The sequence below is a fragment of the Doryrhamphus excisus genome, chromosome 6 (genome assembly GCF_030265055.1).
Source record: "Doryrhamphus excisus isolate RoL2022-K1 chromosome 6, RoL_Dexc_1.0, whole genome shotgun sequence".
Lineage (NCBI taxonomy): Eukaryota > Metazoa > Chordata > Actinopteri > Syngnathiformes > Syngnathidae > Doryrhamphus > Doryrhamphus excisus.
In genome coordinates this window covers 22,133,502-22,194,449 of record NC_080471.1, presented here as the reverse complement: position 1 = coordinate 22,194,449, position 60,948 = coordinate 22,133,502, and the positions used below count along the sequence as shown (strand labels likewise).

The window sequence follows — 60,948 nt, the reverse complement described above, 5'->3', positions numbered from 1 at the left end:
CCTGCGAAAGGTGAACCGTGATGGAATGAAGGAACACTGTAATAGAAATGCAGTATTTGCATAATTCTCCAGGCCAGTCAGTTTTCCCTTCTGGTATTTTCCAGGATGTCGGCATTTTATAAGCAGTCTCCTGCCTGATTATGTCAAGATGGAAACTGAAGTCTCTGAGGCACTGAGGAAAATCAGGCAGCCAGCCTACATGAAGAATCAAACTATGGTGCTGGATGAGCGAGCTGTTGCTCTGCAGGGATTTGTGCTCGGCATGCAGCCATCAAGCCACTTTTTTTTGTCACTATTCACTGCAATTTTAATGCTTTGTCATTGCCAATTTTCCCATATTCAATGACCAATCAATTAATGGTTGCTAATGAAAACAGAGAATGCCGCCTTTACTCATCCAGCCATGGAGGAAACACAGAAGGCCTGGCCATCGATCTACTGTACTCATTCCATTTGGTGTTCTTGCGGTGGCAGTAAAAAGGGCTGGCGGGTTAACCAGTTGAAGAGTGGTCCATTGACATTCTAATGCACGGTGGGGGGGGGGGGGGGGGTCCTGTTATGCACGACACGTCAGGAGCGGAACAAGGGGATGTAGTCCAGCCACTTGATTAAAGCATCAAGTGTCCGAGCTTGTGGATTTCACCTCCCGACCTGCATGCTAAAGCCTCTGTTAAATAAATCAGTGAATTGTTTTACTTTTTCCTTTGCGGTAACTGACTTATTGACTCAAGTGTGCTTCGTGTGTAATGACAATGTTTTCCTTTAAATCGCCACAGGGAGAGTTCAAGGACATTCAATTGTACTTGTATTTATCGAACATATTTTACACTATGTACTTCACATGTCATACTTATTTGTACGGTATCTAACAGCTCCCCAAGGGTCAGCCGGTCAGTAAGGATTAGAGATGGTAGTTTCATGTCCCGCTAACATTTCAGTAATAATTTTGCAGCTTGAAGCCTAATGGGCGAAAAGCGTGAAGGATTTTCTCTCATCATATCACACTGGAATGAATCTTTGGTATGTGTCAGTGTGGTGCTGTGCTTGTTCTTTTATTAGTACAGCTGCATAATTGAAAACAAGCAGCCACATAGATTAAGTTAAGTAGGTTTATGTGGAATAGAATTAAAGAATTATTGCATTAAAAACACTTTTTTTTAAATTCTGACGTACACCCGCAGTGGGAAAACAAGATGATATGTTCGCTAAACCTGCAGAGGTCGTGATAAGGATCTTCTATTATGGATATTATAGATTATATTATAGATTATAGATATTTTGACATTGTTTGTCGTAGATGGAATGAAAATTCCATGGTTGTAATTTTGACGATGATGACAAAATGAATCGTGGTTAATGTAAATCCTGGATATTAGAGGGGAAAAGGACAAAAAAACGTGGTTTTATTGAGTGGCTCTTGTATTAACTGTAATTGCATCCTGTAGAATGATTAGCAGTGGAAGTCATTATTGATGTGCTCTTTGCAAAATATGCACACAATTTCTCCTGCACAGATAATATTGGCAAAGTATAGGAACTTTGGAAAGTGGATAAAATTACCGTATTTTTCGGACGAAAAGTCGCACTTTTTTTCATAGGTTGGCTGTTCCTGTGACTTATACTCCAGAGCAACTTATAAATGAAAAAACTGTTTATGTTACATAAACACTGGACACCTTTATGTTTATTTTTTGTGTAGCATATCTTACACCTATTCAGCCTGTTCTCTATTCTTTTAATGTTAGAACTTTCCTTCCAAGAGGACGTAATGTCTGTTTTGGTCAAGTAGTAAAATAAATTACCGGCAAAAAATGCAACTTATACTCCAGCGCGACTTATGTAAGTTTTTTTTTCTACCTAATTATGCATTTTTGGCATTATGCGACTTATACTCCGGAGTGACTTATAGTCCAGAAAATACGGAAATTACTGTATCTGTCTTGTCCGGCACGTCATCAGTGTTCCCTCTAATTTTGTGTTTGAGCATTCATTCATTGGACCTCGTGACCTTGTGACCTCGTATTGAACCCATTCAAAACCTCATATTTTGCATATGTGTGGGTTCAAACAGACAGCAAAGCATATTTTACTTTACTCGCAACGTCAAACCAAATGAGCCATGGTCTCAAACTATGAACCATCTGAATCTCATAGAAAACCCCAACTGTATTGTTTTCTTGTATTCTATTATTTTGTTAATTACTTGGGGCGGCACGGTGGTCGAGTGGTTAGCCATCTGCCATCTCTGTGTGGAGTTTGCATGTTCTCCCTGTGCATGCGTGGGTTTTCTCCGGGTACTCCGGTTTCCTCCCACATTCCAAAAACATGCTAGGTTAATTAGCGACTCCAAATTGTCCATAGGTATGAATGTGAGTGTGAATGGTTGTTTGTCTATATGTGCCCTGTGATTGGCTGGCGACCAGTCCATGGTGTACCCTGCCTCTTGCCCCAAGACAGCTGGGATAGGCTCCAGCACCCCCTGCAACCCTTGTGAGGAAAAAGCGGTAGAAAATTAATGAATGAATGAATGTTAATTACTGTATTTTCCTTATTGGACTTATATGTTTCTGTCTGAAAACTCGTCTTATATGTGAAAACTCAGTGTATTGCATGTTGTTACAAGCTGATAAATGATAATGGAACAACATTTGTGTTTGTGTACATGTTTTATTGGGAAATTATCTGTTAACTTTCATGAATGTTTGCATTCCGCTTCAGTATAATGGCAAGGGGCAAGTTGTTCCCCCCAATATTCAGAACCAGTACTGCCTGAGAAAGTTGAAATAGCAGGATGCCAGCACAGGCAAGTTTCACCCTCACCAGTCCCTTCTGCCACCCTGCTGTGTTAAAAGCAATCTCACCGTGCCACAACTATTTCATATATTGCAGCACACTCTGGCGCTGATGTCATCACCATTGTAGTTATCCATGCGGCTCTGAACTTTGACTTATGAACATCAATAAGAGGCAGTGGAAATATACATATATTTCGCAACAATCTGTTTAAAAACTCAGCTCAGTCATTTTTTGGACAGAAACATTATGAACGTCTGATGCTGATGTATTGATTCAACACTGTGAGAGATAGCGATGCAATTTTAACGAGGTTCGATTACCCGCTCGGGCATCTCTGTGTAGAGTTCGCATGTTCTCCCCATGCGTTTTCTCCGGGTACTCCCCCCGCAACCGTTGTGAGGATAAGCAGTAGAAAATGAATGAATGAATGAGTTCTCCTCCTATTTTGTGTGGAAGTGGTAACTTTTTGGCTTCTTATTTTGTCTTTCCCCACCCTCGGCCATCTCTGTGTGGAGTTTGCATGTTCTCCCCGTGCATGCGTGGGTTTTCTCCGGGTACTCCGGTTTCTTCCCACATTCCAAAAACATGCTAGGTTAATTAATTTGTGACTCCAACCTGTCCATAGGTATGAATGTGAGTGTGAATGGTTGTTTGTCTATATGTGCCCTGTGATTGGCTGGCCACCAGTCCAGGGTGTAGCCCGCCTCTCGCCCGAAGACAGCTGGGATAGGCTCCAGCACCCCTGCGACCCTTGTGAGGATAAGCTGTAGAAAATGAATGAATGTCTCCAAATGACATTAATACAAAAAGTAATAATAACATTAAAAATAACAACATGGCTGCATGATATTGGAGTGGTTAGTGCACAGGCCACACAGCTCAGAGACTCAGGTTTGATTACCTGCTCGGGCATGTTCTCCCCGTGGGTTTTCTCCGGGTACTCCGGTTTCCTCCCACATTCCAAAAACATGCTAGGTTAATTAACGACTCCAAATTGTCCATAGGTATGAATGTGAGTGTGAATGGTTGTTTGTCTATATGTGCCCTGTGATTGGCTGGCCACCAGTCCAGGGTGTACCCCGCCTCTTGCCCGAAGATAACTGGGATAGGCTCCAACACCCCCTGCGACCCTTGTGAGGATAAGCGGTAGAAAATGAATGAATGAAGAAAATGACCCTGGCAACCCTGCCAGCTGGGATAGGCTCCAGCAACAAGTGGTATCTTCTGTGAGATATTCTAGATGCACTTTTCTTCCCTTTTGTTGCTGTAGTGATGTGTTAAGGAAAGAAAAGTGTGACCACCTTTTGCAGTTTTGACCTTAAAGGTGGTCTTTGTTGACTCGACCCTGGTAGGGTGAGGGGTACATAAACAAACCATATGCAAAAACCCTTTCAGCACCCAAATAAATCTTTTCAGCTTTGTTGAACCTAAAAGCCGTATAACACGATTTAAGCAATTGGATAGTTTAATTAAAAAGAAAAAAAAATCACTCTCTTGCAGAAATCCATATGTTATCTTTTCAGCTTTATTCCTATTTGAACTAAGCTGCATGATTAACGCTCCACTTCCTTTGCTGTATCGGTACATCTGACACACTCTTAACCCGCCGTATTAGACTTATTTTTTAATTATTTCAACACTGCAGTCAATCGGAATCCGCTATATTTTACTCAAGGTTGTCCACGTTGGGGATGGTTTATGGCGTTGGTCTTGTGGAACCCGCCTTTTCCATAGGCGTTGAGTGTATTTTACTTTGCGATGCTTCACCAGAGCCTAGAATCTCTCCTGTGATAGATATGTGTCCCCGGGGATAGGTTTGGTTCACTGTTGGCTGTCAGAACATAGATTATGCTGTTTAAGCAAGAGTGATCACTCCTATTAAGACCAAAGCAGGCCCAATTGAATAATTTAATGTTGTGGGTAGCGGAATTCCACGGCTCGTTGCTGACAAAAGGAAGGAGGAGAGAATTCATCAGTGTGCCTTCGCAGAGATGTGGGAATATCATCGAAATTATGAACTGAAAATGATTAGATATGCTAATACCTTAGTTTCACCCGTTCACATTCTTATTGTTTTAGTCTTGGTGTCGTGGCGTTATTCATGCGGTTTAAATCCTTTTCATTTTGGTCCCTGCAGATTTTCATTTTATGAGTGGGAGGGAAGAAGTCAAGGCATCTGTTCCATATTCTTTACTGTCCAAATCTATTTAGGATTCAGCTCATGCTCCCTCGAAGACAGTTTATGGATTTATATGCTCTGCCTCCCTCTAGAGGGAAAGGGAGAGAAACCGCATCAAAATCCACTTCTCTGCACATACAGTATAAACCAGGGGTGGGCAAACTACGGCCCGGGGGACACATGCGGCCCACCAAGTGTTTGAATCCAGCCCGCCAGTTGCTTTCTAAGTATTTCAACTTTTAACATACAAGCTGGCAACATGACTTGCAAGTCAATTTTTTTTTTTTTAAAGTAAAAAAAAAAGCAAAAAAAAAGTAAAATTCAATTTTGTAATTTGATGTGGTCTGATGTTTAAAGTGCTCCTGAAAAAACGGGATATCCAAACATATAGCTGTTTTTATGACACTTTTACAGATAAAATTAGACAATAATTCAATGCAAGATGTTAGAATTATTATTATTACTTGTAATAATAATAATAATAATTATTATTATTATTGTTATAATAATAATAATAATAATAATAATAATAATAATACTTATTATTATTATTATTATTATTAAAAAAAGTGTGTGTGTTAAACATATTTTCTGGCCCCCCGGACAATTTTGTTAACTCAACGCGGCCCACCAGTCAAAACGTTCGCCCACCCCTGGTATAAACAGTATAAACATAAATCTGCATGATGCTGATTAAATGTGACCTTTCATTAAGAGTAGCTGTGCTTTCTCTACTTTTTTTTTTTTTTTTTAGAATGTATATTCATTTCAAATAATCAATATTTCTAAATGTGTTTAATTATCTGTGAATACCAAGACTTGTTCATTCATGCGTTCTGCTACTTTTTTATAGTTGTGCCTACACAGCATTCGTGACAAATAGACACTTATTTCTTCAGGGATGATGATGGTGATGTGCAGTCTTATACAGTATATTCATTTAAACATCAAAGTTATACAGTATCTCTGTTATATCACTAACAGTGTTTTATACGTATGTAAGCCAAGTATGATGTAACAGTGCAAATTAGAGACAGATATCCACTTCAACAGCATAATTTTCTCGAGAGCGTTATGCTATTTCTGGAAAATATCTTCAGCATCTTGAAATATTCCAGTTTGATCAGCTTGTAGATGTTTTTTTTTTCCAAGAATGTGGTTGTTTTAGTCATGGATTCATTCAAGATGGGTAGCAGGACCTGTCTTTTATTTTCTTTTCATGGCTTTTATTTGAAAAAAAGTGTATGCATTTGTATGAAATAGATCTATACTAGCAGTTTGGATACTCTTCTATAAAAAACTAATTTACATTTATTTTGAAAGGTCAAGTCTTTGTTCCAATTTTCCAAAAAATACATGCATTTCCATGCTTTGCCACAAGAGTCTGCTATGGACATACTTCAAATGGACATATGAGTCTAATAGGAAACATGGATACTTTTGTTTTTGTGTTTACAGTACTGTATGTATACAGTATGATGACCCGGTTTGGTAGGATACAGGAAGCCCAAAATGTGTTTGCAATCAGCTTTATCACAATAACTATCAATAATCAATAATAAACAGGTATTAATTTAACAAAACCTGCACTACTGTTGTTTGTAGTGTAAAACAAGACCGGCTTATACTAGAGTTGTTTTTGTGTTGGTCGCCTTTTTACGCAAGCGAGACGGGATATTAGAAAATGCCTCTCAGTATGATGCCGATCAGTTGACAACAAACTGATACCACGACAATAAAAAATATTGTTGAATAAATAACATTTTCAATACAAACCCACCATTTCCATCCATGTCCATAACACCGTTTCTGGGTTGAATCAAATTACCTCGTTTATTGTCGTTAATTGGTTCCAGACCTGACCGTGATCAGTGAATTTATACAAAGTAGGATTCTTTCTTCATACATTGAATATATTTGTAGTTATGCCATAGAAAAAACAACAGTATATTAACAGTAAAAGGAATACAGTATATTGTACACACTACAATATACTGTATATATTGTATAATTACAGTATATTGTGCAGATGTACTGTGGTGGCCAATTAGTATTAGTATTAGTATTAGTATTAGTATTAGTATTAGTATTAGTATTAGTATTAGTATTAGTATTAGTATTTAATTTTCTACAGCTTATCCTCACAAGGTAGCGGAGGGTGCTGGAGCCTAGCCCAGCTGTCTTCGGGCGAGAGGCGGGACTGGACTGGTCGCCAGCCAATCACAGGGCACATATAGTCAAACAACCATTCACACTCACATTCATACCTATGGAATAGGTAGAAAAGGAATAATAATGAAAGTATATTGTATATACTACAATATACTGTGTATATTGTATAATTACAGTATATTGTGCAGGTGTTCTGTGGTGACCAATTAGTATTAGTATTAGTATTAGTATTAGTATTAGTATTAGTATTAGTGGTAGTAGTAGTAGTAGTAGTAGTAGTATTCTTTAATTTTCTACCGCGTATCCTCACAGGGTAGCGGGGGGTGCTGGAGCCTATCCCAGCTGTCTTCCGGCGAGAGGCGGGACTGGACTGGTGGCCAGCCAATCACAGGGCACATATAGACAAACAACCATTCACACTCACATTCATACCTATGGACAATTTGGAGTCGCCAATTAACCTAGCATGTTTTTGGAATGTGGGAGGAAACCACATTTGAACTGAGGTCTTTTAGCTGTGAGGTGTGCGCGCTAACCACTCAACCACCGTATTATTCTTTAATTTTCTACCGCTTATCCTCACGAGGGTTGTGGGGGGTGATGGAGCCTATCCCAGCTGTCTTCGGGCGAGAGGCGGGACTGGACTGGTCGGCAGCCAATCACAGGGCACATATAGTCAAACAACCATTCACACTCACATTCATACTTAAAGACAATTTGGAGTCGCCAATTAACCTAGCATGTTTTTGGAATTTTGAACTCAGGTCTTTTAGCGCTAACCACTCATCCACCGTGCAGCCAGTATTAGTATTAGTACAGTATATTATTGTTCCCCAGCAGGTCCTGACAGAGTAATAAAACCTTAATCACAGTAATGCTCACAGTGCAAATATGTCACATGGCTCAGATGTAAGTAGTACTGTAAGTCCATATTGATCGACGATGCAAAGTCAATTATGAAGTAGTTTGTCAGATACTAAAAAAAGTTTTTTAACGAGACTCAGCCTGAAGTGTCGTCCATCACAGGCGGAACTTGCATAATGTGAACTTTTACTGCCTGTGTCGGCACACTGGTGCATTTTAATGTCTTATAATCAGATTTTTGATGCATTTTTCTTTGCCGTTTTGTGTTTATTGGTAACAACATAGAGTACTTGTGATGTGATGTGAGTATATTTAGTTCACAGAAGGACACCTCCAGTGTTATTGTGGTGGCTAGGGAACATAAAACAAAAAATGAATGCCATTATAAATACACACAAGAGCTCCGGTGCCACACCCTGCGTACTGACATGCCTTTTATAGAGCACGATCCTTCTCCTGTTTGTTTTCCATGTAAGGCCTCATTAAGTGGCTTGTGTTCAATTTAAGTGGGATTTTTATTTTCCGTCAAGTCTTGCTCACACAACTCTTAAATTACAGAGTGCTTGTTGAGATCCCCGACTCCTGTCTGGACTTATAACCTACCGATGTGGATGACAAAGGGAGCTCTGGGAGAGGAAAATGGCCCCTTTGGTGCCCTCATTGGACAGGAGGAGAATACTGAAACGGGAATGGTTATGTGCTGTAAAATATTGAATTTTGTTAATGGATATTTGGTGGGTGTTTTTTTCAACTTTACAACTGCTTAATGGGTCCACTTCAGGTCCAAAGTGATATCAATTGGCTCATTTCTCTTGTAACAAATTTGTCTTTCACTGTAAGAACACTCTTAGTGACATTTTTCCTACATAATTATGTAGAAATGATGCTTTGCTAGTGGAGGGGAAGAAGACGATAAAAAAAAAAAATCCACATGACAGACTGCTGGTTGTCATGGTTCGCAAACAACACATTGTCAATGTAGGATTGTTGTCGTGTTCCTTATTCTTTGCCCCAAATCGCCCAGCAACAGTCATTCTAAACAGGAACACAGTGACGGAAATGTGTGATAAACAACAGGCGGCGGTGTGGATAGCCCAGTGGTTCATATCTAAGACCTTCTGGCTGTGTCTCAAACCTGTGGGCGGATTTGTTAGACATTTTCCACCCCCTGGTGACATTCACTTCTCCTTCATTCTGAAATATCCATTATAAGAATTACATTTTTTTTAAATTCTTCCAGTGTGCTGACGTCTTTCTTGCAAGGAGCTTAGTCAGCAATTCAAGGATTTGTAGTTGTGCTTATAAAACGCTGATGCACAAAGGGTCAAAAGTCATCGTATAAACATGTCTTATCCGAGATTTACGATCATTAATTTGGTGGAGAGGATGAGGATATGACCTTGATGAAACATTATGTATTTTCTTTTCAAGGGAGGAACCTTACCGCAGGGGATCGGCTCAATTTTGCCAAAAAGATACGCACTTCCTGTGCGGTTAAACAGCTGCTCTGTTCCAAATTTATTAGATTTTTTTCCGCTGAGGTCTTGATTATGTCTGTGAAGGCCGATCATTTCTGAATGACATCATGGAGTAATTTACTGAACCTTCACATACTAAATAGGCGAGGAACACAACCATGTTTTTCTTCTATTTGTAGATTTCCATTGGAATTAAGGCATGGATTTGATGTTGGATTTAAAGTCAGTGGTAGTCATGGCAATTGGACCATATCTTCTTACTGGTGCCAAATGGGTGTCTGTGCTTAGATGGTGCCCAAACTATTCATTCATTTTTACCACTAATCATCACGAGGGGCACGGTGGTGCTGGAGCCTATCCCAGCTATCTTCGGGCAAGAGGCGGTCGCCAGCCAATCACAGGGCACATATAGACAAACAACCATTCACACTCACATTCATACCTATGGACAATTTGGAGTCGCTAATTAACCTAGCATGTTTTTGGAATGTGGGAGGAAACCGGAGTACCCGGAGAAAACCCACGCATGCACGGGGAGAACATGCAAACTCCACACAGAGATGGCCGAGGGTGGGGAAAGACAAAATAAGAAGCCAAAAAGTTACCACTTCCACACAAAATAGGAGGAGAACTCATTTATTCATTCATTTTCTACCGCTTATCCTCACGACGGTTGCGGGGGGTGCTGGAGCTTATTCCAACTGTCTTTGGGCGAGAGGCGGGGTACACCCTGGACTGGTCGCCAGCCAATCACAGGGCACATATAGACAAACAACCATTCACACTCACATTCATACCTATGGACAATTTGGAGTCACAAATTAACCTAGAATGTTTTTGGAATGTGGGAGGACACCATAGTACCCGGAGAACATGCAAACCCCACACAGAGATTGCCGAGGGTGGAATTGAACTCGGGTCTCCAAGCTGTGAGGCCTACGCGGTACCCACTCGTCCACCATGCAGCCTGTGCCCAAACCAGTAAAACGGAAAACAACCCATATCACCGGCCTGGCTAAAAAAAAAACCTGCTGCAGGCTTTTGTCTTTCCTGTCACCTGACCACAGAGTTTCCAACTCTCCATCTGATGGAGACAGCAGGTTGAGCTAAGTGCACACAAGGGAAAAGGTCTTTGTTTGTTCTTTGTTCAAAGTGTATCCATAGAAATGAGAAGGATATGATTCTGTGATCATTTTTCAAGACACCGGTTTGGTCGCATGAACAGTGAGTGAGATGCTAGCCAAGGACCGTAGAGTCAAGAGTCAGGATCTACAGAGAAAAACATGAGCTAAAATGCAAGAGGTAATACGGACATTTGTGTCAAAAAGTGGACATGTCTGAGCGTCTAAGCGTATGTGTTATCTATAATGTTTTTTTGATTGTGTATACAGTAGAACCTTGGTTAGCATCCGTGTTTTTTTGGTTAACATAAAAATGTTTGCTTCGGTTTGCATTCAATTTCAATAAAAGTACAATATGGCACATGTCTTGTTGTGTTATTAATACACTGTGTAAGTTCAGCTGTGTTTTTAATACATTGTTGTGTATTTTTATCATAAATATAAGTAAATGGACGGATGGGTGTTTCTCACCTTTTTATCAAATACACTTTCAACATTCTTTGGATCCATTTTGAATTACATTATTGAGGTGAGAAACACTTAAAACAGGATGGTGGTTGTCTGTGTTTAATATTTATATGCATTTATATGCACATTTATGAATGGGAAACATTTATTTGGTTAGAGTCCGTTTTGGTTAGAGTCAGCCTTTCTGGAACACATTAATGACGCTAACCAAGATTTCACTGTATAGTGCAGGGGTGGGCAAACTATGGCCAGGGGGCCACATGCGGCCCACCAATCGTTTGAATCCGGCCCGCCAGTTGCTTTTTAAGTATTTCAACTTTTAACATACAAACTGGGAACATGACTTGTAAGTCGGATGTCTTATTTAGTAAAAAAAAAACAACTGTAAAATTAAATTACATAGTTTGATGTAGTTGGATGTTTAAAGTGCTCCTGAAAAAAGGGACATTAAAACATACAGCTGATAGTACAACACATTTACAGATAAAATTAGACAAATAATTCAAGGAAAATTATAAGCATAAAAAAGTGTGTGTGTTAAATATATGTTCTGGCCCCCTGGATAATTTTGTTAACTCAATGCAGCCCACATATCAAAATATTTGCCCACCCCTGGTATAGTGGAATCCTTTAAACGTGCTTGCTTGTCGTATAATTTTTTCTTGGATAACTCATTCACTTTTTTAACAAGGTAATGAAATTTTACTGTGTGCCTTGGCCAGACTCCCTATCCTCTTTGACCAGCCGTAGCCACCTCGGTGCCAACTGACATGCTTCAACAAAAGACCTCAACAAGCTCAGTCAAGCTGCTCAGGATGAAACTGATCTGCGGGTCATGGGAAATTGTTTCCCTTCCACGGGTACAGTAACATGATGGATGAATTAGCGGGCGTGTATTTGCCTGGCAAGGTGACCAAACTAACAGTGTGGTCAAGTTGGAACAGCAGGCATCCGTGACACAATCAACGAATGATCTGGAGTACTTTTGGGAGGGACGTCATTTGCCTCCTCGACGTTCTATCCACTGAAAATTTGAAAACAATCAGTTCATATAAATAATCAATTTGCCTGACTTGATGATATTTGTATTTGTTTCAACAAATACTTCACCAAATGATTATATCGAGGTTACAATTACGCAAAGTTATGCTCAATCAAAAATCAATGATGATATACATTTTCTAGGAAAAACATGTACTCTTTTGACAGATTACACAAGCTGCAGCGCTGAAAGATTTGGGTTTTGCATAATAAACTCTTGTGCATCTGGACAAACAGTAGACGGGTGGTGAAAGGTGGATGTCATGGTGAAACTACAATATTTACTTGACCCCCCGCTATACTTTGATTATTTCCATCCTCCTGTTTTACGTTTTACCAACATATGCACACATAACGTACTGTATATGTGCATAGCTGTGATGTACAGTGAGGTTCATGGCTGCTGAGGGATTGAGTACACAAATACCATAAACCTAGCAAGCACTGCACAACACTGATGCTGCATACTGAAAATACATACAGTATTTCTTACAATACTCAGTTACAGTAAAATCAATCCACAATGAAAATCTGAACAAAATTGTATTAATTTTTTTTTTTTTTACATTTGACTCAACATTCAAGAAGCAAAACATCTTTTCCAGAGTTGCGCAACAACAGTATAAACACAGATTCAGCTTTCCACTTTTAGCAAAACATTGCAGTGTAATATCCTTAATATATCCCTAATATCCCTATCCCTAACCCTAACCCTAAACCTAAAACTAACCGTAACCCTAACCCTAACCCAAACCCTAACCCTAAACCTAACCCTAACCCTAACCCCTAACTCTAAACCTAACCGTAACCCTAACCGTAACCCTAAACCTAACCCTAACTCTAACCCTAAACCTAACCGTAACCCTAACCCTAATCGTAACACTAAACCTAACCCTAACCCTAACCCTAACCCTAACTCTAACTCTAACCCTAACTCTAACCCTAACCGTAACCCTAACCCTAAACCTAACCCTAACCCTAACCCTAACCCTAACCCTAAACCTAAACCTAACCCTAAACCTAACCCTAACCCTAACCCCTAACTCTAAACCTAACCGTAACCCTAACCATAAACCTAACCGTAACCCTAACCCTAAACCGTAACCCTAAACCGTAACCCTAAACCTAACCCTAACCCTAATCGTAACTCTAACTCTAACTCTAACTCTAACTCTAACTCTAACTCTAACTCTAACTCTTACTCTAACCCTAACTCTAACCCTAACCCTAATCGTAACTCTAACTCTAACTCTAACTCTAACTCTAACTCTAACTCTAACTCTAACTCTAACTCTAACTCTAACTCTAACTCTTACTCTAACCCTAACTCTAACCCTAACCCTAACCTTAAACCTAAACCTAACCGTAACCGTAACCGTAACCGTAACCCTAACCGTAACCCTAACCCTAACTCCTAACCCTAAACCTAACCCTAAACCTAACCCTAAACCTAACCCTAAACCTAACCCCAACCCTAAACCTAACCCTAACCCTAACCCTAACCCTAACCCTAACCCTAACCCTAACCCTAACCCTAACCCTAACCCTAAACCTAACCCTAAACCTAAACCTAAACCTAAACCTAACCCTAACCCTACACAAATATTCACACCTTAAACCAGTGCTGCTTAAATACTTGGGCGGGACCCCCCTGGGGGTCCTGAGGCTTTCATATGAATGTAGACCTACCAACATGTACAAATTGTTTTTAATATACTTATATACTCGCCATGTCATGATCTGTGTGTTGTTGCTCCGCTGCTGCATCAGCAGCAGGCGGGCCACTCCTGCACACACCTGAGTTCAATTCCCCATCTACTACTTAAGGCCTGCTCACAGCTGCACTAATTGCCAGATTGTCCCTGAAGCTTCCACAGTCTTTGGCTGCTGCTCGTCTCCCGCCACGTGCATGCTGCCATTGTTCCTCTGCTTTCTGGCTTTTAAGCATATGGCCGTGAGTACTTGCTCGTTGGTTTTTGCTTTTACGGTGTTTTCTGTTGTTATTTAGTACTTGTGTTTTTCGTTACTGTACTTGTGTTTTGCAGGTATGCCTTTTGCTGCAGTGTTTTTTGTTACCGTGTTCTGGCTAGTGTTATTTTTGTCTAGCAACCTCTGTTTATTTGTACTTTTACTCTGTGTGGACTTTTTTTGTGAAACATTTTTGTTGTGTTTCCTGTCTCCGCATCTTGGGTTCCAGATCAGTTCGTAGTTCTTGACACTACATTTTGTTGTATTTTCTTGGTTCCAGGTCATACGGGTATGGGCTTCTATGGGAGAGATGCATGCCGAGCTCTTATAAAATGCACCGTTTTTTTTTTCATCTTAAAACTACATTAAACATGATCTCTTCTAATGTGGAGTTGCATCATCACCTCTTTATGCCTCTCGTGCAAAAAAAACAAACCAAAAAACATAAATGACTTGAAGTAAGCATGCATGACCAACCTTGGAGGAGACAAAAAAGTCAAAATGTTTTGATGATTAGATTAGATTCAACTTAATTGTTGTTGCTCATGTCACTTGTACAGGGCAACAAAATGCAGTTAGCATCCAACCAGAAGTGCAAATTTATAAGTACCTTATTAGTAAGTAAATGTAGAAATAGAATAGAGCTGTAAATGGACAGATCTGTGTACAAACTATAATAAATATGTGGATATATACAAGGATATAAATGACTATAGTATGGCTATTGCAGATTATACACATAGATTATAAACAGTATGCACAGTATGAATGTGACAATATATAATAACAGTAATATGTACAGTAGTGTAATGAAGTGACTATGATACAGTGTGAATATATATATATATATATATATATATATATATATATATATATATATAGATATAAGTAACTATAGCTGTGATGTGACACCCGATGGCTGTCTGTGGCTAGAGATAGCACAATAAATAACAAAACACACTCTTTCTTACCATTACTTTGCATTCGGGACTCTCAAACTCCCATCTCAGGTACGCTGAATGATCATTTGATATTCTATAAACTCTTTCATCATTACTTCTGTCGATTTACGAATTGTACAACCTCAGCGACATTAGAGCGCTCACTCGATGTCAGGAGACAACAAAGACACTTTGTTGCACACTGTGCACTCTAACACCTGCTATCAGTATCAGAATACTCTGAACTTGAATTACACTGACTAAGATTTTTTTTTTTTTTTTTTTTTAGAACACTCAAGTAGTCCACCAGACGTGAATTCCATCACATCATTGGGTGCAGAGTGTGCAACTTGCAGTTATTGCATGTGTAAGTGTGTGTGTGAATGACAACCACAATGACTTTAGCACAAAAGGCTGGAGGCTGCATTCATTCAAGAGCAACACTTATGGTACCGGAGCTGGAGTGAGCCGACTTTTTAGGAAGACTGGACTGTAACCTGAACCCAAGATAGTGAGCGAGAGAGAGAGAGACTGAGAGAAGTGAGAAAGAGAGAGAGAAAATTGGAAAGGAAGGGGGCGGGAAGCATTAAAGGAGTTTGAGATGGTGATGTCAGCCGAGTTCAGAAAGTAAACAGAGTTCCAGACTACAGCATGCTGTTTGCCGATACAGGACTACAGCCGGGGCAAACCTATGGGGGCTCCCACGCAATCCCCTGGACCAGCGCAATTATCAGTGGGAGGGAAGGCTGGTTCCTCTTCATTTCCCTTCTCATCTTCATCTTCGTACCTCAAGGGACATCCTGGCCTTACAGTAAGAGAAGTTTAGTTCTCCCATTTCTTTTGGTTGGGGTTCTTTTGTTCTCAAGAGGCCAACATCTTTCACTTTTCTCTTAATCCAATCTTTTAATCCCTTAAGGGTAGAAAAGCAGTCTGGAAGATGACAAAGCACTTTTGTTAACAGAAACTGAGATGTTGTTGTTATTGTGTTTTTCTGAGTTGATATAGAAAGAGAGGTATGATGCTGTATTATTGTCTTTATATAAAATATACATTCATGATGTTGTGAAAATAAAAAACTGAGCTTGTTTATCCACACAAAACGTTGTTACCACACATTCCTTCAGGTAGTGTGAGTCCTAATAGTGTTCAGACTTGGCACTGATCCTCATTTGTTCAGCAATTTCTCTTCGGATGTCAAAAGGTGTTCTTGGAATAGTCTCAGTGTTTACCCTCAACGATCGCTTGTGCTTGTCAACAGGAAGTAGAGAGAGAGACGTTTTGAATCGATTATGCTGACTGCGGTGATGTTTTGCGCCAAAGACTTTTTTTTTGCCCTCTTACTCGTCTTTGCTAAATTCTCAAGCAGCCAATAAACACTGAAGTCATGCTGGCCAGTGAAGGCATCTTAGTTGACTGGCTGTGATTAGTAGAGTTCCCCTTTCAGACATTTCTGTCAGCTGAGTCACTCTGGAGACGGCTTGTTGCATAATCTTGTGTAATTATCTGATGATGGATACTTTCTATGGAGCGGCTGCAAATAGATGTTTTTATTTATTGTATTTTTTATATAAATTTATATATATATATATATATTATATTTAAATACATGTATATATATTATATATGCATGTATTTATATTTTATATATTTTTTATATATAAATTATATATTATTTATATATATATAAATGTATTTATATTTTATATTTTTATATATAAATAAATTTATATATATATTATATAAATGTATTTATATTTTAGATGTATATTTTTATATTAATTTTTATATTGTCCCGTAATGTTTTTGTTCATGTCTTTTGTATCTCTAGTACTGTGTTTTTACAGTTGCAGAATATTAATGCCATACAGAATATTACACACCTCGTTTATTGCATTGGATTGGTCCCAAAATGACACGTAATAAGTGAAATCCATGAGGTAGCCAACTTAATTATTAATAACTTTTTAAAGCTGTAAAGCCCCTCACTATACACTTTTTTCAGACATTAACATTTTATTTTTTTTATTTTTTTTTCTACAAAAAAAAAGACAAAAAGACATTTTTAAATGCTCAAAAAAGTAAAAGTTGAATTTGTTTGATTAATCTACAAGGTTGGATGCAAGAAATTAAGTTACTCACACTTATTACACTCTCTGACTGTTCCGCTGTACTGTAGTGTTTTTATATCCTTCTTAAAACATACTTTTTCCTTCTTCCGTAATGGTGTCCTACACCCCCCAATTCTTCTTCCTATGCCTTTTGGGTCCAAAAACAGGCACTTTTGACAGTGCAGAATGTTTCGTTAACATTGTGGATGTTTTGGGGGATAAAAATTGTAAACTTACGGCACTTCAGAGTCACACTGCTAGCGATCGAACATTTATGTAAACTTGGCAAGCCGAACGCATGCTGCACTGCACAGGAAGGCACAGAGGACATTGATAGTCAATGGTCTAACAGTCCGTTAGCCAATCAGGACGCAGAACACAATGCACGTTCACTGTATAGCTTAGATATTGTACATGTCATTTATCAAAGCGCATAACTGAGTGAGTGATATTCCACTTCATTAGTGGTTTCCTAGCAGGGAGAAGTTTACTGAGGGCAATTTCCAGGATGAGCGGTGGGATAAGCCTCCCCTCTGATGTGCGCTGCCCACAGAGGTTCCCCCGGGAGTTTTGCCTTTTCCATGATGGCTAAATCACACTGACCTCAAAATACCAGGCAGCTGCTCTGGAGACTGTGCAAGGAGAAATGTACACTACACACTCTCAGCTCCTATTTAAATTATTTTTCCACAATCCGTCATGGCTAAAATAAGCACTTTTTTTGTGTCTTGCGGAAATCATTTCATTATGTATATGTACTGTGTAATGTAACTGCGTAATGTCACGTGCTTGGCAAGAAAAAGAGCAGTCTTTTAATTGTGACACAAAAGAGAAATTCCGTGTACTGTACGTATATCCTGTTACAGCAATTATCAATCAGTCGAGAGAGAGGCGGGGTACACCCTGGACTGGTGGCCAGCCAGCCAATCACAGGGCACATATAGACAAACAACCATTCACACTCACATTCATACCTATGGACAATTTGGAGTCGCCAATTAACCTAGCATGTTTTTGGAATGTGGGAGGAAACCGGAGTACCCGGAGAAAAGCCCCGCATGCACGGGGAGAACACGCAAACTCCACACAGAGATGACTGAGTGTGGGATTGAACTCTGGTCTCCTAGCTGTGAGGTCTGCGTGCTAACCACTCGACCGCCGTGCAGCAAAAACAAAAATGTGAGGTAAATTACAGATTGTCCATACAGTAGGTGTTACTGGTTGTCGGCCTATATGTGCCCTACCATGGGCGGATAACCAGTCCTTGGTGTACCCCCTCCCTGGCTCCATCTTATCAATAATAGAGTTACATAGAGTAGCGGCGTGTACCATTGGGAGATGTATGATGCAGTGGCGTGCAGTCAGTGTAAATGTCAATGTCCTACATTTACATACATAAATGTATGCGTGACATCATTATTCTTGCTAATTGGACAATAAAACACATAGGGATGCATTTGGCATGGTGTGCATAAGATGGAAGGTACCTGTCATTTGCACTAAGGAAAAGCCAGCGTTGGTTTTTGTTGTTTATTTTTACTTTTATTGAAATATATATAAAGGCTGCACGGTGGTTGAGTGGTTATCACTCAGGTCTCACAGCTAGGAGACCCGAGTTCAATTCCACCGTCGGCCATATCTGTGTGGAGTTTGCATGTTCTAAACATGCTAGGTTAATTAGCGACTCCAAATTGTCCATAGGTATGAATGTGAGTGTGAATGGTTGTTTGTCTATATCTGCCCTGTGATTGGCTGGCCACTAGTCCAGGTTGTACCCCGCCTCTCGCCCGAAGGATAAGCGTAGAAAATTAATGAATTAAATATTTAAAACAGCATAGTCAAATGCAAGATATTTTTTTTTCTGTTGAATGAATGAAAATTTGCCAAAATGGAAGATTATATTGATCAACAACAAAATATCAGAACTTTTCCTGGAGAAGGAGGCTGATGTAAATTTAACTGTCTATAACCATAACAGCGTTGTAACATTTGAACTTGTAATTAATTTATTAGCTATTACCGGAAACCAATAACATTAGTAACGTCAGTGAATATCAATATGTTGCCCTATTGCTAACATGCTGCTGTCTTTATCCGCCATAAGTGATATAACACAGCCGTGATGCAAAGTAGGACGCGGAATGTTCCGAGCTTTGAGGGGAAAAAATGTCAAATTTGATAACTGCTGCAAATGCCACAGACAGCAGCGAGCACATACTTCACTTATGCAAATGATCTGTAACTCTAGCGATAGCTGTTTTTTTTTTTTTTTATAAATGTCATCTGATGCAAAAGCCAATTTTCTAGCTTAGTAGAGGGAAGCTTGTAAATAGTGACGGATTTAAAGTGGATGCAGGCTTGTGAGGACGCGTGTAAAACCTTTTGGATAAACTATATGTAGATATTTTTTAATATTTCTTACAAAGGAAATATGGACAAAGACACATTTCACTGCAATGCATGAATAATTTGGTCAATAGCTGGACCAGATTTAACGCTTGAAAAAACCCATAATGAAACAACATTTCTGACCACAAAAAGGTTAGGGTTCATCGGTTTTTGACCCCATGTCCACACTTAATGCCTTTTAGGTCAACCTCGATAATGCAGCGAAGCAGGCAATTTCCGTGACCGCTTCCTGGCACGTTTAGCGATGATGTCATCGTCTGTATTTACATCAAAAGTGTTCAGCTGAGCTCAGCTGACTGCTTTTCATTGGACGCACGTGTTGCGTGGCGCATGGATCGATGGAGAGTGTGACAGTGACTGCTATTTCTAGTACTTTTTTTTTTTTACATTCCTGTCAGGAGTTTCCAACATCTGGAAGAGGAAAAGCAAACACCACTTACGAAAACCGCAGCAACACACGCATAATCTGCAGCCAAGCCAAAGTGGAAACAACCATAAGAATTATCTGATTCTAGGGAACACAAAGGTCGGACAAAGTATTATTTATAAGCATTAAAAAATATATGTTAACAGTATACACACAATGTGAGGTTGTCAATGACAAGTGGGTACCCTGAAGTGGGTTTATCTGAGAAGTCAACCAAGTACAATATGTGACATACAAGCTGGAGGCCTCATGTACAGAGGATTGCATGTATCATGTCAATGAACACCCATGAAAACATAGCACATTTAGATATCATAACAGTGTGAATGTGTCCTGACTGGCACTGACTAATTATGAAACATATTTGACGTGAAACAAAACAGAATGGTCTTACATAACCAGTGTTGAGACCAATGATGTTGTTTGGTCTAGAGACAGTGCCGCCGAGGAAAAGACAGGAAGCAGAACTGGAGGTAGCAAATATGAGGATGCTGAGGTTCTCATTGGGAGTGACCAGGATGGATAGGATCAGGAACGAATACATCAGAGGTACATTACATGTTAGAAGCCTTGGAGATAAAGTCAGAGAGGCCAGACTGAGACGGTTCAGACATGTCCAGAAGATAGTGAATATATAAGTAGAAGGATGCTGCCAGGTAAGATGCATAGAGGAAGACCAAAGAGGAAGTTTATGGATGTAGCGAAGGAGGACATGAGGGCAGTTGGTGTGAGAGAGACGGATTGGATGGAGGAGATTGATTTGATTTGATGTCGACCCCTGAAGGGAAAAACCTAAAGAGAAAGAAGAAAACGCAACACAATGGCCTAAATGTCCAAAAATGACCTCACTGCAACATCTGCAACAAGACATTTCGGTGGCGAAAGACCCATCACTGCTCTTTAGCAGTCCACTCTGTGACCACGACTGGCTCCAATAATTACTAACAATAACAGTATGGAATGACACCTTTTAAAGAAATAACGACATCCTATTATATGGACCAAAGGTCACTAGTTAGAATCTGGTTTAAACACAGCAGTCCTGCTGCCTGTTTTCCTTCACCCCAAGGACACTGAGAACAATTAGGTCAACTTCAACCTATTTCTATTATAAGTCCATGTTTATTCATGTCGGCTGAAGTGAGGCTAAATGTTAATTTAGTGTCGTTTTTTTAATTGAGTCAGGTCAGTGTAGCACCCGTAGTTAGTTAATGATAGCTGAATGCGTGTGGCCTTATTTTGTGTTGGGTCAAACCTTGTCAACGTGATTCTGATTGCTTTGAGGAAGTCCAACGTATCTCAACAAAGACAAGGTGTTATTTGTACAGCATGAATGTGTGAACATCATCTCCAGCATCTCCTCCCTTATTAACTAATTAACTGAACTGAACACATTATGCGTCTTCTGGTGTGATGCCACTGAATGCATTTCCAAAGTAAAAACTACAAAATCAGAACACACAATTCCAAGTACTGAAGAAAGACACCATACTCTATTCTTACATAACCAGCATTTTATGGCGTGTTGGACTGTAGTTTTGGTTTTCTTCAGTTTTCACGTCGTTTCCTGTTTTTTGCTTTTGTGTTTCCTGTTTGGCATGATGTGCAACTGCTTTGCAGCTTATTAAATCGTACATTAATACATGCAAAGAGCAAAAAGTAACACAGTAGTAGCAAAATCATTTCAAACCATGGACATACTGAGGTCACACCTGATATTATTATTGACAGAAAACTAATACCAATATGATCTGATATGTCATTTTTGTGTCAAAATATTATAATAATGATATGTCAAAATATAGTGCATCACTAAATTTGACTTTAGAATTAAAAAAAGTACCTTTTGCAATCTGAGTAGTTTTATTTCAACTCAAAGGGCTCCATTTATTTTACAAATTTGCCCTAAAAGGCGATGAGTTCGACAAAGTTTTGCGGGAATTCCTGTAATCCTACGAATAAACAAACCCAAATCTTTTGTATGACAACCAAGTGAAAAAAAAACGTTTATTCCTGGGCATCCGAATGTGGGTTCAGAAAGCAGCCGCGGGTCGTCTCTCTTTAATGACATTACCAGACTAGCTCTTCAAAATCTTCTTTTTCTTTCATGTTTATGTCCCATAATTCAGCTTTTAGACTCTTCTGGAGGAGTGTATTTTCACATAGAGGAGGGAGAAAAAGGGAGGAGGCAAATCTGTCTTCACTTTCACCATCCTAATGATTCCTAATGAGTCAAGGTCATAATCGACATTGAATGGTGACATTGAATCGTATTGTTCACATGGACATATAAAAATCAGATACAGGTGAAATATGAGCTACAAAATTGGAATTGACTGTAATGGTTTTATTTCATTTGAACATGCATCAGATTACAATTGAATGCATCACATAATCAGTTCCCAGTTCCACATGTCCAAAAGGAGTAGGAAGAAGCAAAGCTTATTAAATCCTACCCCTCCATCTGGTACTTTTACAATCAGTAACTGTTACATTTGTTCACTTCCTGCTTTCCTAATATATATTTTAGTTTTTTTTTTTTAGTTTTTTTTTTGTCATGTACCGAAGTACAAGGTGATATGAGCATCCAATGACATAATGGTTCAAGACTCTTCATCCTTGTATTTAGCAAACATCAACTGCTTGTATTGTTTCTTGAATTGGCTCATTGTTTGAGGGTCTTACTCACTCCATTCCATAGTTTGATTCCACTGTACAATATATCACATCGTCTGATTTAAGAACATATTTTTCCTTTCTTCTGAAGAATGGTTTCATTCTAGCATGTGTAAAAATTGTCAACAAGATCTGGTTGTGTTGGACGCTATTATGTAGTTCTGTGATGCCCTGCCCGCCCAGACATGCATGTTTGTGGTTCTCAAATGCAGATCATCCCAAAATGACCATCTGGACAAAAAGCACGAGTTTGCCTTTTTTGGTCAAAGGGACACAGACAACTCTAAATATAATAGAACAACACAAGGACACCAGTGCACAGAAAGAAAAATGAAGCCGTGGTGAGTTTACATTTGTTGCCACAACAAGAAGCTGCAACTACTGGTTAGGGTGACAGCCTGGATAATAAGTACGAAGGGCTTGGCGTGGATGACGGGCGGCATTAATCATATATTCCTGAGACCTCAGACAGATGGTGTCAAAGACTGGTGACGCTTTCAAGGTTGAAGTACGAATTCAACCGTACCCACATTGTAAAACAAATAAATGACTTCACCAGCTGTTGAACAAACATGAACCAGCATAAGGTAACTGTATGAAGCCTATTTTTTTTATTTTATTTGGGCAAATATATGAAACATTACAGTGCATTTCTTACATCAATCAAAGTATAACTTTCCATTATTTACATTTGTATTCAACTATCTGATCACAAGCTCAAAAGGAGTAGGCTGAAGCAACAGCTTATAAATGCCTACCCCTTTTTGCAAGATATAATCATGTTCATGCCATGTCTTGTTTTCCCCTGTTATTATTATTATTGTAATATTATTATTATTGTTATTATCATTATTGTAATCATCTTTATCATTATTGCCATTATTATAATCATTATTAGGGCGGCACGGTGGGCAAGTGGTTAGCGTGCAGACCTCACAGCTAGGAGACCAGGGTTCAATTCCACCCTCTGCCATCTCTGTGTGGAGTTTGCATGTTCTCCCCGTGCATGCGTGGGTTTTCTCCGGGTACTCCGGTTTACTCCCGCATTCCAAAAACGACTACAAATTGTCCATGGGTATGAATGTGAGTGTAAATGGTTGTTTGTCCATATGTGCCCTGTGATTGGCTGGCGATTGGCTGATTACCCCGCCTCTCGCCCGAAGACAGCTGGGATAGGCTCCAGCACCCCCGCGACCCTTGTGAGGAAAAGCGTCAGAAAATGAATGAATGAATGATTGAATAATCATCATTAATATTACCATTTTCATCATTATAATCGTAACAATTTTTTGATTTTTTTTTAATTATTTATTTTTACAGACTTCATTGCTTCTTGTAGAGTGCTGTATCATTCCATCTGTTGTTTTCTGAAATCCGCAGTATTTGTGCTTTTATTGTCAATTTATTAGCCCACTTTTTTACTTTTAAGTGTAAAGTGTATTTGAAAACCTCCATAGAAAATGACTGGAGTCTTTATTGATAACCTGTCATCTGAGCAGAACACCTCGCCCTCCTATCCCCTGTAATTGAAAACCAATGTATTAAGTCAATCCAAAAATTATCAACCCCCTTGATTGCGGCTTTTTTTCTGTAAAAAAAAAAAAATGACCAAAACATTTGAAGCGTCTGTTTATATTATATAAATGATTGTAATATCAGAGCTGAAATGATGAGCTAAATGTTGGCGGAACCCTCTGCCAAGTTTAAAGTGCTGCATCTGTTCATCCTTCTTCTGCCACACGGAAAATTCCACTTGTCAGTTTCAGCACCGAATTTCACAAATACATAATCACACAAAAATGCTCAACGTACCTTAAATGCGTCCCTCAACCCCCAACTCAATAAATTCTGTCTGTTGTGTTGACTTTCCCTTTTGCTGCCTGTTGCTTGATGAATTGTGTTTGATGCACAGCAGAATGCAAACACACACGGAGATGGTAACCCACTGTGAGAGACGCTAGAGGCCATATGGTTGTAGAAATAACCAGAGCACCAGTAGGCAGCCGTTCGCATAAACACAGGACAAGTAAACACTGCATCCCTCTGCGGACATTAAAGCAAGTCTGCTCACGCAAATATCACATCACATCTTTCCTCCTTGTCACGCCTGATTATTTTCCTCTCTATTTCTCTACACAATTCTTATGTAAATATTTTTTCCCAACCAAAAAAAATTACTCCAGTCAGACTAAAGCAGGGGTCTCAAACACGCGGCCCGCGGGCCAAATGTGGCCCGCAGGACACGAGTTTGAGGCCCCCGCCTTGATATGGATGCTGTATGGTATCATGTACCCAGAAAAAATTATTACGTTTGATTAATGTTCATGTTAAAGGTTAAATAACTGTTAATAGTTATCCTCCCTATCCGTGTGGAAGTGGTATTTGAGAACAGTGGAATGTTTTATCAGAGCTTTTATTGTAGAAAATCGGAACCAAAGCACTGAAAAAGTTTGTATATTTTTCTGTTTTTAATAAATGCGTTTTTTTTTTTTTTTGGAAAACCTGATGCGGCCCAGCCTTGCCCAGACCCTAGCTCCAGTGGCCCCCAGGTAAATTGAGTTTGAGACCCCTGGACTAAAGTATTATCTTATTTAGATTACAGGTATTTGTACAACCACTGCCCAGGACCAGAGTGGAACTCTATGTGTACGGGCTGCTGTGAGTACGACGTGATCCGCTGCAAATGCCCCCTGCAGGGGACTTCGGTGGGCTATTCCGTGCCCTGCTGCCGCAACGCCATCAACGAGTGCGACCCCTGCATCATCCATCCCGGTACGTCATTCTTTGATAAAGTCAATGTTTTGCATGAAAGTTCTTGTTCCATGGGGCTCGAGTGGTTAGCGCTCACAGCTAGGAGACCAGGGTTCAATTCCATGTGTGGAGTTTGCATGTTCTCTCATGTTTTCTCCGGGTACTGCGGTTTCCTCCCACATTCCAAAAACATGCTAGGTTAATTGGCAACTCCAAATTGTCCATAGATATGAATGTGAGTGTGAATGGTTGTTTGTCTATATGTGCCCTGTGATTGGCTGGTTGTGGTGTACCCCGCCTCTCGCCCGAAGACAGATGAGTCCTTATCTTGACACATTCTTGCAGTATTAACATGAACATCTGCAGGGTTGCTGTTGGCGCATCCAGGCACCTCCAGGACCTGGGGGTCGCTGGTCAGGGTAACGGGAACATTTCTTCTTCAGCACATTCAAACACTTTCTATTGTCTAAGCAAATGGATATAAGGCTGATAACTAACATTATATTCATTCTATCTACATTTTATTCTACATCATTGGAAACACTTTTTTTGGACTATTCGGTAGCATTAATACATACGTACATTGCAAACAACTAAACCTTAAAAGTCAATGTATCATGACCAGCTGAGTGGCATGTTTTTATACACAAAAATGGTAGACTGTGAGGCTATGTTGATCTTAGTCAGTTTCATCCTGGAGGTGAGTCTTTCAGTACTGCCTGCCATGTTCTTGGCCCATCACCAAGAGCTGTCTGCCTCCTTGTCTGCCCTCTGCACCGTAGAGAGACAAATAAGTGTGATGGAAAACCTGAAAAACAACTCCATTACGTCTGATCTAATTTGTTTCCAGGCCAAACTCACATCATAACATTGCTTAACTTATAAATCGTCACAGTGTCTCATGGGAGTCATGGTGTTTACGTCTAACAATGCTGACCATACCTGTCATGTCTGCACACATGTTTCACTTTGCAGCTAAACCTGATTTTCTCTTCATGTTGTTTCATGAAATACCGTTTTCTTACAGAAGAATGTAATGTTTTTTTTGTTTTTTTTTTTTTTACATAGCGTGAATGCACTGGCTTTTATAGGGGAAAACAGATGTTTAGAATTAAGATGGATACAACTACCTTGTGTTTAACTGTAAAGCCCCCAAACATGCTCGCAAGGGACGTGTACAGTCATAAATCCCCGTGTGTCCACATTTGCTGTTTAAATTCACATTTGATATTTTGACCTTGACCAACAAACCACTTGAGTGAAAATCCATCCTCTCAGGAAACTGTTTCAGGGGGGGTTTCACCACATTTCTATTTAAAGGACTAGCGAAATGTTTCAGCATTACGTTGCAGTGGAAGGTGATTGTAATGAGTTTAACAGCGTTTATTCAAAGGAATGATGTAGGGAGGGATGTTCAAAGTGCAGCACGGGGGCCATTTGTGGACTACAGATCACAATTTAGTTGCAAATGAGAAAAATGTACTGTATTTTCCGGACTATAAGTCACACTTTTTTCATAGGTTGGCTGGTCCTGCGACTTATACTCCAGAGCGAGTTATACATGAAAAAACTGTTTATGTTACATAAACACTGGACACCTTTTCTGTTTATATTTATTTTTGTGTAGCTGAATAACCATTGTGTTAGCATATCTTACACCTATTCAGCCTGTTCTCTATTTTTTTACTATTAGAAATTGCCTTCCAAGAGTACGTAATGTCTGTTTTGGTCAAGCAGTTTGTAAAATAACTGCATAACCGCATTATTTCTACCTAATTATGAATTTTTGGCCTTGTGGGACTTATACTCCGGAGCGACTTACAGTCAAGAAAATATGGTAATTGTAATACTTCATGGTGTTATAGCTATAAAAAAATAAAAATTCATATAAAACAACCATGTTTGGATATTTTGGCTCAATATAAATGGGTAAAATTGTGTCAAACTAAAAGTTATGCTTCAAATGTACAGTATCTTTTCACAAAAGAACTGATATTTGTTGAAGCTTACCTATATTCTATGTTAAAATAATTAATTGCTGTTTATCATCACTTACAACTTACAACTATGTCTAAAATATGCCAATTTTATGTGCATTTTATTAGCAGAAGATTCAATAACAGGACATGATTATGTATATTAGCAACAAATTAATATTTCAATTAAGTTAAACTGCAAACAGCCCCTTCAGAAAAGCATTGACGAGCAACCGCCAATACCGTTCAAAGATTCTAAGAATTTTTTTCTGGCGTCATCACGATGTAAAAATGACGGTTCATACATGCTATGGTTGTTTTATTGCAGGTTGCAGCATATTCGAGAACTGTAAGCGGTGCAACAATGGAACATGGGGTCCCAAAGATGACTTCTTCGTCAGGGGCCAGTACTGTGCTGAGTGCCGTCCTGGATGGTCTGGTGGGGATTGCATGAGTGAGTGAAGTCATTTCTTTACTGTATGGTTCTACTTTACATTTCTATATGATGAAGTCAATGCCCTTTCCTTGCCTGTGGATGAGTCTACATCCTGGATAACAATGCCGACTTGGACCAATGCCATGCCTACGGGGCTTTCTATAAAGAGCTGACACAGAGAGACAGTCAATACTGTGGATACCCATTAAACAATTGGAAACAAAAACAAATACGACTGTTTGTTGCATGGGGAGTCAAAACCGCAGACTGTAGACCATCATACTGTAGTAGTTAAGCTCTAATTAAAAGACTCTAAGTAATTTCTTTGTGTTGCACCCTACAGAGTGTGGTGGGGTGATCCACAAACGTCAAGGCCACTTGGTGCTGGAGAGCTACCCAAACAATGCTCGCTGTGAGTGGACGATACAGGTGGATCAGCCGTTTACGATAGAACTCAGGTGGGATTGTACTCAAGTCTTTGCATATACTAGACTTTATGATCACTAGACATTAATACTTGGGACTTTCTGACACATTAGTAGCCACGTTTGCATGGACCCAAATATTCCAATTCGATTTGGGTTATTTGCTCAAACGGAAAGAATGTAACCTTTGTATACATCTCATTCCGAAAGAAAAGTGCCAATCCGAATGAATATATAATCGGATTCCCAGGGGTGGACTATTCCTTTCCCCAATCCGATTGAGGTATCTTGTACTCGCACAATTGGAAAGTTGTCTAAATTTCGAGACTGGACGAACAAAAAACTGGCAATACAGAGTTATTCCAACAAGTGAAAGAAAAACTTGAGGAAGTCGGTATCACGCGATGTTGGTGTTTACGTTTTACTGGGCATGCCCCATTGACTATTCTGGTTGATTATAGTGCTGCATGTAGACACGCGATTGGAATATTCCTTTCCATGTATACTACCATTGCTTTCGGAAAGGTTATTCGGAAAGATTCCATTCGGAAAAAGAAAAACTCCTCATGTAAACGTGGCTAATGAATGAGTTTACTGCAACTGGTGAGCATTCAATGAATACCAATAACAAATAAACAAAAACTACAAGCCACTGCTCTCAATACTTGACTGTAGCGACCTTCAGAAATGATAGGGATTGTATTACGTCTTTCCTGGATGTTGCAATAAACAATTGCTTTGTTGGTTCCAGCCACGCCAAAACAACATCAGCAAAGTCCGATTTTCTGCTCACAGCCACACCGACAGTCAGGACTGTCATGTTCATATGGAAAATCACAAACATTACACATAACTAGATAGGTTGCTACAGTATTTGTCAGTGATTTAGCTGTTAATTTAAGTACGAGTTCTGACTTCCACTTCAATTTGACTTACAGCGCGGCGTAGAAACGGAACTCGTTCATAACCCCATAACCACCGGGTGTTATTAATACGATGCTTCTCATCTGGTATTACACCCTACCTTGAAATATTCATCGCCCCATCTGCAATAGTGATTCATAGCTGATGATGGATTAAATGTCTGCTCAACAGTATGCGTGTCGCTAATGATGGCAAATCTACAGCAAAGTTTGGAAACTTTTTTTTTTTTTTTTTTCCCTAATGACTTTCCGGCTCAGTGATAACCTCCCGAGTCTGTCGTTTTCTCCATTACGCATCCAGTTTTTTTTTTTTTCATAGTCAAGTATTTGTGCAGGTTTTGGCGGATTAAATACAGTTACATGTAAACTGAGGAATGGTTTTGATGAATGTTAAACGTTAATACATGATTCAGAGCCCTTTTAACAATGAGCTCAAGGCTCCTTGTTGATCTTTACTGGGTTAAATGAGGCATGCAGGGATTTCAAAGGCCGTGTGAGATAATTAATGAACAGTTATCTGTCTTTCATGGCACACGACGTACTAAACCAAAATGAAATGAAGCTACTTTTGAAAAGACAGGCTACGAATTAATAACAGGCTTATTTTGTATTTGTGTTATTTGAGTTATGAATGGTGTGTAGCTAAATCCTTGTTCCTAATAATCCTAATATACTGTACTTCTCCACAAGACTAACTAGAAGTGATGTGCAGGATCCTCTAATGATACAAATACAGATACTTTCAAAACACATGTAAACAAGTTTCATTGTTACAACTGTATGATAAATCTCATAATTATCCAAAGATTCTATTCAATAGTCGTTATAAAACATAAAAAAGAAGAAGAACAGGTTTTCCTTAGTGCAAGTTCTTCCATTAACAAGCTATTTGGATACCCACTAATGTGTCTTTTTTCAGCAAACTCATGGTTGAGGTCTGCACAGTCCTATTTTCTGGCCAGTTAGCTTTCAGTAGATGGGAGTGCAAGACTGTTAGTCTCTCCTGACTTATAACTTTTAACTCATTTCATCTTGATGGATGCTTTTTCACCCCTAGCAACGCTTACAAGCAGGGTTCAGGAAAGCCTTGATTGCGGTGCAAATTTTTTTGCTGGAGCCTATCCCAGCCGGGTACATCCTGTACTGGTCGCCAGCCAATCACAGGGCACATATAGACAAACAACCATTCACACTCACATTCATACCTATGGACAATTTGGAATGTGAGAGGAACCCGGAGTACCCGGAGAAAACCTACGCATACACGGGGAGGACATGCAAAACCCACAACGATATGGCCGAGAGTGGAATCGAACTGGGGTCCCCTAGCTGTGAGGCATGCACGCTAACCACTAGACCTCCATGCAGCCCTACATTTTTATTATTTCACAATTATATTTTGACATGCATACAATTGGGATACATTGGGTAAAATTGATTTGGTTAACATCCGTTTTGGTTAGAGTCAGACCTTCTGGAATGAATGAATGACTCTAACTAAGGTTAAATGTTTTCACCACTTCAGCACCCTTGTTCGCATCACCAACATTTTAAAGTACTGCGTGTTTTAAAAAATGTCAGGAAATGTACAGTATTTGGAATTTACTGTCCAAGTTTTATAGACATTTAACAGCCGCTGATCAGATGTAATTAAGAAGTTTATCCAGACTGGAGCGGTGTTTCTGTTTATCAGCAGTAATTATCATCAATCACACAAGTGGAGTAGTATTTATGACTGCATTCTTCCCATTTAATGGGTACACAAGCGGTGTTAATGATACATATTCTTGTAATTTTCAGGGTGATAAAGTTCCTAAAGCTTTCCTATAAGCGTTCCTAAAGGCACAGTTTTCCACACGGTCTTGTATGTCATCATAAACAAGAAAGAATGACCGTACAGGAATAGAATACAATTGGAATAGTCATTATTTTGTGTCATGTAAAGAGTGAGGCACATCTTCGACTCACAGCAGCAAACCATAAATTAGCGTTGCCAGTCACACTCAGCAGCTGTTAGAGTAATCACTGTCATTCATTACTGTTCATTGCCTGGTTTCCTTCTGACTGGTGTGAAAGCAGCTGGTGTGGTGTTGCCAGATAACGCAGGTGCGTTCAAAAAAACGAGAATGAGAACTTGATCATTACAGTTTCTAAGTTGTTGGGTTCTTTGTTTTCCTGCTTTTCAGGTTCATGATGCTGAGTTTGGAGTCGCATCCTTCTTGTCGCTATGACTACGTGGAAGTCCGAGACGGAAACAGCATCAACTCTCGTGTTATAGCTCGGTTGTGTGGAAACAACAGAGCTGCTCCCATTCAGAGTTCTGGCAACAGCCTACACATTCTTTTCGAGTCGGATGGGTACAAGAATTTTGATGGTTTCTTTGCAACATTCCAGGAGAGCTCAGGTATGTCTTGTGTGTATACACACGTGCATCTTACAACAACAACTGCAGAACAACACACTATTTAAATGCTATTGAATGGAAATTTTGTTTTACGAAAATACCTCAACATGCAGCCATTATAGGCCAAAGTATCAACACTAATGTGAGCATTATTGTTATCAAGCACTGCCTTAATTCACATGGGCGTTGAATTCAGAATAGCTTGTTACTGAAATCCTGTTCAACAGACCCCCATACGCCCCTCCAGCAGCTGCTCCATTGGGTTCAGGTCAGGAGGACACATACTCGGCCGCACCATCACCTTCAGCCTCTGCTGTAGGCAGATGTCATCTTGAGAGTGTGTTTGCTGAAAAAAACTGCCATGAGGTCCACTTTCCTTTCCAAAGGGAGGGGGGGTCATGATGTGCTCGAGAATGTCACAGAACATGTTGGAATTCATGTTTCCCTCAGAGAATGGCAGCTTCGCTGTGCACTAATGCAGCCCCGATCCATGATTCCGTCACCGCCATGCTTGACTGTAGGCATAATAACGGCTGTGTGTTGACTGATTTTCAGTGGATAGTAACTATGTACCGCTATACACTATTTCTATAAGACTATGTCTTGAGAAAAATGGTAATGGTTTTATTTCATTTGAACATGCATCAGATTACAATTGAATGCATCACATAATCAGTTCACAGTTCCACATGTCCAACCATTCACACTCACATTCATACCTATGGACAATTTGAAGTCGGCAATTAGCCTAGCATGTTTTTGGAATGTGGGAGGAAACCGGAGTACCCGGAGAAAACCCACGCATGCACGGGGAGAACATGCAAACTCCACACAGGGGTGGCCGAGGGTGGAATTGAACCCTGGTCTGTGAGGTCTGCGCGCTAACCACTAGACCGCCGTGCCGGCCTAGGAAGAAGCAAAGCTTATTAAATTCTACCCCTCCATCTGGTACTTTTACAATCGATAACTGTTACATTTGTTCACTTCCTGCTTTCCTAATATATTTGAATTTTTTTCATAGTTTTTTCAATTTAAAAAAATTTTAAAAAATTAAAAGAATTTTTTTTTAATGTTTTAAAATTTAAAATTTTTTAAAAAATTTAAAATTTTTTGTCACGTACCAAAGTACGAGGTGATATGAGCATCCAATGCCATAATGGGTACCATAGTAAGTGTCAATATAGTGATATATATAGCACATCATGACTGGTTCAAGACTCTTCATCCTTGTATTTAGCAAACATCAACTGCTTGTATTGTTTCTTTTTTTGGCTCATCGTTGTGCATTGTTCGAGGTCCTTACTCAATCCATTCCATAGTTTGATAGTAAGTGTTTCAAAATATGCACCATGTCAAATAAGCTCCACATGGTAACCAGCCTGTTCATAGTATGGGTTTCTGATGTTTGACATCCCAAAGATCCATCTGATCCCTGAACCTCCTGAGGCCCAGGGATCATGGTGTGTTGTCCAACAGGTAAATAATTCCGCACATCCATGCATCAAATTAAGTTTAACTAAAGGGCGTCATTAAGAAGCACATCAAACGGCCACTAGATTGTTCAGGCACAAATTATCCCATAATAGGACACGGCTGACGTAGTTTATGTCGGAGCCTGTGGGCAACCCTTTAAAAGCCCAAATGTAGTATTTCCATACCATGCTGCCAGCTTGACTTTTTTTTTTTTTAACTCAATGTGTCCTTGTTTTGGCTCACAATCAGACACATGTGTAGCGGCTGCAAAGCCAGATCTCATAAACGGAGCTTTGTGTCTTTCTAGACATGCCCACACATTATAACTGGAAAGTGAAAATGACATTGAAATGGTGCCAATTTTGAGTGCGGCTCCCTTCCTAATATAACAGGCTTTCTATTGTCAATTGTGACTCATTTAAATGAACACATTTTTAATGTATCCTGATATTATATCTGTTTTCTGGCAGCTTGCAGCTCCTCTCCTTGTTTACACGATGGAACTTGCATCCTCGATACCTCTTATGCGTATCGCTGTGCCTGTCTGGCTGGCTATACAGGCAAGAGGTGTGAAAATGGTGAGTTTTTGTTTTTGACAACTGTGGACCAAACCCATTAACATCTGCTTTTCACTTGTGGTGGGAGAGTACAGTTAGGATTCATTCCCATGTCAAATGACTCAATAGCCACAGGGCATCACAGAAAATATCCCTATTCGAGTTTGATGTCATAACTTGCCCTAAGCCTATACACACTATCACCATAAACACCAGTGTACACATACTGTTCAAGCAAAAACACAATGTTGGAGCCTATCCAAGCTGTCTGTTGCCAGCCAATCACAGGGCACATATAGACAAACAACCATTCACACTCACATTCATACCTATGGACAATTTGGAGTCGCCAATTAACCTAGCATGTTTTTGGAATGTGGGAGGAAACCGGAGTACCCGGAGAAAACCCACACATGCACGGGGAGAACATGGAAACTCCACGCGGAGATGGCCAAGAGTGGAATTGAACTCGGGTTTCCAAGCTGTGAGGCCTGCGTGCTAACCACTCGTCCAGCGTGCAGCCCCTTAGTTCATTATTTGGGAACTATTTATCTGTTTCCTGTCTTTTTCTTCTCTGCCTTCTGAGGAAGACTTTAAAATACAGTCATCCTTTATCGTTTATCGCGGTTAATTGGTTCCAGGCCCGGGAGTGATAAGTGAATTTAGTAGGATTCAATATCAATAAATTGTATATTATTGTAGTTAGAGCATACAAAACACAGAATATGGTGGTAATGGTAATGGTTTTATTTCATTTGAACATGCATCAGATTACAATTGAGTGCATCCCATAATCAGTTCACAGTTCCACATGTCCAAAAGGAGTAGGAAGAAGCAAAGCTTATTAAATCCTACCCCTCCATCTGGTACTTTTACAATCAGTAATTTTTACATTTGTTCACTTCCTGCTTTCCTAATACAATTTTAAGTTTTTTTTTTGTTTTTTTTTAAATATTGACCATACAATGACATAATGGGTACCATAGTAACTGTCAATATAAACAGAATCAGAAAACTAAATTCTTTGTAGCATTACAAGAACACGAAATGATGTGACTACAGTCACCTTTACCCTTGTATGACCCAATATTGTAGACATAAAGACAGTAAGTGACCCATCTTGGACATAAATAAGATAAGATAGATTCACCTGGGGGCTATTTTGTCATCAATATAATATCACTGACACCTTGAGACCAGTGTAGAATACTACTCTACTCTACTAAGGAGGGACTCAATGCACTTCAATGGCTTTAGTAGAGAACACATGCAGTGAATATTCACAGGAGCTGCTGCCAATAGTCAATCTGAGCCAGCTTACATCACACACTTGCTTAAGGTATGAATGCATGTATTTTTTATGATTTTTTAAAAATAAAACATCCTTCCATCTGTTTTCTATGCTGCTTATCCCAGCCGTCTTTAGGCAAGAGGCCGAAGTGGTCACCAGCCAACCATCACACCCAAATTCATACCTATGGACAATTTAGAGTCGCCAATTAACCTAAGATGGATGTTTTTAGAATGTCACGCATGGGGAGAACATGCAAACTCCACACTGAGATGTCCTATATATGTAACCATACATAACCTTTCTAACCGAAATACACCATCATGCTGCTGGGAGAACACAAGAACATGGAATGAGTTCAGAGTTCAGGACAGGGCAATCTTACCAGACCAAGACAAATTTCTAAGACATTAGCAGCATAACTCAAACACAATGAAAACATGTCCATAAACCTCACTAAACAGAACCAATGGAAGTCAGTCTCAAGTCTCACATGGGTTGCCCAGATGTCGCTGTTACCATAACCAATTTTCCACAGTAGCATGATCGTGCTCAGGAACGATTGTTTGGATTGGAAACAGTGATTCAATGTAAAAAGGGAGAGGCTCCGACAAGCCTTGTTTGGTTAATAACACTAATAATTTCCCAACACCATGGAAGAACAGCTTTTACGTTCCCAAAGAGAGGCTACACTAGTTTTGGCCCGTCACGGTTTCACGTTAATAGGTGTCTGGACCCTAACTTGGTTTTTATACTTTATACATCTCCCTGAAGATCTTGCAAAAACTGGTTTGTTGTGTTTTTATTTTCGCAGTTATAGTTGATGCTATAAAAGAAACAATTCTTCCCCATCACAAAATAACCAGTCCCCTCATAAAAATAGCAAGCGGTTTATTTTTATTCCTGCAGGGAATTACAGCCTGTTTATTTTCTTTCAGCAACATGAATAATGCTATGATGTCAAATTTGATCTAGAAATTTGGAAGTGAGAATAGCTTGGTTTTAGAGCGTTTTTTTCTACTGTCAATGTGATCTGGACTTCCTTATATGGGCTGCAGATTACCTGGACTCAAACGCTGACCTACATATCAAATCTGCGTCAGTCTCATAAAAATAGTACCAAAAGCGTGATTCATTCATTCATTTTCTACCGCTTTTTCCTAACGAGGGTCACGGGGGTGCTGGAGCCTATCCCAGCTGTCTTCGGGCACAAATAGACAACCATTCACACTCACATTCATACCTATGGACAATTTGGAGTCGCTAATTAACCTAGCATGTTTTTGGAATGTGGGAGGAAACCGATAATAATCTCATTATTATGACTTTATATCTCATAATTTCGACTTTCTTATCTCAAAATTTCGAATTTCTTGTTTCAAAATTTGGACTTTTTATCTCATAATTTTGACTTTTTGTCTCATTTCGACTTTTTATCTCAAGACTTTGTCTCAAAATTTCGACTTTTTATCTCGTAATTTAGACTTTTTAATCTTGTTATTTCGACTTTGTATGTCATTATTTCGACTTTCTATCTCAAAATTATTTTGTTATTTTGACTTTGTATCTCATAATTTTGACTTTCTTATCTCAAAATTTTGACTTTTTATCTCGTTATTTTGACTTTTTATCTCATTATTTTGACTTTTTATCTCATTATTTTGACTTTGTATCTCATTATTTTGACTTTTTATCTCATTATTTTGACTTTTTATCTCATTATTTTGACTTTCTATCTCAAAATTATCTTGTTATTTCGACTTTGTATCTCATAATTTTGACTTTCTATCTCAGGATTTCGACTTTCTATCTCATTATTTCGACTTTCTATCTCAAAATTATTTTGTTATTTTGACTTTGTATCTCAAAATTTTGACTTTCTTATCGCAAAATTTTGACTTTCTTATCTAAAAATTTTGACTTTTCATCTCGTTATTTCAACTTTGTATGTCATTATTTTGACCTTTTATCATTTTTTACCGCATTTTCCTAACGAGGGTCACGGGGGTACTGGAGCCTATCCCAGCTGTCTTCGGGCACAAATAAACAAACAACCATTCACACTCACATTTATACCTATTCACAATTTGGAGTTGCTAATTAACCTAGCATGTTTTTGGAATGTGGGAGGAAACCGGAGTACCCGGAGAAAACCCACGCATGCACGGGGAGAACATGCAAACTACACACAGAGATGTCCGAGATTGGAATTGAACCCTGGTCTCCTAGCTGTGTGCGCTCTGCGCGCTAACCACTCGACCACCGTGCCGCCGAAAAGTATGATATTGCAAGCAAAATTTAAAGTGATTCTCTAACCAATTTACATATTAAAATAAAGTATTACGTTGATAATAAGATATTTATTTCACTGTTACTGCATTTTAAAACACAGCATCATTTCACTCTATGAGCAGCCCAATGTTGTGGATGCATTAATAATATGATTTAGTTTTACACATAATAAACTATTTTCACAGTTTATAAATTGACATCTGCGGCTCTGGAAAAAAAGCAGGAGTTAGCTAAAACTTTTTTATTGCATGTGCTTAGTTCGGCGTTTATGAGGCATGTGTTGAATTTGTGCTGTGAGCCATTCATACAATTCAATAATGGGACTGTGATGCTATATTGTACTTTAAAAGTCTGGACAGAAGTCAGTATTTGTGGGGTCTTGACTGCAGGGCGGGACACTATATTGATGTGTGCAAATGCCTACTTACATTTTATTATTTGATAAAATAACTGAGCATGCATGTACTTTGCATTTGCACCCAGTGGTCGGATGCCACAGGCCTCCTGTGCCCACCCATGGATCCACACAGGGAGTGTTTCATCACTCAGGGGCGCGCGTCACTTTCCACTGTGATTCAGGCTTTGAGTTACAAGGGTTTCGTACCGCCATCTGCTTGACTGATGGCACCTGGAGTGCGCCTGCCCCACGTTGTGGTAATAATACTTGTTTACATTGATTTATTTTCTGCAGAATAATACATGCTAACATATCAATTTTTCTATTTCTGCTCTTTTGCTGTTCCAAGTTCCAGTGGAAAGAGTTTGTGCTCTTCCACCAAAGCCAACACACGGGGACCACTTCTTGGTTTATGGACCCAATGATGTTTTAATCGCTCTCCAGTACCTTTGCCACCAGCCCTATGAACTCAGTGGAGTCTCTCAGAGAACCTGCCTTCCTAACAACACATGGAGTGGAAGTCCTCCCGTTTGTTTGAAAGGTCAGGCTAAGACTTTCTTTTCAAAATCTTTATAATATGAATTCTTTAAGGGCACACTGACAGCTATCTCAGGTACGACCCCATGAAAAGGGTCTGGATGATGAAGACTTGCATTTGAACAAATATGAATGGTGTTATTATGTATTACTCTTCTAATGTAGCACAGTTGTGATATGGTGTTTGATGGTTGATTTAGACCAGGGGTGGCAAAATTAAGGCGCGGGGGCCACATGTGGCGCACCAAGCGTTTGAATCCGGCCCGCCAGTTGCTAGTATTTTTGTAAAAGTATATATTTATATGCACATTTATGAATGGGAAAACAATTTTCTGGTTAGAGTCCGTTTTGGTTAGAGTCAGCCTTTCTGGAACACATTAATGACGCTAACCAAGATTCCACTGTATAGTGCAGGGGTGGGCAAACTACGGTCAAGGGGCCACATGTGGCCCACCAAACATTTGAATCCGGCCCGCCAGTTGCTAGTATTTTTGTAAAAGTATATATTTCTATGCACATTTATGAATGGGAAACATTTATCTGGTTAGAGTCCGTTTTGGTTAGAGTCAGCCTTTCTGGAACACATTAATGACGCTAACCAAGATTCCACTGTATAGTGCAGAGGTGGGCAAACTACGGTCCGGGGGCCACATGAGGCCCGCCAAGCGTTTGAATCCGGCCCGCTAGTTGCTCTCTAAGTATTTCAACTTTTAACATACAAACTGGCAACATGACTTGCAAGTTGGATATCTTATTAATTTAAAAAAACTGTACAATTAAATTACATAGTTTGATGTGGTCTTATGAAAGTTTTACAGATCAAATTAGACAAATAATTCAAGGAAAATTATAAGCATAAAATGCATAAAAGTGTGTGTCTGTGTGTGTATGTTAAATATATATTCTGGCCCGCCGGACAATTTTGTTAACTGAATGCGGCCCACTGGTTTAGACCATGGATTAAATTTAACAAACTTTTGGGTGGGAAGCAGGAAATCCATGGAAACACTGCAGAAAGAAAAATCTGGAAAATCTAGAAAGCTTTCTTTGCGGGTTATTGTGTGTAGATGCTCTATAGGAGTTCACAACTCAATACAAATGGACAGAATAGGTCCCCTATAACAATGGCTCATGCAATGGGTGGTAACTACACATGCCGACTTTATTAGGATGCTGTGTTGATTTGTTAGTCCACTCATGGATGTAGCCGTTGTACATTTAACTTCAAAATTGTGTTTTCCACCTGAAAATGTTTTTTAAACAGTTTTTACCTGTGCTTTTGCTTTTGTAAAGCAAAACAATGTGTGGGTTAAAATGTGAACAAAAAAATCCATAGTTTGCACACTTGGGAATTTTACGGATTACCTCCAAAATGTCCCAAGGCAAGAGTTTAATGCTATTATGTTTGTATACATAGGTTTGCTTTTGTCTAAGAAAAACTGGATGGTTGAAATGAATTAATGTCTAGACTTGCACCGCATTCCAAACCAATTTTGGAACAAAATATGCTTGGTCAGCAAATGATTGACAATGCACTAATGACTAATGACCTTGAACTTCTTCTGTATCCGCAGTGAATAACACACTCACACAAGCAGAAAAGGAAGGCAAAGACACTGGAAGGGAGACAGGAAAAGACAAAGACAAAGAAATACACGGTGATAAAGATGTCAGCAAAGACAGTAAAAGTGTAGAAAAAGAAAGTGATCACAGAAATACAACAGCAGAAGACAAAGACACTGGTAATCTTCCAGGGAAAACTGGGGCTGAGGATCAGAACCAAGAGGAAAAAAATAATGGATTGAAAAAAACGACCAGCAGCAGTGAAGATCAAGTGGGTAGTACTGGCCCCGTCAATGGCCAGGACACGGTTGAGAATAAAGAACCCGAAATAGTAAAACCTGGGAAGAAAGACGACAGCCATTCCCCAAAGTCTGAGACGGATATCACTGAGATAGTGGCGATAAAAGACAAAGGACAAGGAGAGAAGGAAAGAAAAGAGGAGCAAGTGAATGGAAAGAAAGACTCGGGCAAGGTTGGACCAAACGACACCAAGCTGAGGACCGTCATCTCAGAGGAAATGAACACAGTAGACATATTTGAACGGGGAAGGGCAAAGAACAACACAGTCACGGATGGCAACAATGACATAAAGAATCATAATAATACGAGAGGTTTTCCAGAAAGGAAAATCATTCCCTCAAGAGTCAATATTACACAGTATACCTTATACAGAGCAGGGGGTGAGGAAGACGGAAAACCAAAGGAAAAACCTATCATTGAAGAAGAGAAAAATCCCACTGAGAAACCAAAAGAGAAACTGGATGTGGATCAGGAAGAGAACGAGCAATGGAAGGACATAAACCAAAGTTTCACTGGTAAGAGACCAAATTTTAACGAAAAGTAACATTTAACTTAACCAACATTAACTGCCTTCAGACAGGATGTGCCCACCTCCCCCTCGTCTCTATCATGGCTATCACATCATGGTGCCGGGGGCCAAACCTGAGACAGTCCAGTTCTTCTGTAATCACTCCTACGCCCTGAGTGGAGACGCCCAGTGGAGATGCCAGCCAAATGGTACCTGGAGTGGCAAACAGCCGCTGTGTGTCAGAGGTACCCATGCACCACTCGACATCTTGTACATTGCATGGTTTATGGTGAGAATATATGATCTGGGATTACATTGAGTTAGCATGATGGCTTCACAATCAGGAGATCGAGGTTTTGGGTCTCCATTGGTTGACGTCTGTCTTTTGGAAGCCCGTTTCTGCCACTGAAAAAAAAAAAAATTCAGTGGGAAATTGAAATTACGAGATAGAAAGTTGAAATTATGAGATAGAAAGTTGAAATTACAAGATAAAATGTCAACATTTTGAGACAGAAAGTCTTAATAATGACATAAAAAGTCGAAAGTCGCTGCTGTGACTCTTCGACAAAGCTATCTCATTGTTTTGACTTTTTTATCTCATTATTATGACTTTATATCTCAAAATTTCGACTTTCTTATCTCAAAATTTCGAATTTCTTATCTCAAAATTTTGAATTTCTTATTTCAAAATTTGGACTTTTTATCTCATAATTTTGACTTTTTGTCTCATTTCGACTTTTTATCTCAAGACTTTGTCTCAAAATTTCGACTTTTTAATCTCGTTATTTCGACTTTGTATCTCATTATTTCGACTTTCTATCTCAAAATTATTTTGTTATTTCGACGTTGTATCTCATAATTTTGACTTTCTTATCACAAAATTTTGACTTTCTTATCTCAAAATTTTGACTTTCTTATCTCAAAATTTTGACTTTTTATCTCGTTATTTCAGCTTTTATGTCATTATTTTGACTTTGTATCTCATTATTTTGACTTTGTATCTCAAAATTTTCTTGTTATTTCGACTTTGTATCTCATAATTTTGACTTTGTATCTCATAATTTTGACTTTCTATCTCAGGATTTCGACTTTCTATCTCATTATTTCGACTTTCTATATCAAAATTATTTTGTTATTTTGACTTTGTATCTCATAATTTTGACTTTATCGCAAAATTTTGACTTTCTTATCTCACAATTTTGACTTTTTACCTCATTATTTTGACTTTGTATGTCATTATTTTGACTTATCTCATTATTTTGACTTTTTATCTCATTATTTTTACTTTGTATCATTATCTTGACTTTTTATCTCAAAATGATCTTGTTATTTCGACTTTGTATCTCATAATTTTGACTTTCTATCTCAGGATTTTGACTTTTTATCTCATTATTTCGACTTACCATTGGGATAATTTTTTATTTTCAGTGGCGGAAACGGGCTTTCATACTGTCTTAGCTTTGAATCTCATGTAAAAAGATAAAAGTTACAGAATAGAGACCGATGCTGCTGACCCTCGATGCTGCCGAACACATCAAGTGTTCTTGGGCAATTTTAGAAAGTGAAAATGTGGTCAAATTACGAGTTGTTCAACCTCAGGGGCAATCAACTTCAGATGTTTTACTGTATTGTCTTAAATTGCCAACACTTTGATACACCTCTAGTTGGGCATCACATTATTGTGTACGAAAACAAAATGCCATGGCTCATCCACACCACAGTCGAACTCACCACACACAGGCAAAATAACTTCTATGTCACACAACTTAGCATGCATATTTTTGGAATACCCGGGAAAAACCCATGCAAGCAATGGGAGTATGCAAACTCCACAGAGATTTGTACTCTGATCTTCCAACTGTGAGACTAACCACTAAGCCATCGTGTGGCCCGTATGTTGTGTCATGTTCTAAAATAACTAAAGGGCAGTTTTAATATAAAATTGTAGCAAAATAATATAAATACCTCCAAGTAATTACATGTAATTTGCACACTTCCTCACAACACACCCACTGGAAATTGCCGTTTGTATTCATGTGTCATTTTTATTTGCAGCATGCCGGGAGCCCAAAGTGTCAGAATTAGTCAGACAACGAATTCTTCCCCCTCAAGAGCCATTCAGGTATGTTGCATTCAGTTTCCAATCAAAACAATAAATGCTCTGAAAAATATATGTTTGTATTAACTTGTCCTCATGGTTTCCCTTCCCAGAAAGACACCAGTACACAAACTATACTCCTCCGCACTGGGTCGGCAAATCCAGTCAGAGGGCACCACCAAAAGTCCGCCAGTACCTTCCCAGTTGGCCCAAGGCTTCCATCACCTTTACACACATATAGAATATGACTGTGTGTCTCCTTTCTACCACCACAATGGCAGCCAGAGGCGGACATGCCTGAAAACAGGCAAATGGAGTGGGCGCCATGTCTCATGTTCACCAGGTGAGGGCAGCAGATGTCCATAATATTAGAAGCACACAAAAGCCATCCAGCAACCCTTGCAAAATTGTTATGATATTCATATCAGTATTGTCATATAGTCAGTAAACACCTCCAAAACCAGTAAGTATGTACATAATCCAGTGTAGATTAGTTTATAGATTAGTTGATATACAGAACATGCAATTGTACATACTGTAGAGAACCGTGATCATACTGTATCAGACGGTCCCTGAACACCTCATGAGAAGGATGAGACCAGATGCCAGGAGATCATGGCTCGATGAAGCCAGCAGGACCAATATTTTCAGTGAGTGTGTTGCATAAAATGTGTCCCCATTGAAAGTATCAAGACTTGGCTGAACCCTTGAGATGAGTTTTGGTCGACTCAGCTTTGCAGAATTGTTATAATTCAGCCACATTGGAGGACCAGGACTAGGCCGCTCCAAAGTCTTCATTTTGTTTTTCTTCAGCCATTCGGAAGTGGACTTCTGTGTTTTGGATCATCGAACCCAAGTTGGTTTCAGCTTGAGGTCACAAGTTTTTTTTTTCAGGAGTTTTTGATAGACAGCAGAATTAATGCTTCCATTTATTACGTCAACTCCTCCAGGTCCTGATGTTCTTTTTTTGAAATCCAGTTTTCTGAAAAAGTTCAACTTCCCAAAGGTCTTGTTGTGGTCATCAAATTGTTTCCTGGCGAAATTGAGATAAGCCTTAATGTTCTTTTTGTTCAGCAGTGTTTTTTGTCTTGGAACTTTTTCTCATGTTGACGTCATGAACACTGATCTTAACTGAGCCAAGTGAGATCTGCAGTTTGGATGTTGTTGTGGGGTCTTTTGTGACCTCTTGCATAAGCCGTCCCTGCACTCTTGGGGGTCACACTCTGGTTGGTCGGTCACTCCTTAGAAGGTTCAACAATGTTTCATGTTTTAGGCACTTGTGGATAATGGATCTTGCTGTGGTTGTCTGAGGTCCGGGGGTGGGGGGGGGGGGGGGGGGTGGGGGGGGGGTCATTTTTTCACACAGGCCAATGTGGGAATCCAATCCTGGGAAGGTTCATCACTCTTCCATGTTTACTCGGTTTGTGTTCAATTGCGCTCGCTGTGGTTTGCTGGAGTCCTAAAGCTTTAGAAATGGCTTTATAACCTTTTCCACACTAATAGATATTAATTAATCTCAGTTAAGTTATGTTTTAACAAGGGGGTGATTTTTTTCCTCCTTAAAAATAAAAAGTTTTATTTAAAAACTGCTTTTTATGTTCAGTTATTTTATCAGAAATCGTTGTTTCCATCTTAAACTAATTAGCATTTTGGCCAACAAGCTTCACAGTCGCAATGTTCTAACTCTAATCGAAAGAAGGATGAACAACACTTTGTGTTGACACAACTTCAATGTAAGTCACATTTACCCTGTCCTCCCTCTTCATCATGGTCTTCCTCTTCTGTCCTCGTTTCCTGTCACCTCCTCTTTGGCAGTGTGTGGGAAGCATCCAACCTTTAACCCTGAGAGGCCGGGAGAGGCTCACTGGCCTTGGCTGGCAGCCATCTACCGCCGTACCACCAATGGCGCCGGCACCAAGGTGACCAAGACAGACAGGAACTCAGGATCTGTGAAGAAGGATGGCGATGCAAGAACTGGGAACCATATTCGGGATTCTGACTGGCAGCTGGTGTGCAGTGGGGCTCTGGTGAACCAAAGGAGCGTTGTGGTTGCAGCACACTGCGTAACGGACCTGGGGAAGGTTTATCCTCTGGATGCAGGCAAAATCAAGGTGGTGGTTGGGAAATACTATCGTGATGATGACAGGGAGAATAAAGGTTCCCAACCCCTGAGGGTAAGATATAATCATCTCTTAAGGTTCGATTCTGTTATGTTCAGGGCTATAATGACTTGTCAATTTCCCCACCAGGTGGCCTCTGTCGTCGTTCACCCGAACTACGACCCCCATATTCTTGACTCGGACATAGCCGTCATTAAGTTATTGGACAAGGCAAAAATTGGAGAGAAAGTGTTGCCGCTCTGCTTATCAGACAGTCAAAGTGAGGCGGAGATCTCCGGACAAGGGCTTGTGACAGGCTGGTCCCCGCTTCCCGACTCGGGTTTAGGCGCTGACGAGAAGGCAAGAGTCGGACTTGTCCACCTCGCTGACATTGTCCCATGCGAGCAGCAATATGCCCGTAATGGTGTGCCAATCAGTGTTACGGAGAACATGTTGTGTGCAAGCCAGAAGCCTGACTATGGACCCTCGAACATATGTCCCTCTGACACCGGGGGGGTTCTTGTACTTCCTGCTCACACTGACAACGGCCGTAATCCCTCTGTTGGCTTTAATCAAGGGAGGAACAAAGGACTTTGGAGACTTCTGGGACTGGTTAGCTTTGGCTATGACCAAGGAGAGTGTGATCCTGCCCTCTATACGGTCTACACACATGTAGCAAATTTCAAAGTGTGGATAGAGAGTTGTATGAAATAGTACTGTGGGACTCATACTATTTAAATGTACATGGACAGTGGATCCATGTACATACAAAGTAAAAGTTAAACACGGACCACTGTTACAAAGCCCCCGATTTTCACATTTCATGTTTTTTCATGACCAATACATACTAGTTTGGGTACAGGCTGCACAGTGTTCAAGTGGTTAACATGCAGGCCTCACAGCTAGGAGACCCGAGTTCAATTCCACCCTCGGCCATCTCTGTGTGGAGTTTGCATGTTCTCCCCGTGCATGCGTGGGTTTCTTCCGGGTACTCCGGTTTCCTCCCACATTCCAAAAACATGCTAGGTTAATTGGCGACTCCAAATTGTCCATAGGTATGAATGTGAGTGTGAATGGTTGTTTGACTATATGTGCCCTGTGATTGGCTGGCCACCAGTCCAGGGTGTACCCCGCCTCTTGCCCGAAGACAGCTGGGATAGGCTCCAGCACCCCCAGCGACCCTCGTGAGGGTAAGCGGCAGAAAATGAATGAATAATAACAAGAAGCTACACGGTGATTAAGTGGTTAGTATGCAGGCTTCACAGCTAGGAGACCCGAGTTCGATTCCAACCTCTGGCATCTTTTGCAGAGTGGGTTTACTCCATGTACTCCGGTTTCCTCCCACATTCCAAAAACATGCTAGGTTAATCGGCGACTCCAAATTGTCCATAGGTATGAATATGAGTGTGAATGGTTGTTTGTCTATATGTGCCCTGTGATTGGCTGGACACCAGTCCAGGGTGTACCCCGCCTTTTGCGCCGGAATGAGGAATGCGACCCTCATGAGGATAAGCGGTAGAAAATGAATGAATAATAACAAGAAGCTACACTGCGGTTAAGTGGTTAGTATGCAGGCCTCACAGCTAGGAGACCCGAGTTCGATTCCAACCTCTGGCATCTTTTGCAGAGCGGGTTTACTCCATGTACTCCGGTTTCCTACCACATTCCAAGAACATGCTAGGTTAATCGGCGACTCCAAATTGTCCATAGGTATGAATGTGAGTGTGAATGGTTGTTTGACTATATGTGCCCTGTGATTGGCTGGCGACCAGTCCAGGGTGTACCCCGCCTCTCGAGCCGGAATGAGGAATGCGACCCTCGTGAGGATAAGCGGTAGAAAATGAATGAATAATAACAAGAAGCTACACTGCGGTTAAGTGGTTAGTATGCAGGCCTCACAGCTAGGAGACCCGAGTTCGATTCCAACCTCTGGCATCTTTTGCAGAGCGGGTTTACTCCATGTACTCCGGTTTCCTACCACATTCCAAGAACATGCTAGGTTAATCGGCGACTCCAAATTGTCCATAGGTATGAATGTGAGTGTGAATGGTTGTTTGACTATATGTGCCCTGTGATTGGCTGGCGACCAGTCCAGGGTGTACCCCGCCTCTCGAGCCGGAATGAGGAATGCGACCCTCGTGAGGATAAGCGGTAGAAAATGAATGAATGTTTTTTCATCCAGTGTTGAGATTTCACACTTTTTTGGCATGCCTTGAACACACCATTGCTGTGTACTGACTCAGATTCCACCTGTTCATTGATCATCTTACATTATCATTCATTAGAGGTAAGTACCTCTACATTGTATTCTTTAACTGTGTTGGATTCATATTCAGGACTTATACTTGGGTTGTGTCGCGAGTTAATAACGGCAATTGAAGCAAGAAGGGGAGGGCTCTGGAGCTGAATATTATCCAATAATTAGTCACTTTTCTTGCAAATGTTGATCTAAAATTAGAGGAGAACGCAAGCAAGCAGGCATGCCGTATGTCATAAATAGAAATTTTTATGGGCTTATCAATTGGTCATGGTTTTTCGCCATTCACAAAGTAGTCCTGCAATGTAAACCCTGTAAAAAACAGGAATCTACTGTATCTTTATGTTCTCTTTAGTTCAATCTGGTCACCTTATCATCTCATTTGTGTAATGTCTTGCACAAGGGCAACACTGGACAACGCAGTGCTCTAAAAGAAAAGGACGCTCACACATGAAATGTGTGTAGCATCAGTCTTTCATCAGATGACGTCTCGTCCCTCAATTTGAGGTTACAGACTTGAAAATGACCACCAATGACCATCCTCAGGTGAGGATCTATTGTACTGTATATACAGTATGTTATAATGTACTGACTTTTATATTAACTAATATGACTATGAAAGTGATGTAGATATTGTATTGAAAAACTGCAAAAACAGGATGCTTTTTAATTAAAAGGAGAGTTTGTGATTCTCGTTATTGTGTTGTGTCAACGTCAAAAAAGTGAATTGAATTGACGCTAGGAATAGGAAAAAAAAAAACCTGCCTGCTCTGTGAAGCACAAGTCTGTGTTATGAAGCAAATGAATCCAGGTCAAAGCTGAACCATTTCCACAAGCATAAAAGGAGCATATTATTCACATATCATTTCACTCCTCTGTGCACAAATTAAATCAATTACTTCCAATCTGACCCTCCTCCATTACTCAGTTTGTATCTCCATATGAAGCAATAAAAAGAACATCTCCATTCTGTGTTCAGAAGCAATGTGAAGGTGCTTGGATGTGATTTAGGAGACATTATTTAATTTAATTAATTTTATTCAGGCAGAATATTCAAATAATCCTGGTCATTTACTCTTGGAGAAAACATTTAGTAAAAATTAGAGAACATTTTGGAAAATAAGGAAAATTGTGGATAGTATCACCATGGTCATCTTAAGGGGGCGATGGGAAAGAATATGAAAATGAAAAAATACAAAATATGTGAGTTTTTCGGGGAAAAGGTGCTCTTGTTACATATGCAGTAATCCAATATATGCAGTAATGAATTTGGCCTGTTGCACATTTAAGTATACATATTTTTATTCCCAAAATTAAGCATCTCCAAGCATAAAAATAGCTAATGCTAGGAGTCCACTGGGCCGGCGCCAGTTGATGCCAGTTCACGCCGTGTTGGTGCCAGTTCGGCTTGGTGCCAGTTGTGGCGCCGAATAACGGCGCAAACTGGCACCAATTGGCGCCGGCCCAGTGGTCTCCTAGCATCATGGCGCAACTTGGCTCGCTCCATTACATTCCAGTGGATTCCAATAGGCGGATTGTTTGTGACATTTAGTTCCACTTGGTGGACACTTTGTGGCAATTGCTTGATGCAAGTGGGGCAACAAAGATTTTAAACATTTTTAATTTTTTTTGCAGCTAAACTCAATTTTTACCACGGGCCACCACGAGCCAGTTGGGAGGCAGTTTGAGCCACTGCACGCCACGAGGCACCTTTTTGGTGACACTAGGTGCCACAGCAAATTGCATTGGAGTGAACTGGAGACAGTATAGCATAAAATAACATAAAAGATACAAATATAAGGCATGCAGAAGACGCATTTATAGCATTGAAATGTGATATTCTACACTAGCCACTAGATGTCAGTAATGTTGCTAAGACACAGGCACACTACAGGCACGATAATCCCTCATAAAATTCAACTTTACATCACTTCTTGTCTGCCACTATCCCTCATCCTCTGGTGCCGGAACACATTTACAGCAACATATACAATCCATTAAACATTAAATGTCTCTTGTTATGACTACTATATTTGTTTATGCACGTGTAAATGTGACTATAGTGGTGGTATTTCATTTCTAGAGCACTGTTGTTATGTTAATAATTTGATTAGATAGAAACTGTAAATCCCACCACCTGAAGTTCTTCAATTCACAATTGAACCAGTTTTTGAACCTTAAAATAACGCCATCGTGTACTGTATACGTCATGCAAGGCGTGACGCATATTGCACAAAAACTCAGCAAACCTCACAAGAGCTCAACCATCTGCATTTTGTGGCTTTCTTTCAACACTTAACGCATATGAAGGAGCAGGTGAGAAGAGAAGGTGAGAAGAGAACAAAAATATTCCTCAGAAATGTGAAAAAAAACAAACGTCAAGTACAATGACTCATAATAAGACTTCAGCGTCATGTACCTGTAATAACATGACATAGTTTTAATGTTTTGCATTGTATTAACAGTGACCTTTTTACGTTTTTTTACATTATTTCTAACATGTATACTGGAACTTATCCCAACAGTCTTTGTGTTTCCATTTAACCTAGCATGAATATTTTGGATTGTGGGAAGAAAATGGGAAGAAAATGCAAACTGCATATGAATTTACTTATTCCAAACTTAAGATTGTGCTTCATACAAATTGGAGAAGAAGAACCACTTCCACACGGAATGGGAGGAGAACCTATTTTTCCACTCGATCTCACCCATGGCATGTTGGCTTGGCTATATGCTGCTTCATTAGTTGGTCTCCATGCAGTGTGAAAGGTAATGTAATGTAACGTCATGTCTCTTTAACATTAGTGATGCCTAGTGACCAGAATACTGTCGTGGTGGCAGCATTTTCTTTACACAAACCCCCAAGCTACAATGCTTTCCACTCTTAGCCCATCTCGCTATAGCGTATTTTTTTCATTCATTCATTCATTGCTGAATCAACACCCAGAATGTAAGAATTCTATTACTACACATGTCCATATAGCTCTACACACACACACACACATACACACACAAAGCAATTGTCCTATATTGATGTAGTGATGCGGCCATATTTTCATCTATGTGCAGCTTGGAACGATGTCGTTTATCAGGGACACTCAATTCAGGAACGAGTGCAAGACTGAACAAGACTGTGCAAGATGCGAGTCTTTTGTGTCGGACACTCCCAAATACCGAACGGGTAAATGATGAAATAGAACTGGTTTAACTTCAGGATGCCAAGTGAGTCAAATGAGGTCTGAATTGTAAGATTTTGCATGTCTTCTATATTATAAATATATTCACATTATTTGCATTGTTGTTTTACATCTGTTGAAACTGAATTAAAAAAATGACAGAGTCATTTCAACATTGATTATGCATCATAATGCAGTCAGGTCCATTAAGATGTTACTTGCGTTAGGGGACGAATGATTGTCTGTGACGGATTCCTTGGACCATTTGCAGATATTATAGATATACAGCTTGCTACCCAACAAATGAACACCAAAAATAATGGCTGCCAGCCATTGCCAATATCAACAAGTATGTATTTGTATTTTTATCATACCACAGTTTTGCATATTTTGCAACTCCATCCATATAAATTTGAATGCTCATTGGATTTCACACAACATCCAGCAGCCCTTGTTATATGTTATACAGAAGTAGATTTTTTTTAGTAGATTAAATAGTATTAGTGTGCAAAGCTATGAACTCATGATTTGTAACCACCAAAGACTAAGTCGTTGGAAGCTACCTGCATACCTTTTAATATCCGAGTTGACACTGATTGTGGTATTCACTATTGTGTGACTAGTTAAATGTGTGAATAGGTTACTTCAGTGCAATGTGTAAACACTTCATATTGAAATCAGTCTCCGTCCTCATCAGCATCCCCTCATCCCCTCAACATCGAGCCACACCCATGGGGGTTCAATGTATGGGTGAGAGCTGGAATATCGGCGTGATGCTTGATTTTGATTGATTTGTTTGTTTGTCTTCAGTCACACTTGGGTCAACCATCGCTGGACCGGAACCTTTGCAGGAGATGCAATGCTGGGACAAAACCACCAAAAACTACATGAACTACATTGAGTTTGTGGCTATCTACAATCTGGATTTGTTGGACGTGGCACTACCATCCCAAGGAGATATTGAACATGGGGAAGTTCCTGGCAAAACTAACACCATCTCTCAATGTGGTATTGTGGAATCTATTTCTGTTTGCCATGTTTGCGATATTTTTGACTTATTCATTCTTCTCAGTCCAGGTGGACATTGGACACTGTTTTTGGGACTAGCATGACTGAGATGGTGTTTTACCTTATACTGTTCTGGATCAAAAGCAAAATCCTGCAAATGAATTCTTAGTTCTGTAACATTGAGTACAAATACAGGAGATTCTGCTCCCCATTAATATGTTGATAGCTCATTTTCAACCCCAATGACCTCCAACAACAACATCTTAATGGTTGAATTGCTTTTTTTTGTGTGTTTTTCTATAGTTGGGTTCTACAGGAATAAGCGGAAATCCACAGCTTGACCAGAGAGAGATGGAGCTGCACCACACGGAGCTTGTGTAAGCCTCCAACAGGGATTTCAAACTTGCGGAATGCTTCCGGCGGTTGCATCGGAGCCGTGACGGATTCAGTGTGAGCCTGGGGTAAGGCAGGGGTCTGCAACCTTTAAGGGGTCTGCAACCATATCCCATTGCTTTAATGTTGTTGTTTGATGTTTTTGTATTGTACGTATTGTACATATTTACTATATTGATATTTGTAATTTTATATAACATTATTCCTATTTTCAGCACTCCCTTCTCCCGTCAAAGTGCTTTTGCTCTTTGTTCAGGCTGCATTTGTAAATAAGAATTTGTTCTTAAATTGCTTGCCTGGCTAAATAAAGGTATAATAAAATAATTAAAAAAAAACCTTACCTTCAAAAGAGACATTTTGCCTCTCTTCCTATAAAGAGAAATATAGTGTGGAGCTGTTTATTACATAATATGTATGAAAAGAACCTACCTAACCCCAACCAAGTTAGTTCCTAATTAGTTCTTCCTTAGTTCCTCGGTAACTACTGTATTTTGGTATTCTACAGCTTATCCTCACGAGGGTCATGGGGGTGCTGGAGCCTATCCTAGTTGCCTTCGGGGAGAGAGGCGGGGTACACCCTGGACTGGTGGCCAGCCAATCACAGGGCAAACAACCATTAGACAAACAACCATTCACACTCACATTCATACCTATGGACAATTTGAAGTCGCTAATTAACCTAGCATGTTTTTGGAATGTGGGAGGAAACCGGAGTACCCGGAGAAAACCCACAAGAACATGCAAACTCCACACAGAGATAGCCGAGGGTGGAATTGAACTCGGGTCTCCTAGCTGTGAGGTCTGCGCGCTAACCACTATATACCACCGTGCAGCCCGTTTCTGTATTTTTTCACATATTTTTTTTAATATACAGTATTTCTGTTGAGTTGGGCAAAATAAATAAAGGAGATTGATGATGTAATGATGCCCTTATGAATTGCAAATATATGTAATTGACTGTGAGGGTCTGGATGAAGTTGTCAATGGGATGCAAATGAGTGTATGGGAATGTGTGTGTGTGCCCCCCCCCCCATACGGCCCCCCTTTCAGGTATAGGCTGCATCTTCCACCAACAGGAGATTGCATCTCCATTGAGAGGACACAAAGAGGAGGGGGGCGGGCGGAGGCAAGCAAGCGGCGGAGTCAGGCGTTTGAGGGCTGAGGTGAGGCAGAGCTCATTCCGTGTGGGCTCGTTAAGCTGCACAGCACCTCGGATTCTACTGAGACCAAACCCCCCTCCCCTCCCCTTCCGTGATAGCTCCGTGAAGCGCTGCTGTGGTGGACCGCAGTGGCTCCCTGTGCTGCTTTCAGCCTCCGTGACGCGGATGCAACAAGACCCTGTTTAGGGGCTGCACCGAAAACTTTCTCCAGTGAGGTTTGGAACAAAGGTAAGATGCTGTTTTTCATCTCCTTTTTGGACGGGTTGTTTTTTTTTTTCTTTACAAAAAATTAAAACATACACTTCAATTTAGCACAGGTGCATATTTTTATTTGTTTTTTATTTATTTTTTATTTTTTTGCCTTTTGTTTTATTGCTTCACTGTAGGCTTTATGCTGTCTTTATAACACTTTGAGATTTCTGTAATGTAAAGTGCAATATAAATAAAATGTATGTTTTTTAATTTATTTTAATTTTTTATTTTATTCATTTATTTTTTTTATTTTATATTTATTTATTATTATTTTATTTATTATTTTTATTCAGTTTAAAATAATGTGCCGCAAATATTCATTAATGGAAACAAGCGCACATTCTATCAGGGCTGCTTTGACTTCCGTCCAGTTGAGTTCATTAATTTGAAATGATCAGACATGCATGTAGAGTTGCAAGCAATGATTGACGCCAGTTAACCTTTATGTCCTGTCACATAGAATAACATCACATGGAGGACTAAGTACATCACTGTACAATTTGCTTCACACTTTATTTGATTTAGTCAGAATAATCAATGGTTGGCTTAATTTAGACCATTAAATCTCAGTATGTGTGTTTTTTTTGTTATAAAAGTAAAGAAAGTTGCTTATGGTTTAATTATTTTTGGCTTAAACTTTTAAGGCAATAGTTTATTTGTATTAAAATAACACGTCTTTGTATGTTTTATGGCAAGTAAGTTAAAAGACTAACAAAGAAGTTGGTTTCCTCAGGGAAATGTATGCAAAGAGTGATAAAAATACTATGAAATGTGCAGTGTCGGGTGTGAGAGTATTGTGTTTTGCCATACAATGCATTTGCGTTTTAATAATGTACAGACGGAGGAACATCTCCGGGAAAAGCTCACAACCTTACTATCACCACCCACCTCTTGAGCCAATGGTTGCAGCCCATTCCCTTTTTTCATTTTAAAACACACACACACACACAAAGAACAGTTTCCCAACAGCACCACCAATGTCACCATGGCAACCAACTCCCTCGGCACCATCAGTTTATCGCCTTCAGCTCGTCAATTGAGAGAACGTGTTTGGAGTGTGTGAGTGGATGCTTCTGTCAACAGCACGGTGACGAATGTGACCTGTACAGGAAATCAGTGTGGATGTTGGATTATTAACGATCAAAAGATCTTCCGTCCGTCGGTGGTCCCCCGGTTGAGACAAACAGGCTGGACCGTGTGGCCATTTCGTCACATGGGCGGGATCCGAACCGGGGCGGGGGGGCTGGTGTTCAGTGTAATTGCGGGGAGAATCTGTATTGAAAAGTGTCCATGCAGCTAATGCGTTTTGTCCTTTTCCCAGAGGCTACTCTCTAAACTACAGTACCGTACTGTGGCATTTGCTGCCTTACATGAATGAGCACAGACATCCACGGCACATGCTCAAAGGCAGTATGAGTCATTTCATGTATAAATGAATGTGACCCATAATAACTGAAATCATAACAGTTGGGGTTCATTATGTGCCTTTTTATATTTATTTTATCGAGAATCAAAACACTACTAGAATGTAATACGCTCAAACACTTGTCAAGGATGCCACCCAACATTTCCACTTCAGCGTATTCAATTTAATCTTGTAGTAACTTCATAGAAAAACGGGCATCCCCAGTGTTTATGAAACAGACTCACATGAATAAATGCAGAATTATTTCAAGCTCTGCTTACATTTTAGATAATATACTTTTGTGTGTCATACCGATGCCCATGCTCGTAACATATGCTTTATTTCATCTTTTTTCATTCCTAAGCCACTTATTAATGAGATAATAAAATCCACATAACATCCACGTTATTAATGCCAGCCATCTGGGAAGACAACGCTTTAATTAGGGTAGACATTGTTCAGGGTACCTTGTATGTTTACACGAATATGTGTGTGTTTGTTAGTGTGTTTTTATGTCCAGGCTGTTCTAGAACTTACACACACACACACAGGGGGAGGGTCATGGTTGGAACACACAAACCAAGCCAGGGGTTAATAACATGAGTAGAAACAAGCCAATAATAGCTCAGTGGTTTAAAAAAAAATCAATATGAGAGGTAGAAATAAAAATATCACTAATATGTTTCAGAAGCTACATGGGTTTAAAAATTAATTTATTCATTTTCTACCGCTTAGTTTCACAAGGGTCGCTGGAGCCTATCCCAGCTGTCTTCAGGCGAGACTGGTCGCCAGTCAATCACAGGGCACATACGTATAGACAAACAACCATTCACACTCTCATTCATACCTATGGACAATTTAGAGTCGCTAATTAACCTAGCATGTTTTTGGAATGTGGGAGGAAACCGGAGAAAACCCACAGAGATGGCCGAGGGTGGAATTGAACCCTGGTCTCCTAGTTGTGAGGTCTATGCGCTAACCACTCGACTACCGTGCAGCTTGGTTAAAACATTCATTCATTCATTTTCTACCGCTTATCCTCACGAGGGTGGCGGGGATGCTGGAGCCTATCCCAGCTGTCTTCGGGTGAGACTGGTTGCAAGCCAATCACAGGGCACATATAGACAAACAACCATTCACACTATAATAAAGAATTTTGAGTCGCTAATTAACCTAGCATGTTTTTGGAATGTGGGAGGAAACCGGAGAAAACCCACAGAGATGGCCGAGGGTGGAATTGAACCCTGGTCTCCTAGTTGTGAGGTCTATGCGCTAACCACTCGACTACCGTGCAGCTTGGTTAAAACATTCATTCATTCATTTTCTACCGCTTATCCTCACGAGGGTGGCGGGGATGCTGGAGCCTATCCCAGCTGTCTTCGGGTGAGACTGGTTGCAAGCCAATCACAGGGCACATATAGACAAACAACCATTCACACTATAATAAAGAATTTTGAGTCGCTAATTAACCTAGCATGTTTTTGGAATGTGGGAGGAAACCGGAGAAAACCAATAGAGATGGCAGAGGGTGGAATTGAACCTTGGTCTCCTAGTTGTGATGTCTATGCGCTAACCACTCGACTACCGTGCAGCTTGGTTAAAACATTCATTCATTCATTCATTTTCTACCGCTTTTCCTCACGAGGGTCGCGAGGGGTGCTGGAGCCTATCCCAGCTGTCTTTGGGCGAGAGGCGGGGTACACCCTGGACTGGTCGCCAGCCAATCACAGGGCACATATAGACAAACAACCATTCACACTCTCATTCTTACCTATGGACAATTTGGAGTTGCTAATTAACCTAGCATGTTTTTGGAATGTGGGAGGAAACTGGAGAAAACCCACAGAGATGGCCGAGGGTGGAAATGAACCCTGGTCTCCTAGTCTTGAGGTCTATGCGCTAACCACTCGACTACCGTGCAACTTGGCTAAAACATATTTGATAGATTTTAATAATCAAACATGAATTAAGGTATAAATGTATTCTTACAGTAAAACCCGACAGTTAAAGACTAAAGCTAGTCTGAATTTTTATCCCTTATAGAAACCTAAGAACATGCTCAAGCATTCGTTACTGCCAGATAAACTTGCGATGTAACACCGCCAGACGTGTGATCTAGAGTGGGCGTCAAAGTGGGAGTGACGCAAAAAGAGTGCAGACATTAGAATTGATAAATACATATTCAAAATGTTGATGATAAAGGGGGGGCAATTTGAGACTCAGAGTGGCGGCTGTGTGGTGAAATAGAAGGGCAGCACAATCAGCCTGAAGGTTCAGCATATGTTACCTGCTCGTGGTGGGCCGACTGCTGAAATGCAGCATTTAAAAAAACGAGACAAAAGCTGAATACAGCAGAGAAAAATCATGTGAATTAGACACCAGAATTCCCTCTTTACTTCGATGTTGGTATTTTCCATTCACAGAGTTCCTACCGTCATTGTGTGGACTCCACCGCTTGTGTAATCCTCCTGGGAACACACAGAGGATGCCAAAGTCCCATCCAACTCCTCTTTTCACTCTCTACCACCCTCTGCTTGTCTATACTTGTTTCTCGTTTTCTCACATCTGCACTCATCTTTTTATTAGTTACTTTCACTTTTGGTTCAGACACTTTTATCTGTATATATTGTCATTCATTGACTAGGGCTTTTTTTTTATTCATGGTATTCATCAGCAGATCCGTAGAATAAATCTTCCAATATATGGGGTACATGTCCTTTTTGTCGCTTGTGTAGTCTCGCCTATAGAATCGGTGTTTCAGTTCTCAGAGGGCTTCACAGAATGAGGTCTTTCCCATGGGTTGACTAAACAAAGAGCCCCGTTCCCTTCGCTTCTGTTTGACTGCACAGGAACAGGACAACACATGCTTCGTGGTTAGGACATGTCTTTCATTTTTTGCTATGAAACAACAGATATCAGATATAACACCCCAATATAATCATGGAAAGGTTTACTTTTTTGTAGCATCCGACTGGGACATAGATAGAAATGCTGTATTGGCACCAAATCCAAAATTGTGGATGGAGTTTTAACCAAGTTTTAACCCAAGCGGATGCAGAAGTCCAGCTATGTGAAAAATAGCCTGCTAAAATCGATCATAGCCACAGTAACAGTGTTGCACCTTGACATCTCATACTATCACCATATATCTGTAAGTAGAATTACACATGATCAATAACGTGATTGATTGCCCCTCCTAAACACCATAATTTAAACCTCGGGTGGGAGTGAAACGTGTTTACGTTGATGCAACGAACGCAACCACCCTTTGGCACCTGCTTTATCAGAATTCAGGTCAGCAGTGGGAGTCACGGTATTGCACTGACAGTGAATGTTAAAGAGGATTGGGATGGGGCGGGGGGTAAAATGACCCAGGAATGGTCGAGGGGGGGGCGTCTCTTTTTGTTTTTTTCCTCCTGACACCAAAGACCATGCCACTGAGAACAATCAATCCATTATGCGAAAACCAAGAATGATAATTAAAGCTCTGTAATTGATTTGTTCAAAGAAGACTATAGTTGAAAGATACTTCAGGATGCATCCAAAAGGATTTGATTATACTTCAGTTGGTTTTGACCTGTTGGTAAATATACTGTAAGTGGGGGGTTGAGTGGTGGATGAAAGGGAAAAGAGGGAATCGATTCATCATCACAAAAAAAAACATCATTTTTCAAATTGTTTTCAGTCTTGCCCGTCCTTGCAACCCACATCCTTTTAGTCTGCTTTTCTAGTTCACAAATCCTCAATCAAGTGCGCAACGGGCCTCTGAGGAAAGTCTGTGTGCGTCTTTGTTCACTCCGAGTGAATCGGCAGGCATTAATGTTCCTCTTGAGCATGTAAATGGCTTTGGGCTGTGGGAGCAAAAAGAGCCGGACCGCCGCTTGTTTGCTCAGATGTGGGAGAGCTCCATCACTTGTGGACATTTTAGGGAGCCCTAACGGTTTTGTACATGAGAACTTCAGCATCGAGCACAATGACCACACTTGAAGGAGAGAACCCGTCACCCATGCCCACATCACATTTCTTCCGGAATAACCCCCTCTTAGGAGCTTTTACCCGTCACCCCTTTCTATGTCTCCCTTCTGTGCCCCATCACCCTGCACCCCACTTACCCCAGGATCCCTAACCAATCAGCCTTCACCTTATGAGCGTCTCCCGTCGCTTAGCCTATCCCATCCCCAAAAGCACAGCTGATAGAGCGTACTGTCTAGTTTGTTTACCTCACCCACTTGTGCAGCGGAACACACAACAATCCCCTTCATTGCCTGTTTGTCAGAACCCCTTTTCAGAACCGAAAGGGGAAAGAGGCGAGAGAGGGGCGGTGGAGCTCGCAAAAACAAAAACGAAGGAAACAATTAAATTACCCCTCCTCCCCATGAACCCTATGCTAGCGGTTTCCCAGCTTGATATTCTGTGAACTAACTTGGAGGCCTGTAAAGTGGCCCATTATTCTAGTAGGGATGGCGTGTTCCAAGAGCGCTCTGCATCAATGGCCGATGAACACAGAGAGGGTTTTGTTTGCAGCTTTTGGCTCACCGCTTTATACACTGCTTAATTAGGACTTGCTTCTATCTATCTATCTATCTATCTATCTATCTATCTATCTATCTATCTATCTATCTATCTATCTATCTATCTATCTATCTATCTATCTATCTATCTATCTATCTATCTATCTATCTATCTATCTATCTATCTATCTATCTATCTATCTATCTATCTATCTATCTATCTATCTATCTATCTATCTATCTATCTATCTATCTATCTATCTATCTATCTATCTATCTATCTATCTATCTATCTATCTATCTATCTATCTATCTATCTATCTATCTATCTATCTATCTATCTATCTATCTATCTATCTATCTATCTATCTATCTATCTATCTATCTATCTATCTATCTATCTATCTATCTATCTATCTATCTATCTATCTATCCATCCATCCATCCATCCATCCATCCATCCATCCATCCATCCATCCATCCATCCATCCATCCATCCATCCATCCATCCATCCATCCATCCATCCATCCATCCATCCAGCTATCTAGCTATCGAGCCTAGCTATCTAGCCTAGCTATCTATCAGTATCCATCCATCCATCCATTTGTCTGTTGGTCCATTCATTCTTCCGTCCATATCTGTCCGTCTGTCAATCCATCTGTCCACCATCCATCCATCCGTCCAACCATCCATGCATCCATCCATTCATCCACCCATCCATCCATCCATCCATCCATCCATATCTATCTGTCTGTCCATCCATCCGTCAATCCATCCATCAATCCATCCGTCAATCCATCCATCCATCCATCCATTCATCCATTTGTCTGTCGGTCCATCCATCCGTCCATCCATCCATCCATCCATCCATCCATCCATCCATCCATCCATCCATCCAAATTTACCTTTAATCCTCAATTATGACAGAATCTTAAAGAATAATTACATTTACAAACAACATAGAAGTTTTCACACCATCAAGGATCAAAGCCAGCTTGTGTTTCTCATGTAATCTGAGTCATTTTAGTGTTTCTATCACTTTCTGTTGTAAGCTTCCATCTCTGCTGAGGCGGCTTTCCATGCTTAAGAATGCTTTTGCAGGAATTCAGAAAACGTCTTTACAATGGGATAGGCTCTGTTTCGTAGTAAATAGGAAACTACTCTAAGACTATAGCTGGGATATCAGTAAAAGCTTGCAAAAAGTGGCTTTATAGATTGCATTCTGCCTTGTTGTGTTTTTTCTCAATGACATTTGTATTTGCTTCTTGTCTTAGTAGATACCTGCTCTTTGTCAGACATATTGCCAATTCGTATACGGTAATCCCTAATTCCTTATGTATAAATCCAATATTTCTGTGTACGACCTTCTAAATAGGGTTTTAGTGTTATCTCTAAACATGAAATAACCCTCCTGTTACCCAATATAGTAGGCATAATGAGAGAAAATAAGCATTTTAAGACATAAATAAGACTCTTGCTTGTGTGTGTTGCAGTAAATGCGTTCCTGTGCAAGGAACAGGAAGTGTTATTGTTGTCGACTGCAAGCTTGGCGTTGGTTTACCGCAACAAGAGTCGCCCGTGTTAGGGATTATTGTGGTTGCTCTGAGCTAATTCAATTAATAACAGAGAACATTAACGTGTATGGAATATGGACAATGGAAGATGATCGATGAACAGATGGAGTCATGGTGTGGCGAGTCACGGCACACAACTATGATGTGTTCACGTACCACCAAAGAAAGTGCAAAATCTCAACGCTTGATAGAAAAATATGAAGCAAAGACTTCATTCATTCATTCATTCATTCATTTTCTACCGCTTATCCTCCAGCCAATCACAGGGCACATATAGACAAACAACCATTTACACTCACATTCATACCTATGGACAATTTGGAGTCGGCAAATAAGTAGCATGTTTTTGCAATGTGGGAGGAAACCGGAGTACCCGGAGAAAACTCCACACAGAGATGGCCGAGGGTGGGATTGAACTCAGGTCTCCTAGCTGTGAGGTCTGTGCGCTAACCACTCGACCTCTGTGCAGCTGAAGCAAAGACTAAAGCATGTAAAATTGGGTTTATTTTTGTAACAGTAGTACATGTATTATA

At 40.0% G+C, this 60,948-nt stretch overlaps 1 protein-coding gene across 1 annotated transcript; it reads left to right on the top strand.

Annotated features, from left to right (window-relative positions):
• The first annotated feature begins 13,981 nt into the window (after window positions 1-13,981).
• On the top strand, window positions 13,982-47,624 carry LOC131131356 (inactive serine protease PAMR1-like). The gene is made up of 15 exons (XM_058076011.1): window positions 13,982-14,073; window positions 15,318-15,839; window positions 25,244-25,420; window positions 27,704-27,829; window positions 28,155-28,269; window positions 31,346-31,563; window positions 33,507-33,614; window positions 37,660-37,830; window positions 37,923-38,114; window positions 39,685-40,488; window positions 40,550-40,726; window positions 42,537-42,603; window positions 42,693-42,922; window positions 44,395-44,753; window positions 44,829-47,624. The coding sequence occupies exons 2-15, from the start codon at window positions 15,680-15,682 to the stop codon at window positions 45,390-45,392; spliced, it is 3,468 nt and encodes a 1,155-aa protein (XP_057931994.1). The 5' UTR covers window positions 13,982-14,073; window positions 15,318-15,679; the 3' UTR covers window positions 45,393-47,624.
• The last annotated feature ends 13,324 nt before the right edge of the window (window positions 47,625-60,948 follow it).

Excerpts from the sequence above, each read along its gene's own strand:
- LOC131131356 (XM_058076011.1), top strand. The coding sequence starts at position 15,680 with ATGCTGTTTGCCGATACAGGACTACAGCCGGGGCAAACCTATGGGGGC. Across the intron at positions 38,115-39,684 it reads TCCTCCCGTTTGTTTGAAAG|TGAATAACACACTCACACAA; the intron begins GTCAGGCTAAGA and ends CTGTATCCGCAG. Across the intron at positions 40,727-42,536 it reads ACAGCCGCTGTGTGTCAGAG|CATGCCGGGAGCCCAAAGTG; the intron begins GTACCCATGCAC and ends TTTTATTTGCAG.